The sequence below is a fragment of the Coptis chinensis genome, chromosome 8, assembly GCF_015680905.1.
Source record: "Coptis chinensis isolate HL-2020 chromosome 8, ASM1568090v1, whole genome shotgun sequence".
NCBI lineage: Eukaryota > Viridiplantae > Streptophyta > Magnoliopsida > Ranunculales > Ranunculaceae > Coptis > Coptis chinensis.
Window position 1 is genome coordinate 27,178,677 of NC_141463.1, and position 69,856 is coordinate 27,248,532.

At 40.6% G+C, this 69,856-nt stretch overlaps 6 protein-coding genes, 2 long non-coding RNA genes, 1 other non-coding gene and 1 pseudogene across 29 annotated transcripts in view; 4 read left to right on the forward strand and 6 right to left on the reverse strand.

Annotated features, from left to right (window-relative positions):
- Nucleotides 1-7,871: 7,871 nt before the first annotated feature.
- LOC147480844 (uncharacterized) lies at nucleotides 7,872-9,200 on the reverse strand. The gene has a single exon (XM_086576553.1). It carries the CDS (start codon nucleotides 8,880-8,882, stop codon nucleotides 8,202-8,204), a length of 681 nt encoding a protein of 226 aa, XP_086432679.1. The 5' UTR covers nucleotides 8,883-9,200; the 3' UTR covers nucleotides 7,872-8,201.
- A 1,488-nt stretch (nucleotides 9,201-10,688) lies between these two features.
- On the reverse strand, nucleotides 10,689-23,612 carry LOC147480845 (Metallopeptidase M24 family protein). Of its 13 annotated transcripts, none has more exons than XR_015205640.1 (16): nucleotides 23,486-23,612; nucleotides 23,327-23,401; nucleotides 22,982-23,245; nucleotides 20,443-20,535; nucleotides 19,462-19,668; nucleotides 18,325-18,428; nucleotides 17,416-17,482; nucleotides 17,229-17,336; nucleotides 16,941-17,033; nucleotides 14,725-14,821; nucleotides 14,451-14,521; nucleotides 14,129-14,184; nucleotides 12,636-12,751; nucleotides 12,110-12,170; nucleotides 11,947-12,034; nucleotides 10,689-11,320 (listed from the first exon to the last, which is right to left on the reverse strand). XR_015205640.1 is itself a non-coding variant. In XM_086579943.1 (15 exons), exons 1-14 carry the CDS (start codon nucleotides 23,531-23,533, stop codon nucleotides 11,948-11,950), a joined length of 1,431 nt encoding a protein of 476 aa, XP_086436069.1. In that variant the 5' UTR covers nucleotides 23,534-23,611; the 3' UTR covers nucleotides 10,689-11,320; nucleotide 11,947. The 13 variants fall into 13 exon arrangements, 5 of the variants coding, with proteins under 5 accessions (XP_086436069.1, XP_086436073.1, XP_086436072.1 ...); XR_015205643.1 differs by having other exon boundaries at nucleotides 12,636-12,819; nucleotides 23,486-23,611; XM_086579943.1 differs by lacking the exon at nucleotides 12,636-12,751 and having other exon boundaries at nucleotides 23,486-23,611.
- On the reverse strand, nucleotides 21,020-21,090 carry TRNAG-GCC (transfer RNA glycine (anticodon GCC)). The gene has a single exon. It is a non-coding gene; the product is annotated as a tRNA-Gly (tRNA).
- Nucleotides 23,613-25,100: 1,488 nt separating the features above from the next.
- LACS1 (AMP-dependent synthetase and ligase family protein) lies at nucleotides 25,101-32,465 on the forward strand. 4 transcript variants are annotated; one of them, XM_086579939.1, is made up of 20 exons: nucleotides 25,101-25,374; nucleotides 26,141-26,307; nucleotides 26,482-26,545; nucleotides 26,643-26,732; nucleotides 26,829-26,885; nucleotides 26,993-27,041; nucleotides 27,727-27,803; nucleotides 27,902-27,941; nucleotides 28,032-28,126; nucleotides 28,675-28,842; nucleotides 29,065-29,175; nucleotides 29,266-29,353; nucleotides 29,450-29,516; nucleotides 29,596-29,671; nucleotides 29,965-30,082; nucleotides 30,511-30,756; nucleotides 30,864-31,003; nucleotides 31,111-31,293; nucleotides 31,916-32,035; nucleotides 32,128-32,465. In XM_086579939.1, the coding sequence occupies exons 2-20, from the start codon at nucleotides 26,162-26,164 to the stop codon at nucleotides 32,191-32,193; spliced, it is 2,001 nt and encodes a 666-aa protein (XP_086436065.1). In that variant the 5' UTR covers nucleotides 25,101-25,374; nucleotides 26,141-26,161; the 3' UTR covers nucleotides 32,194-32,465. The 4 variants fall into 4 exon arrangements, with proteins under 4 accessions (XP_086436065.1, XP_086436068.1, XP_086436066.1 ...); XM_086579942.1 differs by having other exon boundaries at nucleotides 25,229-25,357; XM_086579940.1 differs by lacking the exon at nucleotides 25,101-25,374 and adding an exon at nucleotides 25,794-26,048.
- Nucleotides 32,466-32,700: 235 nt separating this feature from the next.
- On the forward strand, nucleotides 32,701-38,953 carry LOC147480848 (cationic amino acid transporter 5 pseudogene; annotated as a pseudogene).
- A 1,704-nt stretch (nucleotides 38,954-40,657) lies between these two features.
- LOC147480849 (uncharacterized) lies at nucleotides 40,658-42,270 on the reverse strand. Its single transcript, XM_086578758.1, has 2 exons — nucleotides 41,822-42,270; nucleotides 40,658-41,549 (listed from the first exon to the last, which is right to left on the reverse strand). The coding sequence occupies exons 1-2, from the start codon at nucleotides 42,268-42,270 to the stop codon at nucleotides 40,658-40,660; spliced, it is 1,341 nt and encodes a 446-aa protein (XP_086434884.1).
- A 515-nt stretch (nucleotides 42,271-42,785) lies between these two features.
- On the reverse strand, nucleotides 42,786-43,895 carry LOC147480850 (uncharacterized). Its single transcript, XM_086578759.1, has one exon. The coding sequence runs from the start codon at nucleotides 43,893-43,895 to the stop codon at nucleotides 42,786-42,788; it is 1,110 nt and encodes a 369-aa protein (XP_086434885.1).
- A 3,899-nt stretch (nucleotides 43,896-47,794) lies between these two features.
- Nucleotides 47,795-48,362, forward strand: LOC147480851 (uncharacterized). The gene is made up of 2 exons (XR_015204267.1): nucleotides 47,795-47,870; nucleotides 48,078-48,362. It is a non-coding gene; the product is annotated as an uncharacterized LOC147480851 (long non-coding RNA).
- Nucleotides 48,363-56,187: 7,825 nt separating this feature from the next.
- Nucleotides 56,188-57,078, reverse strand: LOC147480852 (uncharacterized). The gene is made up of 3 exons (XM_086578761.1): nucleotides 56,905-57,078; nucleotides 56,476-56,862; nucleotides 56,188-56,418 (listed from the first exon to the last, which is right to left on the reverse strand). The coding sequence occupies exons 1-3, from the start codon at nucleotides 57,076-57,078 to the stop codon at nucleotides 56,188-56,190; spliced, it is 792 nt and encodes a 263-aa protein (XP_086434887.1).
- A 10,289-nt stretch (nucleotides 57,079-67,367) lies between these two features.
- Nucleotides 67,368-69,856, forward strand: part of LOC147480853 (uncharacterized) — a 3,158-nt gene continuing 669 nt past the window's right edge. Inside the window, exons 1-6 of one of the 6 annotated variants that reach the window (XR_015206210.1) lie at nucleotides 67,369-67,804; nucleotides 68,015-68,143; nucleotides 68,672-68,750; nucleotides 69,023-69,301; nucleotides 69,429-69,553; nucleotides 69,719-69,856. The exon at nucleotides 69,719-69,856 is cut by the window's right edge and continues 669 nt beyond it. This is a non-coding gene — a long non-coding RNA (uncharacterized LOC147480853). Of the gene's footprint in view, nucleotides 67,805-68,014; nucleotides 68,144-68,671; nucleotides 68,751-69,022; nucleotides 69,302-69,428 lie in introns of all 6 variants that reach the window. The other 5 variants (XR_015206208.1, XR_015206209.1, XR_015206211.1 and 2 more) reach the window with 5 other exon arrangements.

A 69,856-nucleotide genomic window follows, 5' to 3' on the forward strand; every position in this document is an offset into this window, starting at 1 on the left:
CATGTAAGTCAGTAAAGCTTCAGCCGTTTTATCGGCTGTGGATTGTACCAATGGAGCAGCAGGAATAAATTAACGGTTATTATTTACGGGTTGATTTTGGTAGTCGTAACCTGGATTAGTGAGAACAAGGTTGCATTGTTGGGAAACTAACTTTGTCCATGTGGAAATTGCGGAGGATTCCCTTGATGGTATGAATTGTAGTTCGTGGATGGCCGTACAGGAGGATTGTTAAAACCTGGAGGAGTTGGCTGTTGAGCAGGTGTACTCCAAGCCAAATTCGGATGTTGTCGCCAAGGTGCATTAGGGATGTTAAAAGCACAAGCCTCTTCAGATGGTTGGGGAGGGCACTCGTATGCCAAAGGACAATAAGAATCGCAGTGCTCAGGACTTAAGCAAAGAAGACATGGGGCAGCGTTGGCGACCATGACTTGTTTGGGTTTTTAATCATTCACTTGAACTAGAAGAGCATCGACCTTTTTAGTTAAGGACTCGATCAGAGTTTTTAATTCTAGATCGGATTTCACCTCGAACATAGACGTAACTTTGGTTGGAGTGTCTTTAGAAGATCTGGAATATCGTGAAGCCTGTTTCTCGAGAAAAGTGTATGCTTCAATAGCGCCTTTGTCCATGAAACAACCGTCGTTCATGATATCTAATGTTTCCTTTTGATGGTCAGAGAGACCATTAAAGAATGACCGGACTAAGATAGCGGTGTCGAGTTGATGATGGGCACATTCGAGAAGCAGATCAGTAAATCTGCTCCATGCTTTCGTAAAGGATTTCTGGGGATGCTGGCAAAGAATTGAATCTTTTGAAGCATCTATGTAGTTTTCTTCTGAGTATAGAACTTTATCATGAATGCTTATACGAGCTTGGCCCATGTGTCAAGGGATTGCGGCGCTTCACCCACGAGCCAAACGGAAGCTTTATCAGCTAAGGCAAAGGGAAACAACCTAAGCAAGACTTGTTCGTTGGTAACGGTCGGATGGTGGAAAGTGGTGGCCACTAGCTGAATCCGACGAAGATGATTGTACGGTTTTTCATGGTCTAAACCATGGTAAACAGGTAACAAACCGAAAATGTTTAGCGGAATGTGAAAATCACCTGCAATCTCATCGAGTTTAATGCAGGAAGCAAGTCCTTCCTGTAAGGCAGTATAAAAGTCCGAAAGAGGTTTCTCGACTGTGGGATTTTCTTGGGCCATAACTATGGGAGATGATGGCAACTGAGATACTTGACAAAGTTGGTTTCCGAAGGAAGAACTATGTCTGGATAACTTATGCAGTTGTTTATTATATTTCTGACGACGATATGTATGTTCTAATTCCTTATTAGTACCAGACCGTAGTCTCATACAAACATAAATTTTAATTCCAAGCTCATAAGGAATGAATTATGACATAAGGATTAGGAATTACAGAAGGAGAGAGATGAACCACGTCCTCCTGAGCTGTTGCTAACTTGAGCAGGTAAGCTAGAATAACATGTGAATATTCCAGCAGCCATGTCACATGAGAGAATTGAGGGAGGTTGTCCGTGCTAGTATGTTCCTTAATTAGGTAACCTCAATCTTTCACATTTGCTAGACACTGATGGAATAGGATGATGATTGATGATTGTGTATTATGCAATTATTATTAATATGATTTTGATGAAATTTTTTTATTAGGATTTTTTTTTTTTTAAGTTTACGTAATTAATGTATTATGGAGAAGGGGAAAAACACAGGTAATATATTTGCGCATCCTAAACATGTGATTAGATTACAAAATAAGAAATGCCAAAATATGACTAATAATGCAATAAGCACATGCTAATTATACATAGGAAAGGCACACATGCAACCCTATATTACTTGAACGTGATTAATACACGTCCTATGCATGCAATACTATATAGCTACGCATACATAAAATAAAACCTACACGTGCAACTATATGTGAGCTAGGGGAATGTCGAGAACGAACTCATGCAAAGTAATGCCGCGTATGTGAATGGATGTAACATACACATACAAAAATAATCTAAGCAGGTGGTTTGAAATCACGTAGGCATCCAAATATATTCGAATCATATTAACCGTATTAACGTCAAATGACGAACCACACATACTTAAAAAAATTTCTATCCATGCAAAGAATTCTCATGCCAACATACAATTATTCGATGTAAAACAGGTTATAGCAATCAACCAAATAATTTCCTCGATAAAGTTTGAGAAGTTAAAGAATGTGAAACCTGGCGTCCCGCAACTTGACCTATTAGAATTAAATGACCAAGTAACTCCTGAGCTTGTGAACGTACTGGAAGGTAGTTAAATAGGTCCAGAGAGTCCAAAATAGCACTGAGAAGGGAAGTGACTTGGGCCTGAAAGCTGGAGTGCTGATACTCCAGGTAAGTCTCGCGTGCTACTCTGAAAAGTCTCGTCAGAGATTAGTTGATTAGTGCAATACTTCAACTTCTTACAGCATTCTTAGAATGTGCTAAGGATGAGAATTCTAATATGGTTCAGAAGTTCCTGTAAGCAAAAAAATAAAAATTGGTACGAGCAGTTAAGAGAAACGTTAGTATCGCAAAATAAATGAAAATTGAAAAGATGAGGGGGTAGGAAAGGGGGGGGTGTCCAATGATGTATTCCAACTGTTATGTTAATTTTCCGAAGTCCTTAGGCGTGCAGCAACGCCATTTGATAAACGGTAATTTTGGGTTTTTGTCATTTAAGTCCGCATCCAAAGTCTAAAATTTGTAAACGTCCGATTAGTCAAGTTACCTTACTCACGTGGGTTGGTAGCATAGGTCGAGTAAGGGATCGTCCATACCTTAGGACTAGGCAAGGCTCACAACTAGATTTACAACTTTTAGTGAGTAGGATTTTAGGTTATTTCTCAGGTTTAGGTCAATTAAAACTTGGAATGCAAGTAACGTAAAATTACGACAATTGATTTCTACGTAAAATAAAGAGAGATATACAGGGAAAAGGGTTAATCATAATCATGCAAGGTCAGTTTCAACAGTTAGAGTACCATATTACTACAACTCTAAGCTATCTCGAGTTCATAAACAAGCCCGAAACGGCGTCGAGTATTGATCCCTAGTGAGATGCACTCATATTTGAGTTCATATCACTAGCATAAGGAGTTGAACTAATATTCTATCTCTAGAATATCATTTCAGCTCCTGGTTTGATTCTACATCAGCTGGACAAACCAGAGGGCTAACGGCCACCATTGGGTCTCACACGTGACTTGACCTAGTGTAAACTGGGTCTCTCGCGAGACTATTATGGAGTATCAGCACTCCAACTTCGGCCAAACTCAGACATTTTGGAACCGGATATATAATCTAAACCTATTTTCTAAGTAGTGATTCTACAATACTAAAATGCACCCTGATCCTCACATGAGCATCATTAACCCTCCCCTTGGGAGAATTTTAGCTCATGGTCCTTGGAGATTGATTGTTCTTGCTGTATGCAATGAATAAGTAACAAGAAATGAATGAAGAACAGGAATTTAACTTGAAGAAAAATAGATTTTATTGAAGTGAAATACTTATTGTACCTAATACAAGCTTTAAAAGAAAGGAACTACTACTGTGTGAAAGTGCAAAACAACGGAATGAAAATGCAAGAATGAAAAACTAACTTTCTATAGCCACCAACATCAAACTATATACCCCCTCCTTTGAATCTCAAGTGAAGCCTTCCATTTAATGTTTTGTCCTTTTCCTATTTCTAATAATCCAAACTTTGCCTTTTCTTCATTTGCAACATAATTATGTATTAATTCTTGTTTTGTCTTTTCTTTATTTGCAAGGTGGCACACAAATGTTTTGCCACTTGTCTATGCATGATGACTCATCATTTCTTGTGGCCCCGCAGAGTGGGTCCACGTGCTGTGTCTAGTGGCGGCCCAAATTTTGGTATTTTTACAACTTTTTGTCTTTGCGTAGAGCTCGCCACCTTGGTCATTCTGGCAGTTCACTTGCCGAAATTGGCGTCCAGGTTTGAAAGATGTGAGCTGCGGAAGTTTGTTGCTTCTTTACATGTAGACCCGTTCTGCACTGGTTTTGTCCCTTTGGAAACTTCGACTCTAGTCAGCCTTTGTTGGGCTGAGTGGGAAGACTTCGAGTATGCATAGTATTCCCGTACTTTGATGCAGGTTTTATCATCATATTCACGTTAACTGCGAAAACCTGCAAAAGCACAAAAATATAATTATTTCATGATTATTAAACACATAATTAACCAAAATGTTATGTCTCTATGGGGTTTAGTATTACAGTTTTGGGTGCTTATCAAATACCTTTTCCATATGATCACAAATTAATGTCAGGCGTTCAGCGCTAGATATGTTGCACATGGCAATTTTATCATTGGGAAGAACACAATTGGTAGACAGAGTAATACCTAACTCGTCAGTGGGGTTGTCAACAAAAAGCGAGGCTATCAAAGGGACATCACTTCCATCAGTCAAACGAAAGACAGGTCTGAAGCTGCGAGTAGTATCGACAGATGTAACAGAGGCAAGAGTTTGACCAGCATCAAGACCACTTTCACCCCAGGTAGTTTTTCTTTTCTTAGCACTAGAAGTAGTATGGGTATCTTGTGAAGGAACAGGAAGATCATCTTTGGAAGGAGCAGGATGTTTATCCTTGGAAGAAGAAGCATGCGTATCTGGGGGAAGGGCAGTGGGCTTATCCTGTGAAGCTTTAGCCGACATGTTTTTGGCAACTTTCTTCTTTCCCTTATCAAATAATTGGCGACCAACATTTGGGTTTATCATCACTCGAGCTAGGTGTCATATCTATATACAACAAAATATGATGGTCAAATACATCTTACAAAAAGGGATATTGATAAAAGTCAGGAACTTCTTTTTTAATCTGAGGAAAAAGATCTGGGGTCATTTCAAGGTTATTATTTAAGTAATCAATATAGCATTAGGGGAAAATAGGAGGTAGTTCATGCAAAGAGAAGTTAGACAGAAGAAAACAATGATTGTCTAGAGGATTTTCTGAATGAGACTGAGTTGGAATTGGCGACTGACCCATTCTATGAAAAGCCCTACTTTTAAGAACATAAAGAGGGGCACGGTAATTATTGATGTCTGAAAGATGAACATCATCAGTGGGATTGCCTTCTTTATCAACCCCAATCTTGGCATCAACTTCTTCATCAGTTCCTCTCAAAAGTTCGAGTACTCTCTTCAAATACCCACGAACCTTGTCAAAATGAGGAAGGAGAACTGAAAAGATACAGACAGGTTTAGGTTAGATTGGAATTCCGATATATAGATATCGAAAATAAACAAAAGGGGTAGTATACCTGAAGAATTGAAAATTCGATGTTTCAGAGGAGGAATGGCTTCAGTATCGGCACTTTCCCAGTCACCGAAAACTATGATAGGATACAAAGTTTACTCCTTATCGCTTTTACAATTTTTTTGAAGGATACCCATAATGTATTTCTTTGCATGTTTTTTGGGATAAAAGTATCCAATTTGCTTCTCACAAAATTTATAGTGAAGAAGGATGTCGGATAATCTGTTTTTTGGGGAGAGATGGCTATTGTAGTAGTTACAGACAAACATCAGCCTCCAGAAATTACCTATGCCCTGACCAGGGGAAATGTTCAAATGGGTTAAAACTTCACGATCAAGATTTGCCAGATCGAGGAAATTTCAACACTGCGACGATTTAGCCAATAGTGGCAATGATATATGGCTTTCTTAGTACCACTCTTGCATTCGGTATATTTCCGAGTCCCAGCATAATGTTGAAGATAAAGGGAAGGGGGGATTCGATAGGCGGTCTGGACTAAAGCTAGATTCGGTCGTTTGATAAAGAAGGGGCTGAGACCATGTTTCCATCGACTGGAATCTTCGACAGTCTCGCGTTCAGATTCAGAAGCAATAGTTTCGAAAGGATGACAAGGAATTCCTTCTACAATATAATCCAATTCCCAAGAGGTATGAGGTCGATATGTCCTAGTAAAAGTGGAGGCAAAGTTATGACTATCGGTTCTATCTTCAGAATGAGTATTTTCACTATTGGTGCTAACATCAGAAAGGGTGTCTTCACTCACCATCAAGATGACTATAAACAAATAGGTGACGGCAAAGGTATTTTTAGTATCATCAATTTAATATATATATATATATATCATATCATCAATAATACAGTTTGAGATATCGGAAATATCGATATGAAGGTTTTCAATCGATACATCCGATATGTAAAACAACATACATAAGGTTATACATACAGATCATGTTAGGTATGTAAAGATGGAAACTTTTAAGCATTTTAAAGAATGATATAGTGTTTTCTACTATTATGTAACACGAACATACACGGATTTACAGTCTTCAAGTTTTAAAAATCTTCAAAATCTTAAATTGTCAGATTAAGTTCTTTCAAAGATTATATGATAATGTGTCTTTTGGATTAACAAGTAAAGTATAGGAAGAAAAGAACTTACCTTACAGCTTGCAAAAGTTTGGTTTTTTTTTTTTTAATTCTAAAGAAGAACAACGGATTACAAGGACGAAGACGAATGGAGTATACGGTTTTTTGGTTTCTCTAGATAGCGTATAGAAGAAAATTGAAAAGATTAGGGAAGGAGAAACGGTTTGTTCAAACTTTTATATTTAAAGTTTGGACCGGGTGGTTATCCATACCCAAATGTGAAAATGGGCATTTTGATATAGCGGTCTTTTCGAAAAGTTGAATTTGAGGTTAAATTTCAAAATTTTGAGAGAGGGCGATGTAGTGGGCAAATATCGTGCCTTTGGATATTTTATCTGATATTTCAAAACTCGAGATATTGACATAAAAGTCAATATCTAGGTATATTTCATGGTTATTTCAAATATTTGCCGATATTGAGGGGGAAAAGAAGAAGAAAAGCAATGGACACGGGTCAGGAGTTAATTTAGTCAAAGCTAATTTAAAACAATTATATAAAGACTGGATCAGTAAAAAAAAATTCATTCCAACATTCCATAAAAATTGTTATAAAATGGAGAGAGAAAGAGAGAAAAGAGGGCCATTGTAGAACCTCCTTGATTGATTGTTCAATAAAAAACTTCATTTACATCATGTCAAATCTACAGCTCAATTCAATTTCATTCAAACCGTCATCTAATCTCAGAGATATAAGAACAATTAAGAAAGATTATTCTTCAACATCACACCTAATATCTCCCAATTCCTACTTCACCCACTAGAAAGACCTTTATCTCTCTTAAAAACCAAGCACCAATGCCCAGAAAAGTAAACCAGGGCAATGAGTACAGTATTTCAAAATGGCCCTACAGTTGGTCGTGGCCATCCTCCCCCGTAATACCTCAACCACCAGGGCACATCTTGCATAACCATCCCGTTGATCATTCCAACTTCATTGATCGATCGGGTGGTTTGATTTTCTCATGGCTCCACCACCGATTAGATTAGTTTGCCCAGATTAAGAAACCGAAACTGAGTTGCAATTCTGAAGAAAGCTACGGCGATTAAAATTGTGTAATAATAAGATCAGACATGAATCAAGGGACGGGTTTTTAACTTTTGATGTTTATTAGGGTGTTGTATTTGTTACCCTTTGTCATAGATTGCAAAAGAAACAGACAGACACTCCCGAACGAGATAAAATGGGAATGGAGAAAACACCTCAGGTTGACATATAAAGTTATCAAATAATTTGGATTCAATTACTTTTAATGCTTTTGAACTATGTCAAATAACCGAACACGGTTTGGTTGAATTGAAGTCACTTGAAATGGTCGATTTACTTCATATATATTGCGTACTTGAGCACATTGTTGCATTACTATGCAAGGGAGTACACTCACAACAAGTCAATGACATATTGATGAAAGAAAAAAGAAGAATGGAAATATATAATATCAAAATATGGTTGGCATTTACTCAACCCACCAACCTCATAAGCATGAAGAACATAATAACTTAGAGGTCCAGCTCAAATGGTTACAGAATTCTCTTAACAGAAACAGAACATAATTAAGTCTACGTAGAACCCTAAAGTTACATATCTAGTAACGATGACGTGCTAGAGCAAAAGAAAGATGGTGAATTATGATCATGATTTTTATTTTTTTAGAACTGGTAAAACACACACTGCAGATGCATTTCATCGGATCAATGGAGAAGTACTGTAATCATTCCTCAACTTTGATTCACTCCTACTCTACCTTAGGTTCCTTCACTTCCTTGGCTACGATTGCTTCCTTTACCTCCTTGGCTACTATGGGTTCCTCTACTTTCTTGATCACTGCCATGGGTTCCTTCACTTCCTTGGCTACTATGGGTTCCTCTACTTTCTTGATCACTGCCATGGGTTCCTTCACTTCCTTGGCTAATATGGGATCCTTCACTTCCTCGGCTACCTCAACATTGTCAATTATCTTGGGTGGTAACTTATACTCGAGTTGTATTTTGACTTCAGGGTTGTCGAATGCTGAAAATGGAAAAGTCCGGTAAAGACCGGCCATTCCCTTGAAAGAAATCCTTCCATCGACAGGATTGTCGATAGAAATTTCATTCAAACTAACCCAGATTAACATCTCCTTTATCTTGACACCAGTCAATTTCCTGATCTTATACTTATCAACATAGGCAGTGATCTCTGTACCATATATGGCCTGCCTTCCAATCTTCTCAAACTTGTGTTCTATTTTATTCTTTTGCTTTAGCCATACAAAGCCAGTATCTTCCATGTAACCACATTCTAGTATGTCTCTCAATGGAAGGAGGCCGGTGGGCAGTCCCACTTCCTTGAGCAAGAACTTGCTTCTCTCTTTTCCTTCCTCATCTCCAAAGCAAAGGTCAGCCTTGGCTCTCATTTCTTCTGTGATCACAACCATTTTCTCTCTCTTTTCTCTGCTGAGTGTGTTTAGAATGAAAAGGAGATGTTATTTGTGGGGCACCAAGGAGGTGTTAATATAGTGGAGAAGTTGCAAGTTTGGACTACTTTCTCAAAAAAACTACCAGTCTACCACTGTAAGTGTAAAGCGTGGCACTTAAAGTTCACAGCAAACTTTTTTTGTTAATTGTTGGTGATGAAGCAAAGAAGGCTTCAGTATTTGGCCATAGAATTAGAGTTGTTACTTATGCATGTGCTGTGTCTGACTGGAGTTGCCTAGTTGGTCCATAACCATAAATAGAAGTAAACAGATTTAGTCACCATATGTTAGGTTTTGGACAAGGAAAGGGTATTTGAAGACTTTCAATTCAGTTTTCAGATCTGTTTTAAATAAGACAGTTGGGAAGTTACGGTCAAATTTAAGAGAGGAATGGATGAGCTAGCTGGTGATGTTGTCAGTATCAGAAATAATGCTCCCTATGATCGATATCATGATATAATATAAATATTTTTAAGGACATTGGAAATTTTGATGGTGTAGCGTCAAGAAGAATGTCTTCTTGAGAATGATACCATAGAACTTGCCTTCTTCACTAATAGGTTCCATACTTGTGGTTTAGTTTAGCTATATTGAGTAAAACTACTAACTCAGGCCCAACCACATTCAATTTGCTCATATAATTCAAGCTAGGCAGACAAGCCCAAGTCATAAAGTAGTGACAACCAAATTGTAAATTCACTTTAATGAGGGCTCAACAAACACCAAACTTGGTTACTGTTGCTGGCTGACTGGCTCCATAGGACGCTATCAATCAGACCATGGTAGCAGCTTCGTCAACGAAAGTATTTGTTGCCAGGACTCAACCAAACTGTCCACGCAAGTACGGGACGATGTAAATTAATAAGGCTCCACTTTAGAGGTTCAAAGTTCAAACACCAAAACTAGGTGAATTTCATCCCTAGTTTGACCAGCTTTTTAAATGTCATCCCTGTATATAGTACTTCTTCTTCAAGTGTAACTAATTTTTAACAAATATATATATTTCATAACCAAACTTGATTTTGTAGTTTAGGCATTAGAGTCGTTGATTCACAACCAATAAGGCTCTCCTGTGACCTGTTTAGGTATATATTGGCATACACTAGGTTCCACAAAAGGTCTTTCAGTTGATCCAATATTTCAATCGTTATCTGAAAATTTGATCTAGCCCTTTTAGAGGTAAATAAATACTTTTTTTTCTATTATCAAAAAGATATCTATATATCAAAAAAAAATTACACACTAGGTACCCATCATTTCAAAGAGCCCAAAGAGTATCACAAACTTGAATATGGCAATCCCTGCAGGGACACACGCCTACACGCCCACAACCCCACACTAAATAACAATCAGTCCTTAAACCGCAATTAACATATCCCGAAAACGATATTTACAAATTGAGACCTCTTACAAATTATGTCCAATACTGGAATGACTTGTCGAACCAAAATGGAAATCTAGAATGAAAGATATGAATTGCTTCTTTGGCTTCAGTTGTGTTTGCCTTTACAAGCTAAACTAAAATGTCATTGTTTGCGACTGTGTTCTTCCTAATTCTGATGTTCTCTACTTTTTCTGATTGCTTTATATTTCTTTTATCTCCTCTCCTTTAATAATCGATACTTATACGCATTAATAAAGTGATGCACCACTAACCACTTTGTGGCATAAATGCATAACAAGATGCGGCCAACATTATAACCAAAAGAAAAATGTGGCATACGATGATACGAAAAATATAAATAGTCCTACTGTCTAAGATTGGAACGTTTAGAATTCTATGAAGACGGAATTTTACTATGACATGAGAGAATATATCACAACGATCACAGAAAATACTCTTTACACAAATCAAACATTCAGTAGGTGGTAAAATATCTCCAATATAGTAAACCGTTGTTTGCTTCGAAGCATTCTCTGAGTTCTGGAGTGTTGGAAGTGTCAAAGAAAATATGTTAAGGAGTCAAGTTTCTATCTCTTCTAGTCTTGATCGCCCTATAAATTTTAGGACTCTGCAAGGGTAGTCTTCCAACAACCACCCACAATCCTAGTTTTCTTTTCCAAATTACCCGGAATCAAGACCCAAACAGTAAACAAAGAAAACTGTTTCAAAAGAAAAGGGATGGTGGAATGCAGTCTTCTAATATAGGTTTGTGGAGGGCGTGGACGAGGAGGTATCCTAATATAAGTTGCGCAGCAATGCAATACAGTTTTGAGCCACTCAGTGGGAACACTGCAGCAGAAAGATCCAGTGCAACTGCATGAGGTTCCACAAGCAGTGTCTAGGGCACTAGCAGCAGCATCCACTAGAAGACGGCCAAGGAACAAGTTAAATATCAATGATCTTGCAGTTCTTGCTACTGCTTCTCTCACAGGCAAGCATGGCCAGAAAGTACCCCCTGAATATAAAGTACATGTGATGATGTGAAGAGGAAAAGAATATCTAGATTAAACGGTGGGAGATTCTCTAACACTTGGTTCAACATAACTTACTGGACGCCTTCCCCCCACCCAAATGGTAAATGTTTCCATAAGGTGAAAATAGCGTAATTGAAACAAATGGAAGAACACCTATGGCCTCTTAATTCTCTCCTGTAAAGCACAAGTATAATTCTTGCTTTTCTTTTTCCTTTTTTTGGGACAAGTCGGTATAACCCACAATTATCATCTTCCAACATCCTCGCTTTCTCCCTAAAAAAGAAAAATATACAGAGACAACAGTAGGGCAATACCCAATGATATGAGATACTTGCTTCCTCTCTAACTGTTCTATGAACAACTTTACCATGTATCTATGAGTAGAGTCGTCTCTATTTCCTAAGGACTGAAGGTGGCAAGTTGAACGACCTAAAGACAAATACTCGATTCCAAATTTTTAACAACTTGGAAATACATATAAAAATTACTTTCTGCTACTATTAACCAATGTTATGAGCAATAAATGTCACATTAAATACTTGTATTGATCATTTTCTGAATTACATGGAACGCTCAATGGGATTTAGGCATTCAGCCCTCTTGTTACCTTAAGTTTCCATTGCGCCACCATGGCTGAAGTTGTTTAGCAATGACTTGATGTGTTGAACTTCTTTGGGCACTGATCCTGTGAGGACCTGTTTTGAACATCAAAAGGTTGATCATACATTTAGTATAAAAGATCACACGAAATTGGTTGGCAAGACCTGTACCTCATATCCGGTTTCAGTTATAAGGACTTCATCCTCAATTCTTATCCCTGTACCTTGGAACCTGTAAACATTACCAGTTTAGAATCAATGTTAAGCATTTCTCAACAAGTCATGGCCCATGGGAACCACTGGACAACATCAAGGATGCACTTGGTAAATATTAATCACGCATTATCTTTCACCAAAGGCCAAATGGCTCTCAGACCACCTTCCAAAAGCCATTATCTGGGTTCTTTGCTAGGTTACATTGACACGGACACGTGTGTCCGTATCCGACAAAGATACGGAGTGTCTGACACGGTGAAATATCAAAAACTAAGGTATATCACACAGAATATGTGTCCATGTGTGTCCGACACAGACACGTGGATACGCATCCGACACATATTATTTTTGAAATATGGTGTGTCCATGTAACATAGGTTCTTTGGAATAGACAAAACAAAGGATCTTTAAACTCAAACCAAAGGAGAAGCACAAGATTATACAAGATACTTAAAAATAACAAACAGGTTTTAAGACTTACCCCCCTCCCCCAAGACTCACAGCAGGACTGAGTCAACTAGGATGACCGTGATCCTTCCATTCAAGCCACATGAAATGTCCTAAGTACCCTTTGGAGCATGAATTACACAGATACCCCTTGACTCTCTCAAAACCAAAGGGGAGTTAGTGACACGTGTCAAGATCTCAAGCACCTAAATTAATGGCTACAATTTAATCGAAATCAAAACACATGTCAATATCTCAAGCACCTAAATTAATGGCTACAATTTAATCGAAATCAAAACACATGTCAATATCTTACAAACTTAATCTAACAGTTGACATCGAAAAACCACAAAAAAGCATTATTAGTGTTACACCACCCCCCCCCCCCCCCTATTTGTTTCTACAAAAATTAGTAGTATCCCCCCAACTCCAATTCTCAAGAATTACATTTTAAGGGCTTCCAACATCACCGCCACCTCTAATTAAGTTTGGGGTAAAAAGATTAATGGTGAATGGTTAGTTCATTGTTGAAAAAGTTATTGATACACATCGAAAATGGAAAATGAAACTGAATTGGTATTATTTGGGAAATCAAGATGAGAAGTTTTAAAGATGAAATTTTTTGGCTAGATAGAGAAGAAGATGAGTTAGCTGTAGGACCGATCTCGAATGGCACAAAAGAGATACCAATAGATATTTTGATTTGATTAAATTGTAGCCATTGATTTAAGTACTTGAGATCTTGACACATGTCACTAACTCCCCTTTGGTTTTGAGAGAGTTGAAGTGTATTTGTGTAATTTCATGCTCCAAAGGGTACTTAGGACATTTCATGTGACTTGGATGGAATGATCACGGTCAACCCTAGTTGACTCGGTCCTGCTGTGAGTCTTTGGAGGGGGGAATCTAAAAAGCAAAGAACTGGGGGTGGAAGTCATTTTGGCAAAGTTAGTGGGGAAATGAAAAGAGGTTTTTGGGCGGATTGAGATATCACAATTGGCGTAATTGAGATACTTAAATACTTTAATGTTGTAATTTACTTTGTTTTTCCGAGTTAGATGATATTGACTCTAGTGTCTTGCTAAGGGTAGTCCATACTCCATCTTTGTGTACTTGTAAGTTGTAACACTCCTTCGAATGGTAATGGAATTGCATTTTATCGATCAAAAAGAAAAAAGCAAAATATAAAGCAAAACAGAAGACTTCAGTCGGATTGAACTTAACCAAGTTACTTGCTATAGTTCTCTAAATAGTAAATACCTGAAAACTGTGTAAGTAAACAAAAGTACACCTTCAGTAGTTCACACTAGAAGATCCGTAAAAAACTGATTTTTATGTCTGACTTCAAAGACAGAACGCCACAGAAGCCAAGGTTGTATTCTTTTCAGATGAATCAATTTTCTACACAATTCCTTACAAACCTTACTATAAAAGATCTACACTCCTACACAATCCTACTCCTGTACTACAAGCACAACAAAACATTGGCCAAGAGGAATTAAATATCAAGTTAAATTGAGTAATTACCATTTTGGGCAGTCAAAGAATGATGGAATATACACTCCAGGTTCAATCGTTACCACCTGTGGAAAGCCAGTAAGAGTCTGCTTAACAGATAGCGAAGGGAATAAACTAAATGGGCATTTGCTGTTTGATTTTCTCAACAGTGATGCTATTGAAAGGTCACATATAAAAGGGAGCATGGAGACTTTAAACAGGGAAAAAGTTATAAACGGTCCAAAGGGTCAAGCAGATTCATTTGAAGTAATTTACTGCAAACTTTTTTTTTTAATCAAATACTACAAGAAAGAAAAAATTTCTTCCATAAGGGGATTTAATAGTAACTTACAACACCTGGCTTCAACGGACGGTCTACACTAATCATGGAACAGTCGTGAACATCCATTCCTAGATAATGACCTGGTTCATCGAAGAACAAAATAGAAACTCTGTTAGCAAACCAAGAAATAAAAAAACAAACCACCTAGGGGAGAGGGAATAAAAATCTTGGGGGTGTCTATTCATTAACTGAACAGGACAAACTGTTTCGATAAAGTACAAAAATAAAAATAACAATAGGACGTACTTGTATGTTTATGCTAAAGGGATGAAATAACAAAAACCTATAGAAGTTGGATTCAACTGATTGTAAGTTCGAGAAAGGCTTCGCTCATCTTTCAAAATTCCAATCTCCTTGAGACCTTTGCGCAGCATTTCAACCTGCAGACGCATGTGAAACGATGATAAAAAACTTCTTACCCATCCCACTGCAGGTAGCTTAACTCCATAAAGGAAAAGCTTAGTTTCTAAACTTAAAACAAGAGAGGAGGGGGGGAGGAGAGTAAGATGTACTCATTACAGAATATTGATGATTTTTAGTAAGGACTTTACACTAAATTGCAAGAAAAAATACAATAATTATATACATCTTAGAAACTTGAAATTTTACACAGATATCATCTTAATGATACTGGCTAGAGCTTTCCAAGAACACCAATTTTGTTTGCTTTGCTGACTCGATGCGTTCTCAGTCTTGAAATTTCTGAGGGTGAAATAATGAAAAAGAAACTGATGCACTTGTGCGCATATAGATATGAACGTGACACCAACGAATCACAAACTAGTTGCTTGTGAGCCACTACGGTTGTTGTGCGTGACAACCGGACTTGAAACCCACAAAATTGAGAAGGGAGATGACAAGTTATTGCTTGTAATCACCCTGCAAATAATCAATAATAAACACACACACAAAGAGAAAACCTTTCTCACACAAACACAAAGTTTATTAATCAACAACCAAGTATGGCCAATGGCCTACAACTCAATATATAAGTAAAGGAACCAATGAATTTAGAAACTAGCTTTCTAATTCAATTTAGAAACTGAAATAACTAATTCTCGGAATAAAAAATAAACCTAAAAATAACCTATACTAAAAACACCAAAATAGCAATCAAACATGCTTCTAAAAATTCCTAATAACATATGAACAATTAGGACTCAAAACAAGGTTTCCAACCCTAGAATGCATCAGAAAAGGGGGGAGGAGGTTCCAGGGAGTACATGGAACCTGACACAAACAAACTTACCCTTGTTGAGAACTTGAGATACTTGGAAGTTTTAGATCTCAATGATTTTTGGTGATATGATCTCCTCAAGATATAGATCATCTCCATAGAAACTCAAATCATCTGAATTTCATACCGTACCAAATGTTGCTTCCCATTAACAGTGAGATCAGTGGTCCATAGTTCTTCAACTTCCAAACAACTTTTGACAAGGCTAGATGCTTCAAATTTGGCCTATTTGCTCTAGAGATGTTTTATATATAGTAAGGAGATCATCCTCACAAAAATTCATTGAAATCTAAAACTTTTAAATCTGTCTATACGTCCTTAGAAGTTAGAACCCTCCCTTAACATCATTTGCAAGACTAAAAATTCAGTGGTTGGCTTTTCTTAATGGTAAAATAAACCTAGATGAGGGGGGGGGGGAGGTAAAATGGAGATAAAAAGCTTGCATTGTATCAGTGAGATCGATTAGCTTCACCTAAGACTAATATGTGCCATGGGCTGACAACCATCAAAACGTTTCTCTTTTATTTTTCTAAACTATGTATATGTGCAAAGCAAGCCGTAAATACTCTTTTCACGATCTCAACTTCATTAACATTGGGTCCATCCCCCACCCTCATGTGCTATCTTTCAACTGATAATTATTTGTCAAAATAATGAATGGATGAGAAACCACCAAACTGTGGGTTGAACTTAAATAGTATATTACTGATGTAACAATCAAAAAAAATCTTTTGGTAGGTAAAACAAGATTTCAATAAGATATCATAGTGTGAGAGGTTCACACTACAGACCAGTAGTTACATCAAAGCTGCACTCCAGCTTATGGAATAATAATTATTGTTAGTAAAGGACATTATTAGATAGTATGAAAAATAATCTTATCGAGACTGAAAGTATATTCTACAATCTACATGGATATCATTTTAAACTGGAGAGAGCCTTCTTTTGATCGGTAAAGTATAATTTTATTAATATAATTATATAACTGGAGAGCCTTCCATTAATGCTTTCTGGACTCAACATTAATGCAGTATAGAAATCTAGGAGGGTGGAACAATTATTTTCCGAGGACAGAACAAGTGGTTAGCTTTTCTTAATGGTAGACTAGTCCAGGAGGAAGAGATAACTAATTTCTTTAATTATTTTCTTGTCTAATTTGTAACTTTGCTCGCTGCTCTAAACGATCTAGAAAAAGCACCCAGCACAATAATTTTAATATAGGATATCGCTCAAGCATATACTATTCTGGGTTTAAACCATACCGAGTGGTTATGTATTTGGCGAATACTTGCACCAGGTTTGCAAAGCTTCACACATTCCTTGTTCGTTTCTAGAATCAAATCATAAAGCTCTTCCTGAAATCCATATACCGCAATAGATTAAGCATCAGGCATGTGTATGTCAGGTATTTTGCCAATATGGTGATGCATTTGAAATAAGTAAATGAACCAAGGTTTATAGAAGATTTTCTTCACAGATTGCATGAATCAATAGCCTACATCGGCTTCTGTACATGGAAAAATTGTTGGGATAAAAATATAAACACATACTTGAGAAGACGAGAAACTTCCACATGGTGGCCAAGTGCGAGTCATATCACTAACATAACCATGCAGCTCACATCCAACATCCATCAAGAGAAGGTCACCGTCTTTAATCTTTTCACATATTCAAGTTAATTTTCCTAAAAGATAACACAATCCAAAGAGACTATAGTTGAAAAATAATTAGTCTTACTTTCTGATCGTTTCGAGAATAGTGGATAACACTGCCATTAGCCCCACCTCCAACCACTGGGTTGAACCTAGCCAAAGTGAACATCTATTGGGTAAGTTATTTGTATAGCACCTCTCCAAAAAAGTTGGTGAAGTGAACAATGACAGGCTATGGGAAAAGCCATCAGCAGAAAAAACACCCTTATCTTTGTAGTCCAAACTGGCATTTTGGTTGACAAATTAGCTATGCTGATATTTTAAATAAGCTGGTAATGTAATTATCATTGGCTTATATTTAAACTACGTTAAACTATTTATGGTGGAAAGTTAAATAAGCTTGTAATACAAAAAACCTGCTTCCTAATCTTCTTCTATTCACTTGAGTATGATTAACTAGACTATGAATTAAACCAAAACCGGTTGAAATTGACTGAAAATTAGAATACACACTCAATAAAAGCATGAAGATATATTATAGACGTCAAAAGAAATATTTTGATTGGCAATAAGAGTTCCTATTTTCCAAAATATCAATCCAAAGATTTTGTATTTGTTTGGAACTCGAGAGTGCCACTGCCTTGCTAATTGAGCAAGAGGTGGGACGGGACATAATGAGGTGGGCTAAGGGATGCCAACCTAGTTTGGATATATTAGTACCACGCAGAAGCATATTGCCCCCTTTGCATGTGGCTGAAATATGCTTATCTTTGTGCTCTACTATTTATTAGAAAAACTACATTTTACTTGTTAAAAAAATACCCATATTTGATATGGGACACCAATCCCAATAACTAAAACAAAGAAAATTGCTGACCTATAAACAATCTGTATCGATAGATTCTCTCCCCAAAAAAAATAAAAACAAAAACAGAAACAGAAAACAGAAAAAATAAAAACAAAGCCAAAATAAAAAATGATTAAAACTGCTTACGCCATTCTTTGGGCTCCTTTCATTCTGCATTCAAATTCAAACTTAGCCGACAGTTTACCCTCATCAGGTGATGTCTTCGAAACGAACATTGTCTGCAAAAGCGCCTGTCCATGCAAACAGTGTAAAGTATAAAACAATTTAAACTTTGGTTAGATAATTCAGCCTGAAATATATGTATGAATAACTACAACAAATACCTACACATTGACAAATCCTTTTATGGGGAAGGTGCATCAACAAATATCTATGAAGAAAGGACACTACCATCTTCTATGCATTTTTCATGTCAGACCCTGTCCAGTATCGTTAATGCCATTTTTAGTACTCCTACTTACTATTATGCCCAGTCCTAGTTTTTGCAGTTTACTGAATCCAACACTCTATACACATTTTGAAGTCCACAGCATATACCATATGCAGGCAATATGGAATATCTGCAACCTCCTTACACCATATATGCGGGTTGTAAAGAGGTTTATACATCTTGTACTGTCTTGTATTTTCTTTTCTTTTCCTCATCAAATTCAACTCCATAAGAGAGAGAGAGAGACTCAAATATGTGTTACCCAGATAATGAAGGAAACAGCTTCACCTACTTGAAATAAAACTATCCGACACAGGTATGATTCCCACTTTTTGAACATTTCGGTATCATAGACTAAAAGATTAAATTGAAAACAGCCACACAAGCATCAAAACGTATCCATTTTGAAGAAGATTACAAGCTCATTGGAAGCCTTAGAAGTAGATGTTGGTTCGGAGCTCAAAATGGAAAATGGTATCATTCAAGTCACATAATAGAAAGATAAATGTCTGTGGATATCATTATTTTCAATTTTCATTAGCTCATCCATCTTTTATCTGTATTTCGTTAATTTCTCATCCTTATCACAGCTTAACATCTAAGATTAAGGGCTATAATCTTAGCCATATCGATAAGACTTGTATATCGGTATTGAACATGGGTACAATTGTACAAAGTTTCTTACACAGCGAATGGAAAAGTGTAGGATAGATATGTCTATCCTACACTCATAGTGTGTTGACATCACATAGGTTATCATTGAAGTTCAGGTCAAATTATCAAACACTTAACACTCTATGAATTAAAGAAAGTCAAATCAAATATGGAAGTACCTGGCAAGCAATTGATGCAGCTTCTCTCATTAGTTTAGCTTCTGCTTGTGATTTTATCCATCGCAACTCATGTGTATAAATAGAAAGATCCATCACTTTTCCACTGGAAGAAGCCTTTTGGAAGGCTTCAAGATCCATGTAGGATGGCAAAGCGGTTTTCACATTATGGAATAACTTGGATGAACTGCTAATCATATCTTGAAGGATCTGTAGCAGTAGATATTACCGATAGTATAGCTGCAAAAACTGAAAGCACACTTGAAAAGTACTAATGTGGACTCTGGTTCATGTAAAGCTGTTCATGTAAAGTCCATATGCATGGTTTGTGAACATGTACATAATTTTGCAGAAGAAGACGCTTACTGTATTATTTTTCTAGGTTGTTGCTACAATCTAGACATGACACTGATTAGATATTGGTGACTAGTATATAGCAAATAATCAGGGAATTCTGAAGTCAAGAATCAAAGTACTGAAAATATTCATTGACCTGGTCATTCCTAAAAGTAATAGGACAAATGGCCCTCATTACTTCCAATGTAGTCTGAAGGGACACATTAAAAGGTAATCTAATAATGATTGCATGTGAGCATGCCCATATATATGATATTTCAAGTACGTGAGTAGAGCCTGTGATATTCAGATGTTGAACTTTTTATTTGACTATAAGACAAACATACTATCATATACATGCAGGTGAGCTTTAGCTTTCCTTCTACTCACCCGATCCCTAGACCTAGCAGGTTTGAGTTATGTAGACAGTCCCTACAATAATGTCATGATCAATGCTGAACAAGATCCAGACTCATTGGTTTATCTTTGGCACAAGATAACAGACTGACATAATATTCATCGCTGTGATGATGATATAACACAACATAATTGATAATCACCTTCATAGTACGGAATAGCAATAATAATGATTACAGCTTTGCTGAAATAATTGGAGTGACAATGTTTGGTAAATATAAACTCACTCACCTTATGCATTTTGTTTATAGGAAATGCATTATCGGCCTTGAATGTGTCTAAAGCTGCATCGACTCCAGCAATTTGACCTTGCCAAATTACATCCTGAAATTCAAAAAACAAGGGGGGTGTATCCTTAACGTGGAAGCAAGGGATTAAGAAGAAGAAGAAGCAATTGTAATTAAGGTTTAATTGAGTACAAAGATGATTAAATTCTTAAGTTCTTCTATACAAGTTGTACTGAAGAAGAAAATTGTTTCAAATTATGGAGTCAATTAAAAATTCTCTTTCATCTGTATGTGGAACAAATTCTTTCTATTCATCTTCTTCCAGGACTTAATCGAATTTTTAATTTTTTTTTTTTTGCTAAGTTAGCAGTATTGTATACTTGTATTATCATAAAAGTATAGGGAAAGAGTTACATACAGAGAGTATACAACTCAAGCTAGCAGGGAGGGCTGCATCATCATGGGAGTTGCAACAACCCTACTAGAGTACTAGGCAGGCCTCCTGCACCTCCTACAATCCCAGTAATCATTTGCACGGCTCCCTGCAAAAGACAGACTAGCTAAACAAATCATAATGGATTTGCACCAGCCGAGAATCGAACCCGGGCCTGTACCGTGGCAGGGTACTATTCTACCACTAGACCACTGGTGCTAATCAGATTTTATTTACAGGTGCACGAATTTTCAGATTCTTATCCAACCAAACCTGGCATAACCAATCATTTTGTCGCCATAAGTCTGAGACACTTAGAATTAGATATGCGTTTATAGTCAAAAATCTTCTCGATGTGATTCAGCCAATCCACAAACATGTTAGTATCCATTTGTCAATACTAAACTCGGGCATCAACTTTAATTTTCCAATGCAGACTAGTTTCAAATGATCCACAGAATTTGGGCATGTGCTGAAAAGTATCTTCACATTTCTGGATCCCCCAAAGCCAACCCCTTTCTGAGTCAACTTAGTCAAAGGTGCTAACAAACGAGAAAATCCCTATATGAAACGGCGATAATAACCAGTATGCCCAAGGAAACTCCTAATCTCTGTAACTGATCTAGGTTTCGGCCAATTCAAAAGTGCCCCAATCTTTGATGGATCCACTGAAATACCAGCAGCCGATATCAAGTGACCAAGAAATTTGACCTTACTAAATGAAAAATCGCATCTACTGAACTTTCCATACAACTGATGCTTACATAAAAATGTGAAGTGCAACTCTTAGATGTTGCTCATGCTCCTCCTGTGTCCGTGAGTATATCAAGATGTTGCCGATGAAAACAAACACATACTGGTCCAGGTGTGTCCAGAAAACTTAATGCATCAAATCCATGAATGCAGCAGGGGCATTGGTTAATCCGAAAGGCATAACAGCAAACTCGTAGTTACAAATTCTAGTGCGAAAAGTTGTTTCCTGGATGTCGCTCTCCCTAACCAACATCTCCTGATAGCCAGAACGCAGATCAATCTTGGAGAAGTACCGAGCTGCTTTCAACTGGTCAAATAAGCCATATATGTGCGGCCAAAAAAATACTTGTTGTTGATAGTCGCCTTTTGGTGGCAGTTTGGAGAGGGGAAGTCACACACTAGAATATGGGGTGTATGATATAGTGGTGGTGATATTGTTCGGGAAGATCAGTTTAAGGAATCATGTTCAGAATTATGGTTTCTGCCAGAGATCTCGAGGATGTGGCATGTAAAGGCTGGATACTATCACTCCAGAAGTGGTGGCAGTCGGCCCTCTGGCACAAAGTTATTAAAAAAAATGGATTTTTTTTCTCTTTTCTCAGAAATGACAAACCTAAACAAATTGCACGCCCATAATTTTAAGGATATTAAATTATTGATGTGTACTGTTAATATTAGAAGAATAAAAACATTGGAGATGCCTAATAGCAGACACTGACACATGACATGGATACGTGCATACCTTTTTCAAAAACGTAGGATACAGATATGTGAAGGAAACGTTAAAAGATAATTGTAAATTGACTAAATTCAATCGAATCATTTAATTTGAAGCATGTTCAATACTAACAGATTAAGCAATAAGCAACATAAAACCCTTATATTGGGTCCCATTCTGCCTATTGTTTGGTTTTAAACGAGTTAATAAAACCTTAATACCAGGTCCTGTTTTGTTTTAATTTTCCTGTCATTGAAAAAACTAAAATAAAACACAAATAGTGCCCTGTGTATGTCATAGGTGTGTCCCCAGTGTGTCCCAAGCGTGTCCAAATTTGTAAAATATATTTAACAAATCGGATACTCCATATAGTGTCTCAGACACGTGTCAGACACATATTGGGGAGTATCGCTATCCAATACGTGTTAGACACAAATACTTTGACTCTAGAGAAGTATCCATGCTTCATAGCCTAATATTTCTCTCACACATAAACTTCAAGTTTCACAGTACAAAAAGATTCTAACCCTCTATGTTTTTAATACTGATAACATAATTTATGTAAGCTTTGTGCTCATGGGACAAGTTAACATTGCACAAGAGTAAGAAAAAAAAACAGTTTATACACTTTAAACTTACATGAGGATCCGGTTCCGGCATAAACATGCATAAACCACAATCATGACCTAGAACAGCAACGCCACCCGGTTGCTGACATCCAGTTATATACAAGTAATCAGAATCCTGTCTATATGTGTATGGCACAACGTCTGTCATCATTTTCACAGGGGCAGCAGCAATGATAGCTAAACTCTTTTCAGGAAGTAACTCCAACAATCTCTTTCTTCTAAATGTATATTCATCAACCGTTATACATGGTGTAATCTCCCCTTCCTCTAATAACTACAATAACAAAACTTTATCACCACTCTAAACATAATAAAACAATCATATATATGATCAGTAGCTGTAAATTTGTTATACCTGAGGATGAGTTGCAGCAGTTGGTTGCCCAACATCATTAATCTTCTTAGTCGAATACGAACAACGACCAATAATCTATAAAAAAAAAACAGACAAACAAGAATTTAAAGACAAGAATTTAGTAAATGTAAATACAGTGAGGTGTGTTACAAGAGTTACTTGATTGAAATAGAGTTTCTGAACAAGTTTCCTTCTTAAACATTGCATTTCTGTTCACTCACTTTTTTTTTTCTTCTTTTTCATAAAACCTGACTAGGGTTTAAGAGGCTTCCTGTTTTGGGCTTGGATCTTTTAAAAGTCTGGGCTGGATTTTGGCCTTATTATGGGTTGAGCTTAGGCCCGAGTTGATTAATTGCAAAATAGACGGATCGGGGCCACATGCCTACATCAATATCTGCATCAATATTGATTGGCCACATCAATAGCAACTAGTTATCAATTCGTCATTTAATTTTGAATGCCCATTTTCTTCAATCTCAATGTGCTCCAATCCATACCCATTATCCACTCAAACCAAGGATTGAAAATATATATTGTATAAAAGGTAAAAAAATTTACAAAAACCCAAATCTCAATAAAAAAAGATGACAAATTAAAAGTAACAAATTGTACTCATTGAGCCTACTCAAGAGTTGATTAGTAGATTAGTAGAATAAACACAATTTCTTGTTGACTCGACTACGTGGAAGAGTATGGTCCATAGTCCAGACATTTGGTCTCTTTGGCCCCAGAACTAAATGAAATTGATAAATTCTCTGGGCTATTCCTCATATTCAAATGTATAAATTTCCATCCTATTGACAAAATTTATAACCACATAATGAAATTGACTTGAGACTTTATATCAGTCGACGTTTTTTTATTAATTTATTTATGATATTTTTTTCTATAACTAGCACTGTGGATGTTATTTTAGTTCAGCATGTATTCCATGCTGTTCCTAACGGTATTCGCGAAAGAGGCAAGATAATTGGACCAGTACGTGAAACTTAATTGCATTCATAAGCATAGGTTGGGAGGTTGATACCAGTCACATTCAACACCGCTACTATCCTATCGTGTGCCATGTTTTATGTACGTCCGACACCTCTAATATCGTCCCCAGAATTTATGGAAGACAGTTGGAAACAAAGCAAAAAGCTAAAGATGAAATGGATATACATCAGCACCAATGAAGTAATGAAGTGTTGAACCCAAGCAGGTCCTTGCTAGCAATTCAAGTGGCACTTAAATTCTCCATCCAACTTCTCAAACAGAGAGACAGGGAAGTTAATGAATATATAAATATAGTACACTGAACAGGAATACTGTGCTCAAGGAGAGCTGATCAAGTTTGTGGGACTACCAACTTCATCCACCAAGTTGTGTATTTCATAAAAATTACTGTATTAGCTACATAATTTTAGACGTCACGTATTAGCAGTAATTAGTTAGAGTGATAACGTTTGAAACCGGATTATCTTCACTCTAGGACTAAAATTCAACCTGTTGTGCAAATATTCTGATGCAACAAAAAGTATGTTGGAGGAGGGAGATCCACCAACTCTCATCAATTCAAGGCAACAATTAACGTGTCATCGTTTTCCACGACATCAACTTGACACCAGTGTGCCACATCAAATTATTGAGGCACCAGTGTCAAGTTGACACAGAAAAGTGTGAAATGGGTCTCTCTATTGGCTCGAGTGGACTACCGGGCTAGCCAATTTCAAAGTTGTGCTAAACTAAAAATACAAATTCAAAGTCACGTAGCCAACTGCCAACGCTAAAAACCGCAGAAGTCATGGGTTTATGCGTTTCTTACAAGTTACAACTTACAACCATGCTAATCTCATTTCTTACACTCTGCGCTGCTGAGTTTATGCATTACTTACTATATCCATGCTGATCTCATTTTTATTAGTGGAAACTGAGAAATGAATGAGCCTCTATAAATGAACACAGGAAAAAAGTGCTTGCTATATATATACATGTAACCTGTGTACCGGCCAGTTGTTGTAGCAACTTGGAAACTAGAGTCGCTCAGAACTGGTAGTTTTGCTTTCTTGGTAAATTAAAACTAGACTTCTCGTTACTTCCTTGCAGTTTTTCATGGTAATGTTTTGTTTATGTTCTTGAGTGGATCATTGTGGTTCTGGTAGTGATGGGGTGGTAGAATTTGAGTTTTAGTTACGTTTTGAGTTTTTGATTCTCAACTTTCTTTACATGATCAAACCTGTGTAAAATATATAACATTCTTTTGCTAAGAATGTCTTAACGGTTTTTTACAAAGTGGAAGTTCTAGGTTGTATTCTGAATTCTGTTTACTGATTACCAAACAGTTTTTTACTTCAAAAGATTTTGGAGGAAAATTTTGGTCTTTGTTTATGGATGGTATCTGGTGTTTGCATGGATTTTCTTTCCAGGGAAGAAATGTATGCTTTTCTTGGAAGTCTATAAATGCCTCCAAAAAGGAAAAGGAAAAGATAGAAATAACTTTTGATCTCTTCTTTTTTTTTCTTCTTTTTTTTATCATTCTTGGGTGCATAATAGGGATAATGGCTTCCCCCCCTCCTTTTCCAATTGTGCCTTTCTCTGACAATTTTTCCTTTATCCTTGCAAGTTGAATATGTTGTGCTCATTGTGATTGTTAAGAGTTCAAGAATCCATGTTTGCTCATCATCCATGTCTTTTATTGTTCTTAATTTAAATGTGGTCATTTTATCAACTCCTTTCATCTTGTGTAATTCAGAAAACCCAATTTATTTGTTAAATTGCTTTCATGGCGTATAATCTTCTGATAATGGAGTTTGTCATGTTATTTTGGCTGTCCAGGTAGTATAAGCTAGTTTGAGGATGAAAGTTTTTGCAGCTCAAGTTGAGAGTGGGCGTAAAGGCCGAGATGGGGAGCCTTCGGTTGGTCCAGTGTATCGCAATTTACTGTCCAAGGATCAGTTTCCTCCTCCAGACGTGAACATGGGAACAACTTGGGATATTTTCAGGTAATTAGATTGAAATGTTTACCCTGTGGTTAGTGAATTAATCGAAAAAAATTACTCTTTAGAGTTATATGATTCTTTCAGGGTGGTTTACCAATTTTGGATGGTAATGGTATAAGGTATTATGTGTTCTCCTGTTATGTTTTTCTTAGATAGCCTAGTGGTGTTAATATGCAGGGCTTCTGCAGAGAAGTATCCTGACAATAGGATGCTTGGACATCGTGAGTTCATCGATGGGAAGGTAATAAGTTTTCTTGAAGTCATTTTCTACAAAATATTGACTCCCAACTAACTCAATGCACTTTTGCGCTGTTTTTCTTACTTCGTTGGGTCTTTAGGCAGGGCCTTATGTGTGGAAAACCTACAAGGAAGTTTACACCGATGTTTTGCATATCGGTTCAGCTCTACGAGCGTCTGGTGCTAAGCCTGTAAGCGTTATGCCCTTCTGATCAGATTATGCACTAGATTAGTTGAAGCACATCACTACACTGACTTTTCTACCTACTTCTTCATTCAATGTGTAGGGTTCCCATGTTGGGGTTTATGGAGCGAATTGTCCTCAGTGGATAATAGCAATGGAGGTTTCTCAAATTCTTTCTTCTTTTCTTTTCTCTTAATTAGCAATTATTGTTGTGTTTCTATAATTTGATAAATAAGGTAAATTGATGATTGTTTGGATCCTATGCAGGCTTGTAATGCTCACAGTCTAATCTGTGTGCCGCTCTATGACACACTTGGTAATTCCTCAAGTTACTCTTTTTTCCACGCTTGTAAAACCACTTTCAAGTTCTTCCTTGTTTCTTTGATTCTCTAGGCGTTTATGAATTCCTTAGGTAAAACAAGTGTATTTTGATCGCTACATTGTCTTTCTCTCATTGAGTCTGGATCAATCTGCATAATTTTTTTGTGTGGACATCTCATCAATAGGCTTTCTGACTTTCTGTTAATAGTCTAATCGACTTCATATCTTTGGATGTGTTGCGTATAAACACTTGGGCACCCCTTCCTTGAAATCTGGTATTCATGGATGAGTTCTACCCATGCGCAGTGTACCGCAGGGATGGAATGGGTTTGTATCTCTAACCCTGCGTGGAGAGGGAGGGCCCTTTCCTTTAGCCCTGACCCTGAGGGGTAGTGTTGAAAGTCCCCCATTGCCTGGTACCTTTGGGATGTGTGGTGTACGTATAAACAATTCGACACCATTTCCTTGTAAGCCGGTTTTCATGGATGAGTTCTACCCATGGGTTTATCACTTTCTTGTTTATGCACCATCTCTTCCAGTAGGTGAGTGCAACCATTTATACGTTCTACCTGGGATTGAATACTGTCATCCAACTTACATTGTTGAGTCTTTGTGGTTCCTTTTCTTGCTTAGTTGATTCAAATGATTTATCAAAGATCTTGTCACTGCTCTGGATGCAGGGCCAGGGGCAGTTAACTATATTCTGGAGCATGCTGAAATTGATATTGTTTTTGTCCAAGACAAGAAAGCGAAAGAAGTAAGAATTCTTGATTTTCATTTCATTTTACCCTCCTTAACGTAAATTTACATGCTATGTGTAGATACTTATGAAGCTCTTTTCAATGTTAATTGCAGTTGTTTAATTCGGATTGTATATCTTCCGGACAGCTGAAATGTGAGCCCTGATGACTTTACAATTTTTTTGGCTAACTCCACCTTTGGATTGCTTTTCTGCTGACTTTTCCTCGATCTTCCTGTGTTACAGTGGTTGTTTGCTTCACTTCAATGCCAAAGGAAAATCAATATAGTCTATCTGAAGGTGGAATCAAACAGTACTCCTGGAATGAGTTCCTCCAGATGGTTAGTTTCCAAGCAGTTGTGTTCACTTGTGAAATTTACACAGAATTCACTAGTGCTTTCCAAGTAGTTTTGCTGCTGGAATTCGATTTGATAAAAGATAATACTGAATTTCAGTATCTGTACCATTTAGCTGCGATTGGTACAAAGCAGAAGATTGCAGGGTGACTTTGATTGTTCATGCATTCTGTTGTGCCTTGAGGGTTAGGATCTAGTTGTGTTTTGGTAAAAATCGCACTCCAAATTTATGGAAAATAGGGTATATTCCACAAAAAAATATCCGTAGTTCAGTGCATGGTCAGAAATTTTCAATTGCAATTTTCATAATCCAATTATGCACTGTGTATGAACTGAGATTGGGTGACACAAGTCTTTAATTCTTATCAGTTATCAAGCGTAAGTGTTTGAGCTCTCACCACATTGCCATATTTACACATAAGCCAAAAATTTGTATTATTGAGTGGACAATTATTATTGTTGGATTCCCTCTTGTGGATCTTGTTTTCTTTTTTCCCCCTCTTAGTCAATTTTGTGTACTTTTATATCATCAGGGAAAAGAAAATCCGGTAGACAATATAATTCCTCAACCTCAGAGCATCTGTACAATTATGTACACAAGTGGCACCAGTGGGGATCCGAAAGGCGCTGTTTTGACTCATGAAAATGTAGCAATGGCTGTAAGAGGAGTCGATCTTTTCATGGAACTGTTTGACGACAAGGTAAGCACACTTCTATAGTATCTGAGGAAATGTTTTGGTAAAATCATTCTTCTGTCGGCAGCATCCGCAATATTTTCGTATTTGTAATCAGTACTGAGTTCTAGCTAGGTCTGAAGAAAGACATCGAATGACGATTCCTCTCTTATGTGTCTGTAAATTAGACCAGTATGCTGTCGACGTTTATGTGTTTTATACTGACTTTTGCTCGTATTGCTATGATAGATGACAGTGGATGATGTCTATCTTTCTTTCCTTCCCCTTGCTCATATCCTTGATCGCATGATTGAGGAGTATTTTTTCCATAAGGGTGCTTCTGTTGGCTACTACCATGGGGTATGCTTTTTGAAGTTAACTTCATTCTTCCTTCTCATTTCTTCTTATGCATATATGCAGAATTTCAAGATCTTTTATTTCATGTTGAAGGATCTTAATGCTTTGAATGACGATCTAATGGAGTTAAAGCCAACATATTTTGCCGGTGTACCAAAGGTTTTTGAAAGAGTACATGAAGGTATGGAGAGTTCAATCCAAAGTATATTACATAGTTTTCTGCTCCGGAGGTATTGAAATGTGCATATGGTGTCGATAAAGTACTTGTGGGTTTCAGGTGTAATGAAGGCCTTGGATGAACTTCGTCCACTACGCAGGAAGGTTTTTGATATTCTGTACAAACGGTAACTTTCTCTTTCTGCATAAATTTGCATATACAGGGTGCAAAATGGTAATATTGTTTTCTTTCTTATTGTTACACAGTAAGCTCAGTTGGATTAATTCAGGCTACAAGCATAAAGAGGCATCTCCATTTGCGGACTTACTTGCGTTTCGTAAGGTTCGTAGTCCTCTGGCTGTCCTGTTTTTGTGAACTGAAATGAGGTTAGATACTAACTTAGAACTGCTTCCTTGAACGTTCCTTTCGGGTCTAATGACATGGAATCTTTTTCTTGTGGTGCTCACTGTGAAGTAGTAATCCATAAACCTTATAATAGTTTTCTAAAGTACTTATTAAAGTAATACTCACTTGATCGACATTCCCAATATTAGTTTCCTAAACCGTAAATATTCTGGGTCTTGTCATTTTTTTGTTAGATTTCTTCGGCTATTTAATTTGCGTGGTCCACTCAGGTCAAGGCCAAGTTAGGTGGCCGGGTACGCTGTATAACATCTGGAGGCGCACCCTTAAGCTCTGAAGTGGAAGAATTCCTAAGAGTTACTAGCTGCGCTTATATGACCCAAGGCTATGGTAAATAATCTACTTTGGTTGTGTCAACAGCATAAACATGTACCTTGATATAATTTACAAATGGAATCTAGTGCTATGATCTGCAATACTTTTTAAGATAGATTACAGGCAGCTTTAACGTAGATTTCTCTTTATACTGAAGACTGTGGGTCATTTCAGAGAAAACCTATTTCAGAATTTGGAAGTAAGAGGTCCAAAACTCAAATGGACCTATACCTTTGTTTCCTTAGAAGTTTAACCAACCTAATTTATTGAACGTATTGATTCTCCAAAAGAAAAGGTGGCCAAATTCAAATCAAAATCTAAGATTTCTTCTTGCTCAAGTCATGTGTATTCCTTAGCTTTATGTTGATTATATTCCTTAGTTTATGTTGTACCTTCACTAGCTCTACTTTATTGTTGCCATCATCGACTTTTTTGTTCATCAGGGCTTACAGAGTCATGTGGATTGTCCACCGTTACCTATCCAGATGAAATAAGCATGGCTGGAACTGTCGGTGTCCCGTCAGTATTTACTGAACTGCGCCTCGAAGAGGTCCCAGATATGGGCTACGATCCGCTTGGGGATCCTCCACGTGGTGAGATATGTTTGAGAGGGAAATTAATTTTCGCAGGGTACCACAAAAATCCAGAACTGACGGAAGAAGTCTTAAAAGATGGGTGGTTTCACACAGGTGTGTGTGTTTTCTATCGCCCATGTACCACATAGTATTCTTTATATGATATATATCTCTAGAAAATTGTGTTTATCCTGATGTTTGCCCTCTTTTTGGATCCTCAGGAGATATAGGTGAAATACTACCCAATGGGGCTGTAAAAATCATTGATAGAAAGAAAAACATTTTTAAACTCTCTCAAGGAGAGTATGTTGCTGTTGAATACTTAGAAAAAGTCTACAGCTTCACCTCCATTGCTGAAGATGTGAGCATTTCCTTTTTAATTCTGTCAAATTTATTGATTTATGAGGTTTAATATGTTTATTTTGATAAGAAAGTCTCTAAACTGTTGCTTTGTTAATCTTCTTTAAGATCTGGGTTTATGGGGATAGCTTCAAGTCTTCGCTGGTGGCAGTTGTCGTGCCGCATGAATCAAACACCATGAAGTGGGCAAACTTAAATGGCCACAAGGGTTCCTTCCATGAACTATGTTCACTTGATCATCTACAGGAGTATATTCTTCTTGAGCTTAAGTCCACAGCAGAGAGAAACAAGGTAATTTTGATACTTCCTGCAGTATGAATTATGGTTGGAATACTGTAGCCATCTTAGAGATGCATATTGGAATTTATGTCACATTGAGTTATTAGTGTTATACGTACTTCAGTATATCTGGCCTATATTTTGGCAGTGAAGGCCTTGCTTGACCGCAAATATTAAAATACCACTGAATAGCAAAGCCATTCTTTATTTTTATCATTTCTGGTATGAATTGCATATCTTTGCATCCGCATAAATGTATTCTTTTTAGTGCACTTCATCTGTCATAGGCTAAACTATAGTTTATTTTTATATCCAAAAGAATTTGATGCCTTCCTTGTGATGCCTCTTCCCTCCTTCCCTCACACAACCATAATTCAATCGTCATAGTCGTAACAAACAAGTCATGGATCTGCCACCCCTGATAAACTAATGAGAAAACAACTGGTAAGAATTTCAGGCTGTAACATGCTAGAAAAGCTTTCCTTAGGCCAATTCTCGTTATGCATTGTGTATAAATATCTATTATATTGGCCAAGCCCTCATCATGTTTAACAGAATACATGGAAATTATTGGATTAAGGGGTAGGGTTAGTTAGCTTTATATACCTAAGCATCTACTTGTGTTTCAATCCAGTTGAAAGGCTTTGAGCATATCAAAGGAGTTATTGTGGAGCCTCTACCTTTTGATACCGCTAGGGACTTGGTGACTGCAACCTTGAAAAAGAAACGAAATCAGCTGCTTAAATACTATAAAGTGAGCAGATGTTGTCATTTCACATTTTTTGGGTTTGCTTATTCTTCATTTATTGGTTAAGATGCTAATCTAGCTTATTCAACTTTGTGTAGGTAAAAATTGATCAACTCTATCAAAGTTTGGCCAGTCAGAAACAAGGAGGTGTCAGAGCTATTTGATCCACTGTCATTTTTGCCCTGATTATCCATTACAGTTGTTGACTGATTAGGTTTTGGTTTGTAGTAGATATGCGAACTTCATACATTTTGTAAGATAAGGTCATTGCAAGCATCTTTTCAAGTTCCTTTGATCTGTTCAATAGGTATTGTAGGATTGAAAATTGGTGTAGAACCAGATCATATCAACTTGTACTGGACCAGTTTTAGTATGCTCGAATTTGCTAACGACCTGGTATTTTATTCTAATATACTCATTTGATGGTGTTTCAGCACATACAGGTGAAGGTACATAGTCGAATGCAACTTCAGGAAGAATTTGTACTGAGAAAATTATTTTCTGACAATTAAAATAGAAAATTATTCAGAGCAAGAAGATTGAAGGGATGGTCCAGATTGAATAACAAGAACAAGTTGTGAGCCCGAAAATCCTAAAATTCATAAAAGCAATAGAAGCAAGTTAACTCAAAAAATAATTGCACCTGGATTATGTCTTGTGAAATTGAAAGTATGGAATTGAATTACCAAGTTCAGGTTGATTTTCAGAGAGCCACCAGAAAGCGTTGTAGTAATCAATATATATAATGGACAACAGCAAAAATGAAAGAATTGAACGCTACGTTGTGAGCTTGTGAGAACACGTACTGTAAAGGTTCTCCAACATCACTAAGGATTACATGGTGGAGTGTGGGCTCTCTACCCTGCTGTGTACAAATGCAGGCCTATGAGACCACCAGTGATTCACTCCCTCAGGTAAAGCCGTAGCCCCTCTCTCAGGACACAGGTCAGCGCCAAAGTTGGCTTCCCTCCAAGTACTAGTGAGGAGGATATTGGCTTTGCACTCGACCATTCTATCAGACTCTGCCTTACTTTCCAGGCAAAAGTCCTCATCAAAGACCATTAATACTGAGTAGTTGAGAATGCTCCCAGTGACCCACGTCAGCCGGTCACAGCCCCCCTTGTTTCTCTCATACTGACACATCAGATTTTTTAAAATACTGAGTAGTTGAGAATGCTCCCAGTGACCCACGTCAGCCCCCTTGTTTCTCTCATACTGACACATCAGATTTTACCTAAAAAAATGAATTCTACCCATTTTTTTGGCGATTTCAATTCTTCGTAGCCCAAAATACATAAAAACCCAAAATAGGTAAATAGATAAAAATCTCTTTCTTAAATCTTATCTTATCTCCATTCTTAAACAAAACGAAAGCTCTCTTCTTCCAAAATTAAACTACTTCCATAATTGTTCAGGATGATAGACTCTATACACAATTCTCTCTCGCCCGAAACCCTTTACCATACAAGGACTCTACTTCCATCCAAACAGAATTTCACTACATATATCATCATATGACTTCATCTCATAATCTCACAACTCCGTTGCTTGAAAACAAAACAACCTCCATGAAGAAAATGAAGCAAAAAGTTACTGGACATGGAGCAAACACGATTTTTACCCAGAACCATCATTCTAAAGTTGGCAAACTTACAAAACAGCACTATCCCAAATTGGTCATCGTTTAAAAGATCGGTTTCTAGACCGTTCAAGTAACACCCAAGAGTTAGAAGTCGAAAAAAAAAGTGTTAATGAGATGAAAAGATGTTTGTCTTGGTGGGATTTAATATGGTTAAGTTTTGGTTCAGTTGTTGGTACCTTGGTATATTTGTTTTGACAGTCAAGAAGCTCATAATCATCTTTGCTATTGTTTTGTCGTATGCAATATCGGGTTTATCTGCATTGCTTTACTTTTTTGTTATCTTGAATTATTTGTTGAAATTCATTCTTTGGTGGTTCGTTTTCGTTTCTTAGAATTGAGTTAGGTGATTTTGTTGCTTTTATTGTTCTTTGAATTATTCATTTAGAGGCGAGGTTGGTCTTTGGGGTTTAGCAAGATCATGGACTTCTTATTTTGCAATATTTATTAATCGTCACCTGATTCATTTCAAGGCTTTCATGTTAAGCGGCGTTTGCGGATGGATTTAATTTATTAGACCCACTTTTGCATTCTTTGTTTTATGCACTTTATCGGCAATTCCAATGTTTGGTTCGCGGAAGACATCGCTTCTTAATTGGATTGATGCTATGCTTAGTGTTGGAATTATTGTGTTTGTGATAATAACCGGTTTTGTTAAGGGTGATGCCTCAAATTTATCTCCTTTTTTGTTCCGTATGGAGCCGGAGGTGTGTTTAAAAGCTTCACCGTTTTGTTTTAGGCGCATTAATTGGTTTCGACATGGTTGCTACAATGGTGAAGAGACTAAGAAACCTTCGAGGGTATACCCATTGGATTGATTGGATCAATGTCGATGATTACACCGGGTTTATTGCTTAATGGCGTTGTCACTTAGTATGCTGGTGAAGTATAGTAATATGGATGTAAATGCTGCCTTTTCGGTTGCCTTTAAGAGTGTGGGCATGAATTGGGCGAATTACAGTGTCTTTTGGTGCACTGAAGGGGATGGCTACAAGATTACTACGGGATTAATGGTGGGAGCACTTGGTCAGGGAAGGTATACTAAAATTGCTCGATCACATATGATTCATTACATGAGTTCTCCATTAATGAAAATGGATTTTATTTGTTTTAATTTTTTGCAGCTAAACAGAGTCTTGCTATTACACGTTCTGGACTCTAGGCTGTCCCAGGATCTCCCTTCAGACCTTCAAAAGCTTCGATGCAAGGTAAGTTCCAGTCTTATATATTCACTTCCATAAGTATATATAACCATCAATTTTTTTATTTAGTACTAATTAAGAGCCTCTGCTTAACATGTTTAACATCTAATTTGATTTCAAATACATGTATGAGAGACATCCGTATTTTTATAGTTCTCTAATAGATTCAAGTAGAATCTAGAAAGAGAGTGTTTTGATCCAAAGATCAAACACTTTGGTTTTATTTTTGGATGGAAACCGAGTTGGCCCTTCCTCGGTTTCAAGTTTTGTTTTGATATATATGAAATGTTCAGAGTAATATATATAACATTACATTGTTTGGTAGGTGGCATTTGAGGTCCCGCAATTTACCACACCAATTGTAGAACTTGGAAACAAATTGGCGAAAGGATAAGAAGCAAGGGCACCTACATAGCTCTCCATCTATGCATGGGAAAGGGCGTCTAGACTAGAACCGGTTGCCTTAAAGGGCTGAGCCATAAGTATCATGACAGAAACTTGCTAGAAAGGAGAGGAAGAAGAAGAAAGTGTCCGAAACTTGAGGAAGTGAAGAAAAAGGCTTTGGAGTGAGAATGATGAGACCGTGATATTGAAGGGGTTGATTGAGTTTAAGAAGAAAGGGAAGAATATGGGTAGTGATTTAACCGGGTTTCTTGATTTTATTGAGGGATTAGATCTTGATGCGAATAGTGATCGGTTGAAGAGTAAGCTTCGAGAGGTTGAAACGAAGTATCGAGTAGTAGTGGGGGTTTACTTAAAAGCTCATGAGGTGAAGTTGTTTGAACCAAAAGCAGATTTGGGGTGAAGAAGAGTGGTGGCATTGTTGATGCGGGAAATAATGGTGCGGGGATTCGGTTGTGGAAGATGGGAAGAAGAGGAAGAGACGAAAAAAGTGCTAATGGTTTGGCTTTGTAGAAGAAGGGTCATACTCCGATGGTGAAAGCAGTAACTAAGGAAACCCTAACTTCTTAGCGGATAGATTTTTAGGTTCGGTTCCAGCCAAGATCCAGTAGTACTATTGTTACAACCTATTCACTTGAGAGACTATTCTCTACCCCTTACCCACTATTCACCTCGTTCACTGTTTTCCTCCTCCTCTTCTCTTAGGTCCCTCTCACTCTTTAGGTTAATGAATCCGCCTCCTCTTTTTTTCTCTCACCCACTATTCCCCTTTATACCTTTCTTTCCATCCATCATAACCCTCCACCTGTCCCCCCCATCTCGCGGTCATATTAGCTCCATGTGTAGGGTTTCCGTACCGCGGCCCCATGCTGTCAACCTGATCTGGTGGATCGCAAACTTCGAAGCTACGCTGCTTCGGCCCAACTCACTATTCCTATTCAGTTGATACATACTGCCACTTCTGGATGCCCCTCGAGTCCGCGATAGTATGTCGATCGAGTCGTCGAGCCCCCCTACGATAATCTTTTTCCGTAGCCTTCCATCTTCCTTTCACACCTGGATTCACGAGTTCCCATGTGACTACAAATTGACCGATTCTTGTGCCTCCACGCGTCCTTCATTGGCTGGTTCTTTTTGGTGTCCCCTCGATTTCAGCCCCCCTCAAATTACCTTTTTACCCCCTCCTCTTATAAAAAGCCCGCTCGATTGTTCTTCTCTCACTTTGCCTTTCTCTTGCCTTTCAGTTTCTTTCAACTTCCCCTTCTACCTTTCTTCCTATTTTTCAACACTGGTTGCTCTCGTGATTGCCGTGTCTTTGGTTGCCTCTGTGGGAATTCTTACTCCGGTTGCTTTTCTCCTATCTCAGGTTGGTTTTCTCTTCTCTCTAGCTCCCTTTACTTGCTATATTGGCCATTTCTCCTTGGTTCTTGGCGTTAGAGTCTGTTCATTTTCCCTTCCTTCTCCGCCTTGTTGTAACTATGTGTCTTCCACTCCGATCACGATGTCGACAGCGAGATCCGCCACCTCTTCCTCTTCCCAGTCCCGTAGTCGTGCTTCCCCCCCTCTCCCCGACCAGACCGAGGCCCCTTCAACCTCTGGACAAGCTTTTGCCCTCCCGCCGCCTCCGCCGCGCGGCCGTAGACCTAACCTTGAAGCTGTTAAAGCGGCTTATGGAATACCCGCTGACGTCATCCTAGAGCATGTGCCTGACCTAACTCACTTCTCCCACCTAGTTCCTTACAAGCCGGGGTGCCTTGTGGCCACGGTAGGACAAATCGTTACCGGCCTGCGATTGCCCCTCACCCGCCTCGATGTCGAGGTGTGCAATCACTTTAACATCCCCCCTTGCCAAGGCATCGGCAACTTCTGGAGGGTCATGTATGCTGCGAACCACTACAACCGTTCCGAAGTACCCAAGATAACGGTTCGCGACATGACCGCTCACTTCTTCATCAAAAAGAGCACCAAGGAGGTCGGTGTCGGCTATCACTCCTTCTGCGTCCGTCCTAGGAAGCGCCACTTTATTCTTCGTATCACTTCCTCTGACAAACTGTGGCACCACTACCCTCTTTATATCTCAGGCAACTTCCTCTCCGCAGATCTTCCCTCTGAACTGAACCTTAAACACTTGGCTTTTCTTCCTAGTGGTGAGTCTCTCTCTTTATCTTCACCCCCTAGGTGCATATCTTTTGTTTTCTCAACTGACTTGTCGACCCTCTTTTTCAGGTTGGCGCCCCGACTCAAAGTCGCGACCTTACGACAACATTTCCTCCACCACCTTTCAAAAGCTCCGCGACTTGGGACCTGCTCAAGCCGTGATACTAGGGATTGACCCTGCCACCGCTACCCCTCTATTGGCCGATCCCGACCTGCGATCCATAGGGAAATACTGCGCCCCCTTTTTCCGTCCCCCTCCTCCCAAAGAAAGAAAACCTCGTAACAATCCACCCACCAAGGGAAAACACCGTACCACGAAACCCCCACTCCGCCCGAAATATGCTCAGAAGGACCCTTCTCCCGCCCCTCCCCTACTCCTTATCGATCCCTGACCACCTGGGAGGACCAATACTCATCCTCTCACTCTCCTTCCACCGCCACTTAAGACTCAGATATGGGTGCCCACAAACGCAAGCTCTTTGACAGCGACTCGGATGACGATGTCGTCCCCATTACTGCCCCCCCTGCTGCTGCTCCCTCCTCTCCTTCCACCGCCTCCAAACGTTCACGGCCCTCGGCTCCTGAAGAGGGTCCCCCTGCTACCCATGCCCCTCCGCCTACCGCCTTCAGCGGATGCGCCCCGAAAAGAAAGCGGCTCGGACCGAAGGGGGCCGCGATGCGTTCCTCCTCTCTTCCGCCCCACTTTCAAACTTCGTAACCGCCACCTAACCATCAACGACTCTGCCTTGGAAAATCAAGCGGTGGCTTCCTCCCTATTCTTTGGGTCTCATCTCCCCAAAGACATGGCATACGCCGAGGGTGGCAACTTCGAGTCTCATCGGACCTCATTCTACACTGGCTGGGAGAAGGTAACCCTCTCTTTTCATTCTAGTGTCTCCCTTCCCTTTCTTTGAGTATTCTAACTTCTATTCTCTTCCACAGATGAGTTTGGACATCTCCTTCATGATCCGCAGCCTCTTTGGTGCCCGGGCGCGGATCGATGAGCTGGACAAGGAGGTCGCCCAGCTGGTAAAGGATAAGTCTGCCGCGGAAATGGACACACTGAGGGTCCAGGATGAGCTGAAAGTTGCAGAAACCGCCCACCTTGCTTACATGGACAAGGTTAATGACTGCTTGAGTAATCAGTGCGAGACCCTCCAAGCAACGCATGCCGCTGCTCTGGATGCCCTCTCCCAGAAGCATCAAGAGGAGGTGTCGGCTCTTCTGAATCAACACGAAGCTAATATGGACGAGCTCCGGGATAGCTTTAGGGCTCAGGCCGAAAAGAGGGTGGCCAAGAAGGTCAAGGAGGAAATTGACCGGCTCACCAAAGAGGGTCGTCTCCTTCCTGAAGCCCCTGCCGCGGCTCCACTACCCGAGGTCTCCGTGCCCATCCCGGACTCCCCTCCTGCCATGCGAGATGTCGCTGCGTTGGTTTCTGAGGCGATAAATGAAGCGGTAGATATAGTCATAGCCGAGGCCGCCGAGTCCGTGGTCCGAGAAAGCACCGCAGATGGAAATTAGCTTGTTTTTTGCCCTGGCTAGGCTTCCCTTGACACTATTTTGTAACACTACTTTTGCTACAATTTTTTCTGTCTTTCCATCCCCTCTTGTTGGGATGTTTATATTATGTTATGTTTGATTGTCTGGGGTGTTTCTTCTGCTACTCTTACTCATGTGTGAACAATAGCAAGACCCTATTAGTGTATTCGACCCCATTGGTAGGGAATGTTTGATTTGCTTGCCCCACGCCTAGACCCGGCCTCCACCGCTTTCTCTAACTCTGGCAGGCACTCTGCCTGCGGCGCGTGGAAGCCTCTTTGCTTCCGTTCGCCTTTATCCCATATAAGTCCGGGGCAACTCCTCTCACCCCGGCCCTGCGGGGAACTCATCTTCGCGAGGCACCTAATTGTGCCTCACTAAAGTTTGGACCTCTCGCCCTTGGAGGGCTCACCCCCTCCCTTCCCTTCACTCTGAGGGGCAAAGAAAACTTAAGCAACAATATTTAACTCAAAAGTGCTACGGTTTTATATATGTACAGATAGCTCCAACCATTCCCCCTTTCCCCCCTTACATTTACTCGTGAAATTTTTTCAGCAACCTTACATTCCACGCCTATCCACATCTGTGCCCTCCACAGTTTGCAACCTGGAAGTGCCTGTTCCCCCCACCTCGATCACCACATATGGCCCTTCCCAGGTCGAACCCAATTTTCCTTCGCTGGCCTTCTTGGTGCTGGGTGTCACTCGCCTAAGCACCTTGTCTCCCACCACAAATTTCCTCACTCTCAATTTCTTGTTGTACTGCCTTTGCAAGCGGCGCTGATACTCTTCCAGCTTGACGCGAGCCGTGTCTCTCCTCTCTTCCGCTAGATTCATGTCTCTGGCCAGGATGCCCCAGTTTGATCCATCAGTTACAGCCGCGGTCCTAGTGGTTGCTGCCACCATTTCCATCGGTATCACGGCCTCTACTCCATATGCCAACGCAAAAGGGGTCTCCTTGGTCGAGGTCCGCGGGGTTGTCCGATACGCCCAAAGCACCCGATTTAATTCGTCGGCCCAGGCCCCCTTCTTGCCTTCCAGTTTTCTCTTAAGATTGTTGAGTATGGTTTTGTTAGAGGACTCCGCTTGTCCGTTCCCTCGGGTTGTAGGGGCCGAAACCCTGTTTGATATGATATGTTTGCAGAAAATTCTTAACCCTTGATCCCGTGAACTGGGTTCCATTATCTGCAATGATAGTGTAGGGCACCCCGAAACGGCATATGATGTTTTCCCACAAGAACTTGATCACTTGCACCTTTTTTACCTGCTGCAATGGCACCGCTTCGATCCACTTCGTAAAATAATCCGTCGCGGCCAACAAGAATCTCCTTTTACCACGAGCCATGGGCAGCGGTCCCACTATGTCAAGGGCCCACATTGCGAACGGCCACGGGCAAGACACGCTGTGCAGCGGCTCTGCTGGGGCCAATATTAACTGAGAAAACCTCTGGCATTTCTCACATTTTTTGGCGAATTCTACGGCGTCTCTTTTCATGTGAGGCCAGAAGTAGCCTTATGTTAGCAACCTGTGTACCGTTGTCCTGCCTGCCGAGTGGCTCCCACAGTCCCCTTCATGCAACTCACTGAGCACCTCTTGAGACTGTTCCGACCCCAAGCATCTTAACAAAGGTCCATTGAAGTTCCTCCGATATAATTCCCCTCCCACCAGTACGTATCTACGTGATGTCTATTCCAGCTTTCGTCTTTCTCTAGGGCAAATCCCCTCACCCCCTATCAAAAACCGTTTGATTGGCATTATCCATCCATCGTCACACTCCGCGGTGTTCATCACTCCCCATGCCTCCTCGACACTCGGCCTGTCCAACTTCTTCACTTGGAGGGTCCTTTCCTCGGATCCCGGCATGGCCGCCGCTACATACGCCAGAGCGTCTGCATGGCGATTCTCCCCACGATTTAAATGTGCAAAGCGGATTCTTGCGAACCTCGACGCCCAGCTTCGCAAGACTCCCAAATATCTCGCCATCCTCGGGCACCTCGCTGTGAACCCTCCATTTGCCTGGCATACTACCAAATTAGAGTCGGAGTATACAACGAGTTCCTTCACCCCCAGACCCTCGGCCATTCTCATGCCGGTGATTACCGCCTCATACTCTGCTTCGTTGTTGGATGCCGCGAAACCCAATTTCATTGTCAGCTCTAGCCTGTTGTTGTCCGGCGTGACCAATACTACCCCAATCCCGCTGCCCGCATCCGTCGCGGACCCATCCGCGAACACTCTCCAACCGTTTCGTTCATCCCATGGGTTAAAGCTATCCGGCTCCTCTTCCCTTTCTGATTCCAAAATCATCTCCTCCCCCCATGTCGGATCCTCTGCGGGAAACTCTGCCAAGAACTCCACCACCGCCTGAGCCTTCTCCGCTGTTCTCACCTGATATTGGATGTCATACGAACTTAGCATCACGGCCCATTTCAGCATTCTCCCCGACTTCTCTGCTCTCAAAGCCTGCTTCAGCGGCAAGTTCGTGACCACGATCACTGCGTGGGCTTCAAAGTAGGGCTTCAGCTTTAGAGCTGAAAATATCAAAGGCGGGGCTTTTCTCCACTCGGCGTATCGGTTTCTGCGTCCAACAACGTCTTACTCTGGAAGTATACTGGCCTTTCTATCTTATCCACTACTCGAACGAGGACCGAGCTGATTGCATAATCTGAGACCCCCAGGTATAAATACAATTTTTCTCCCTCTTCGGGCCGCGACAACAGAGGCATATCCTCTAAATACCTTTTAAGATCCTGAAATGCCTGCTCACACTCCGCCGTCCATCTGAAATCTGTGGTGTTTCTCAACAATCTGTACAGCGGCCTACATTTGTCGGATGATTTTTATATGAACCTGTTGAGAGCCGCGACCCTTCCAGCCAACCGCTGCACCTCCTTCACTGTCTTGGGTGATGGCATCTCCACCAACGCTCTTATCTGCTCCGGGTTGGCCTCTATACCTCGCTGTGTCACAATATACCCCAGAAATTTCCCTGTGGTGACTCCAAACGTACACTTATCGGGGTTGAGTTTCAAATTGTGCGTCCGTAGTATCTGAAATGTCTCCTCCAACCCTTCCAAGTGCTCCTGTTCGGTCATACTCTTCTCCACCATATCATCAATGTATACCTCAATGCCCTTTCGGATCTTGCCCTCAAACATCTTCTCCCCCAAGCGCTGGAAGGTGGCCCCCGTATTTTTTAATCCAAATGGCATTCTGGTATAGCAGTATGTGCCCCCCTCCACTACGAAGGCCGTTTTTTCCTGATCAGGCCCATACATTGCCACCTGGTTGTACCCCATGGATGCATCCATAAATGAGAAGAAACTAAACCCCGCCGTCCTGTCTACCAACTCATCCACTCACGGCATTGGATAACTGTCCTTCGGACATTCTGAATTTACGTCCGTGAAGTCCACACACATCCGTACCTTTCCATTTTTCTTCGGCACCGCGACCACATTGAGCAACCAGTCTGTGAACTCTACCTCCCTTATTATCGGATTCCTTCTGCATATTTGGGCCTCATGCTTCTCATCTTCTATCTCACTGGCTTCGCATCCTCCCTCATGTGCAAGAGATGACACGCAAACTCCGGATCTAACCCAGTGACATCCTCTATTCCCCACGCAAAGACGTCTCCATTCCTCCTCAAGCATTGGACCAACTTATCCTTCCATTCTCCTGTAAGACTCGACCCTATCGACGTGAACTTTTCCTCCTCGCCCTCTCCCAAGTTTACTACCTCTATCTCATCTAAAGTCTTGGGACCCTCCTCGACCTCCCCTCCCTCCTCCACGGCCCCGCACTGTAATTGCTATGCTGGCCTCTTTCTAGAGCCCGTCGACTCCTCTTCTGGTCCGCGGGCCATCCTCTTGATTGTATTCTGATGACTGTTCTTGGATGCCACCTGATCTCCGCGGACCTCATATATTCCCGTTGGAGTGGGGAATCGAATAACTTGATAGTAAGTCGACAGCACAGCCTTCATCTCATGTATCCATCTCCTTCCCAAGATTGCGTTGTATTGAGAATTGGAGTCGACCACCATGAACCTTGAGAATACTGTCACGGGCCCCGTTGTTACCGGCAGCAGAAGTTCTCCCATCGGCTCTGTCACACTCCCATTGAATCCATATAAATTCGTCCGCGGAGGCCTAAGTTGCCCCGGGTTGATCCCCATCTCCTCAAGAGCTCCACTGAATAGTAGATCCACGGTGCTACCGCCGTCTATCAGGACCCTTTTGACCACATAATTGCCCATCGCCACTGTAATGACCAACGCATCCTCGTGTGGCGTATCCACACCTCGGAGGTCTGCCTTGGAGAACGTGATTTTCTCCTCCCCGCTCATTGAACCTGCTCTGTATCTCTGTCCGCTATGTGTCTCGTTGACCTGCTGGATACTCGCCAACCTTCTAACCTTATCTCGGTGGGCATTGTGACTCAGCGCTTCCCCGCTGAAGATAACATTTATGGTCCCCAATATCCGTCCCGCGGTAGGCCCGGGCTCCCGGTTTGGGTTTTCCCCCACGAATTCCCTCAACATCCCCTTCTCTACTAACCTCTGGACTAACCATCTCAGGGCATAACAATCATCGGTTTCGTGATTGGGCACTTGGTGATACTCACAGTAGGGTTTGTTTGGCATTTCCGCCGGAATGGTTCGCGGACCTTCATATCCCTGCACATTCTTAATTAGCGGTAGTATCTCACTCAATGGTTTCACCAACGGGACGTGCTCCACCTCGCGGTATGGCTTCCGCTCCCTTTGATCCCTCCGCGCTATCTCCCTTCCTCTTTCTGGCCTCGAGGACTGTCCGCGGTATCTCTCCCCGCCCCGGCTATTTCCCTCGGCCTTTCTGCGTTCACCCCCTTTCTCTACCGCCGACACTGTCTTGGCTCCTTTCTTCGACTCCTTCTGCATGGTGTCTTCATATCTTATATACTTCTCTACCCTCGGATATAACTCATGCAGTGTCGCTATCTCGTTCTTTGCCACGGACTGGTGAACTGCCGTTCCAGGTCGCAGCCCCCTTTCGAATGCTATGACCGCCGTCCTAGGGGTGTAAAAACGGCCCTCAAGCCTTCGGCCTGCCCGACCCGACCCGGCCCATAGACAAAAAAAGCCCTCAAATTTAAGCCCGCATGCAATTTGAGGGCAAGGCCGGCCCGACCCTCATGTTTTGAGGGGAGGGTAAGGGCCTAGATATGGAAACATGAGGGCGGCCCTCAGCCCGACCCTCTAAAGCCCTCACAAAGCCCGTATTAAGGCCCTCACAAAGCCCGTATTAAGGCCCTCTAACTGTAAATATTTATCCTTTTGCTTTGCAAATATTTGAAGACTAAAGCAAATATAAGTTGTGATCAAGAATCAAGTACAAAGAATACTATGAAGCTTAATGATGCATTTAAACAATTCTCTTGTTGTTTTGCAAACCTGTTTTTGGATTTGTTTGAAGTATGAACATGTCCTTGATGGAGGTTCTCTCTCTTGTAATGAATATATTGTTAAAATATGTGAATATATTATATAGGATATAGCTGTATTATATGGATATATCTCTATCCTATAGAATATATTCATATATTCTATTGTATATGTTAATGAAGTTTGATAGGTTTTCAAGAATTTTTGTAATGAATATGTTAATCAGTTATTGAAATCTGATAAAAACCAAATATGTTAATGAAGTCTGAACAAGTTGCATTCAAGAGTTTTGAATAATTGACAAGTTGTACAGCCCGGCCCACAGTTTTCTAAAGGGGGCTGAGGTGAGGGCAAGGGCAGTATAATTCAAGTGTTGGCCCTCACAGGCCCGACCCTCATAGCATAAGGGGGCTGGGCCAGCCCGACCCATTTTACACCCCTACGCCGTCCTCTCATCCAGATTCTCTACCTTTAGGGTCTCTGCCTTGAAACGACACAGGTATTCTCTGACCGATTCCGCGGACCTCTGTCTGACGTTGAATAAGGCCGCGATATCCACAACCCTCCTTTTCTGATGTATAAAGTGCTCAACAAACGCCTGCTCTAACTCTTGGAAATTGGTTATGCTCTTCGAAGGCAACCGGTAGTACCAATCGGAAGCTCCACCCTTAAGACTGGCCGGGAACATCATGCACCATAGACCATCATACCTCGCCTCTTGCCAAAGAGGCATCTGCTGTCTGACATGGTGGATGTGATCCGCCAGGTCCCCCGTTCCATCATATCTCTCGAATCTCGGCTGGTTAAAGCGTTTTGGTACCTCCGAAGCCCATATCGCATCTGCAAGTGGGTTGCGGTTCATCCCCGCCACCATTTGGCTGGCCGCGCCCGTTTGGCCCCTTGTCTGATGAAGATTCGCCACTCTGTCACTGTTGATCATTTGTTGCACTTGTTCAGCCGTTAACCCTGTCACCGGATTATCCACCAAGGTTGGTCCTTGTTCCCCTTCGTCCTCCACCTTTTCATTCTCTGTTTCTTCCCCTGTCTCTTCCTCTGTCCATTCCTCCTCCCTCTCCTTCTCTCTTCTCAGCTCCTCGTTTTCCTCCCTCAACCTTTCAATCTCTTCCCGCATAAGCCGCGTCTCCTCTTCTACTCTTCCCTCCTCTCGTCCTTCTCCTTCTTCTACCTCCGCTTCCGGCATCTGTTCTGGGACCCTTATCTTACGTGGCCTACCCGCCGCCTTCTTTGGTGCCATTTCTTCTCTCCCCACAGACGGCGCCAGATGTTACAACCTATTCACTTGAGAGACTATTCTCTACCCCTTACCCACTATTCACCTCGTTCACTGTTTTCCTCCTCCTCTTCTCTTAGGTCCCTCTCACTCTTTAGGTTAATGAATCTGCCTCCTCTTTTTCTCTCTCACCCACTATTCCCCTTTATACCTTTCTTTCCATCCATCATAACCCTCCACCTGTCCCCCCCATCTCGCGGTCATATTAGCTCCATGTGTAGGGTTTCCGTCCATGACCCCATCTTTGTCGGCGATCGGTGGATCGCGAACTTCGGTTTCGCTTGCTCGCCCAAACTCACTACTCCTATTCAGTTGATACATACTGCCACTACAACTACAATCTCAGATTCCGGTTGAAATATCGGGAGATTCGCCAGCGGAGATTCAGAGGCGAATGAAGAGTTGCAGAGAATCTGATGGCAAATATAGCGAATCAAGAGCAAGCTATGTTTAAGAAAAATAGTGATGAAGCTTTAGCTAGAGCGTTCAATGCTGATTATTATGTTCATCGGAATATACCTGAAAAATCAGTTCCAGTACCGGTGTCGACAACCCCACCGCCGCCGTACATGAACATTACAACAGGTGGGTATCTAATACCGTCACCAGCTGGAATATTGCAAACTTCGACAGCGGTACAACCGGTTATTGGACAAGTAAGTCAAGGTTATTATGCAGTTCCACAAGGTGGTTACAGGGAACAACCGGTGGTTTTGGTATTACTGGCCTCGCTATAATATATTTTTGTTATTGTCTCTTTACTTGACTTTTGATGATTATGGCTTATTATTTTAAAGACCCCCTTTCAATTTAGAAGTTTCAAGATATTAGTATTCATCGTTTTGATTACAAACTTGAATTCACGACTCAAGATGAAATGAGGAATATATAAATCTGCAGACATTTGAATCTCTCTCTCTAGAATATATACTATTTAAATTTGGAGGATGCAGTCTAGGGGGGTACTATTTATTCATGCTCAAGCTTCATAGTCTTCACGAGTAATCTGATATCGATTTATTGTTTGTTAATGCAATGAGCTTCCTCGCTGATCTTGGTGAAGTTTTACCATTTTCTTTTACTTTTTGATGCAAGTAAGTTATTTTTTCCCCCTTAACTTGCTCTCCTTTTTTTAACCTACATTTGTCATTTTCTTACCTGTTTAATTTGAGTGATACTGTGAAGGTTACAAGGTCGACTTCTACTTCTTTAGATGTGAAGAACGTAAACACCCCAAGTCATAAAATTGCATCAAAGTATACACAACGCGTGCTATACGATCTCCATGCACAAACCGTACCCACACTCTAATTAGCACAACTGATGATTACAGTTCCATTGCCAAAAACACTAGGCATGTTTGTCGATCACCTGTGTGGCTATGCGATGTTAACTTGGGCCTTGGGGGCCCACTTTGTCCACTTGATAATCATGAGATTGCTATCACTGTAGCTACCTATGGGTGCAGTACATGGTGCCCAATTGTCCATGCAAAGGGGTACTGCCAAGTGGCATAACACTTCCGCAAACATGTGGAGTGTAATGATTGTAATTATTTTGTACTGTACACTATATCGGTAGCTATTTGATGGCATATCTGTTGTGATGCACAAATCTAGCAATCTATTAGAGCAGCCAAGTTTCTGCATATAAAGTTTAAGCCAATCTTTCATGAACCCAGCAATATGTAGTGTCTCTGAACTAGGGGGTATAGATGGATTGGATCCCAATGGTTAAATTCATTGGAAGCTCATTTTGCAGTAATTGATCAGAGGTGGACGTAGTGTTATATGCTAATGTTATTAACGAATAAACTAATCTCCCATAACGGCTCTTCTTTGCGGCTGCTGCAGATGTGGAACACAATCGACCTATTCGGATTTAAATTGTGCTCGAGCATACAGGTGAAGTTTTCAATTATTTTTGGTTTTTCTTCCTTTTGTTCTTTTTTGCCCAACACACTTGTTTGTGAATGTAAGTAACTTTGTGCAATGCGATTCAAGCTTATGACTAATTTGATTAATTCTTTGGGTCGACTACGGTTTTGCTTTTATCGGTTTTCAAAACAGCAAAATACTCAGTCCTTGGCGAAAAGCAGCCAAGAGAAGCGTCTTCGAAACCGACAAGATTGAAGATTTGGTTACTCACGGAGATAAGAAAGAGACTGCAGTCAACATTGGGTATGAGTGGTTTTCTTGCCGCGATTCGTTTTTTATGGTTATCCTTAATTCCTTATACCACTACACTTACCTTCATAAAGAGTTCGTTAGTACATGCTAACCTTTTTTTCACTAGAAAACCATGGCCAAGCGGATGGACCGTCGATACTTAAAATGTATGTTCATTATTGTATTTATCGTCCTGAATATCTTTGTTTCTTCGTGTAGGTTCGCATGCAGTTTACTTCGGTATGACATGAAACAATTCCATTTGAGCTTGGATGTCGGAACTAAATATGAGAATCAGAAGGTGCACATTGTTGAGTACCTAATTGTTTTTGAAATGTCATTGTGACTTTGTAAGGATATATAGAATGAATACCATATTTGAGTTGGCGTGATTGCTTTATCCTCTGGTCTAACGAGGACGGTTGGGTCCTGCTTGCCAGAAGAAAATGCATGTACGTAGTGTTAAAAGATGATTGATAATAAATCAAATTCTGAATTTGAACATTTGAAAAGGAGAGGACCAAATATTGAAATAGAAGCTAGCCATGTTCCTGTGTATCACTGGATGGGTTTCAAAATTTTCTACTTTAGATCGGTGGACATTGTGATAAAGAAATGACAAAACATTGAAATGGTGGCTATGAGAATCTGATAATTGGATCTACTTTCACTTTTTTTACTAAATTGGTTTGGTCATTACCTGCAGATATGAAGGTAATGACATGAAGGTTTGGTCATTACCTACAGATATGAAGGTTTGGTCATTACCTGCAGTAAGAGAGAGAAAGTGAAGTAAATAATTCAGTGACTTTAGGTGATGACAAGAGACATGAGTACAGTGATCAGACTCAGGTACTGATGTCAAGCGTTGTATTAGATATCACTGCATGGAACACTATTTTATATCTCACTCTCACGAGGGGTTTGCCGTCAGTCAATTACTGAGGTCACCCCATGTACTCGAACCAAGTCCAATCCAATTGCTCAGGGAAGTACTATAAAAAACAAAGGAAAAAGCATCCACACAATATCATCACTACTCTTTTGTAAAAAAATTCTATTACAACTAAGATTAACTGACAACACCCTGAAACTCCAATGAAAATTCAAATCATGGACATAGGCAACAACGATTGATATAGTAACTAACAGTCTTGAGCAAGGTTTGAGAGCTTGCAATCCCCTTCAAAAAATATTAGAAAAACATAAACCCTTCAAACAAAATATGCAATGAATCAGTAGCTATTAATATACATATATTATTTATTCAAGTGGACTTTAGGTTTTTGAGTAATTAGCTATCTATGTAGCAAGTCCGGCCATAGGCCGGGCCAAATGGCTAGTTACCAAATTAGTATTTTGTTTAAATTGTAGATTAGCTTTATATGTTGCAAAGAGACAATTATATAGGTTTCACTAGATTATTAGATTATACTCACGTGGGAAACGTCTATGATTTGGTGAACAACATGAGGCACTAAATCCCTGGCCTAGTCGAAGATTTTATCAAGGGGAAGGACGTTGTAGTCAATACATACTTCCGATATTCCCAACCATGAAGAGAGCGTTGTTTTCAGCATATGAGCGCATTTTAAAACAACTGTTCGACATATTTGTTAGAACTTAGTTTGAAGAAGTAACTTGTGTCATTTGATGGGGGAACATTTGATAGGAGACATGGTAACAATAGGATGCAAAAAGAAAAAACTTGTGGAACAGGGCAAAGTGACAAACTACAAAGTAAAGTTGCATATCGGGAAAATCCCAGATAATTTTTCCGTGTTTGAGGACTACCCACGTAATCAAGGGTCCGGTTTTCCACAAGAGTCATAGCTGTTGGTGCATATGTATCATAGTAATCCGGAATTAGAAATTAGAAGTTGCCAAAAGTATGATGCCAAAGAATGAACGAATAGTGATTGCCTCAACAATTTCATCTATGTTGAAATATTGTATCGAACGCATTGTTCCTGTTAATGGTTGCAAACCACGAGAGTACCTATAGGCAATAGCTTTTGTTTGAGAAGAGCTTCCGTCTTTGAGCAGAGCCGATTGCAGATACAGGATCAAAGAAACCCATCGTTGCTTACCGAATTGCAAAGGGCTTTCACTGGAACTGAAATGAACTCTATCTTCTGTTCAAGTCGGTATCTCCTACTTGACGTTATGGAATGGGATTGGAAAGGACATTGACGCCATACATTCGCTTCCATGCCGTATGCGGCATTAATACAGGACTCAGTATCGACCCTGGAAGAGGGTTCACAAGGAGCGGATGGTTGATCCCCATTTCCTACAAACAAGTTTGGCAATTATAGAAAGCCTAGCTAAAACGATCTCCATTTATCACATCATGACTAAATGTATACTCAATTATTACAACCTATAAACTCACTTGTATTATCGGTCTCTCTCTCTCTCTTTCTTTTCTTTTTCTCCTTCCTCTCCTTTTTATCTTCATTTTCCTTTCTAACTTCCCTCCTCTTCTGGTTCGTCGATCTCTGTCCATCCATTGTCCCCCCTCTCTCCACGTATCGCGGCAGTTATCTTGCAATTATGATTCCGCTCTCTCTCTCTCCACGTCTCGCAGCAGTTCCAAAACAGTTAGGATACCGCGGATATGATCCCATGCAACCTATTCCCCCATACTATACCGCATCCGGTCCAATTGTCACCACTAACCTCCTAGGTCATGAACACGACCCATACAGATGCCCTCTCTCGGTCTTATTGATGGTCCGCGAACAACTATTGGGCCGAGAACTAACATTTCTCATCTCATACACCTTTCGCAGTGTACCTCTCTTCTTTGACACTGCCACTCTGTCCCCATATCTTTTCTTTTCCAGCACGTGTTCCACGTGCTTCCTCTTTATTGCCACGTGGAAATACGGCGCATGCGCATCATACTCTGCCTCTTCAAAAATCGAGATTCCACATGTCACACTTTTCTTGGTTCTTTTGTTGGCTAATCTCTTTTTTCCCCTGCCCCTTCAAATCCCGCTCAAACCCCTTTCTTCTCTCAAAACCCCAAAACCCCAAACCCTCACTATTCTTTTCAACTTCCTCCCTTTCAACCCTTTCCAACTTCTTCCCACTGTCCTTCCCTCCGGTAGATCTCTCCAGCACTGTTCGTGTTCTACAACTTCCGTTGACTTGGCTCCCTCTTATTGCAGGTTTGTCTTCCCCTTTCTTATTTGTTTTCCTTTCCTCTCGTTATTTGTTTTAATCGCTTTTGGGGTGTTGTTTCATCGCTTTCTTCTTTTCTAGAATTGCAATAATACCTCTCTTTGTGTGAAACTCCCCTCTTAGCACTGGTTCCATCATGTCTGGATCAGAATCGGAGGCTACCTCTGCCACAAAATCCGACAGATCTGAATCCTCTACCCCCAGATCTAGCCATCCCTCTGCGGAACGATCTGAAACCCCAGCTTCTGACTCCACTGATCCAGTCCCTGTTCCATCTTCTTCTGGGAGGAAACCTTCTCTGCCTCCCCCACCATCCTACTACCGCAAACCCAACTTGGATGCCGTTAAAGCCGCTTATGGCATACCTAGTGACGTTATTCTAGAACACGTGTCTGGCGTCACCCACTTTCCTCACTTGGTAACACCGCGCCCCGGTTATCTCATCGCTACTGTAGAACAGATAACGGCTGGTTTGCGTTTTCCCTTAACTCTTCTTGACGTCGAGGTCTATAACCATTTAAACATTCCGCCGTGCCAAGGCATAGGTAACTTCTGGCGTGTTATGTATGCCGCCAACTATTACAATGAGACCCACTCCCTCAAAATCCAACTCCGCGATATCCTTGCTCACTTCTATATAAAGAAAAGCACTAAACTTGGGAGTGTGGGATACCAATCATACGCGACTCGTCCCACAAAAAGTCTTTTATTCTTCATCACCACCGCCGACAAGGTGTGGCACCACTATCCGTTGTATGTAATGCGGGAGTTTTTATCCATGAGACCTCCGCCGGAAGTTTCTCCGAGGCATCTCCATTTCCTTACAAGTGGTAAGTAAGCCATTTTGAGTCGCAGTATTTCTGTCTCACTTGTTTGTAATTTGTCTTTATTCTTGGTGATATAGGTTGGAGACCGATTAAGAATCCACCGGATATACAATGGCGTTTCTTGAAATTTTCCAATCCGCCCAGGAATCGGGAGTGCCGCGATTAAAGTCCTCGGCATTGATCCGGAAAAAGTCAATCCTCTCTTACTTGACCCTTCTCTAAAAGACATTGGCAAATACCAAGGCCCCCTCTATCGCCTGCCGCCCCCAAAGAAAGCCAAAACCTTCCCACCTCAAAAAAGAAAACGTCCAACTCACAAGTCCTTCAAGTATACCACCAAAATTTCTCATTCACGAGTTGTTGCCCAACGTGCCGCTGTTGCTAAAGCTAAAACTACTATTGTTGACCCCCTTCCTCCTTCGTACTCTCGTGTGGCTAAATGGGAAGATGATTTTGCCCATACTTCCTCTCCCCCTTCTGCTACCGCTATGGATGTGAACAAATACAAGCTTTGGGACAACGACTCTGATGGCGATGCGCCTGTTGAAGTTTCAGATAAGAGTCCTCCAACGAAAAAGGCCAAAACTACTTCTACTTCTCATCCCCCCACTAGTACCCGCACTGATCCTTCGCGGTCTGCTGCCCCCTTGCGCCGCCACAGACAAGATCCACTTCCAGCTGGTCCCTTAACATCAGGCCCGGTCAAAGTTTGGCATCCCAAATTCAAGGTCAGGGATCGCGATGTTACCACTCGTGACTCAGCTTTGGAAAATCCAATTTTTGCAGCATCTTTGTTTTTCAGCTCTCATCTCCTTTAGGATCAAGCCTATGGAGATTCTGGCACTATCGCTTCCCATAGGGCCTCCATTTACACTGGCTGGGAAAAGGTGCGTGTTATTAATGTTACTTTCTCATTATCCGTTTTACTACCTTTGATACCCAATATGTCTCTGCAGCTGAGTCTGGATATTGGCTATGTGCTGCGCGGCCTAACCAGCACTGTGGAGAATCTAGAGGCTACGAAGCAAGAGATTCATGGCCCTGATGGCTGGAAAGCAAAGTATGCTAAGCTGGAGAAGGAAAGGGACGATTCACCAATAGTGGCACTCAAGGCCCACAAGGAGCTCCAGGTGGCCGAGGACAAGCACCGCGACTATGTAGCGGGGGTCAATTCAAAACTGGAAAAGCCTCAAAGAGACGGAGAAACTTGCCACTTAAGCTGCTTTAGACAAGGCTTTGAAAGAAGCCGCGGAGCGATTTCGGAGTCTGGCTGCGAAGAAGATTGCTCATGAATTGCAACAACAACTTGATCAGCTTACCGCAGCTGGCCGTCTTCTTCCACCACCGCCTCCAGTTGCAGATACACCATCTTTGGTACCATCGACCGCGCATCCTGAGACTGCTGAGACTACTACCCCTAATGTGACTACTTCCATTACTAGTGTTGAAACTTCTCCAATGGAATTGGACGAAGACAACAACACCGCTGTTGGTGAGGAGGCAAATCTCCCTCAGGAAGAAGTGAATACTTAACCTCAGCAGTAACATATGCTGGCTTTCTTTCTTTGCATCTTTTCTTTCTGACTTGTAATTTTTTGTTGAACAACTATCTTTTGTATGTGTTTGGACAACTACTTCATCAAACCACTACATTTGCGTAGTAGGTGCCAATCAAACTTGCGTTATATTCCATCACTTTAATTTACCGCCTGTCATAATTTTAGATTTCGCCATTCTTTCGATTCGTTATGCATTGAAGCCATTTAATCTATCAGAAACTTTAATTTGGATATCCTTTTCATAATCTTCGAAGGGGCTATCTTGATTTTCACCCAAGTTGTTTGCACCCATTTCCCCTGCAGACTTTAGTTAGCTATGAAGCCAGCTAGGGTTGCCCCCAAGTTGCTTTGGACCTACCACCCGCGAAGGGATTAATCCCCTCGTTCTCTTTGGTTAGCTGTGAAGCTAGTCAGGGTTGCCCCCAAGTTGATTCTGACGTTTAGTTCGCGAAGGGCTCCTCCCCCTCTTTGATCACCAGTAAAAGCGGATGGGGGCAACTCAATTTGCCCCCAGTTTGATTTGGATGTTTAGTTCACGAAGGGCTCCTCCCCCCCGGCTGTCTTTGATTAGCTGTGAAGCCAGATGGGGGCAGCTCAATTTGCCCCTAGTTTGATTCGGATGTTTAGTCTGCGAAGGGCTCCTCCTCCCCCCGCTGTCTTTGATCAGCTGTGAAGCCAAATGGGAGCAGCTCAATTTGTCCCAAGTTTGATTCGGACGTTTAGTCCGCTGAAGCGGCCCCCCTTGTCTTTGATCACCAGGTGAAGCCAGATGGGGGCAGCTCAATTTGCCCCCAATTTGATTCGAACGTTTAGTCTGCAAAGGGCTCCTCCCCCCACTGTCTTTTTGATCACCGTAGCCATGTGTGGGCAGCTCAATTTGCCCCTAATTTGATTCGGACGTTTAGTTCGCGAAAGGCTCCTCCCCTTCGCTGTCTTTGATCAGCTATAAAGCTAGATGGGGGCAGCTCAATTTGCCCCCAGTTTGATTCGGACGCTAGTCCACGAAGGGCTCGTCCCCCCCGCTGTCTTTGATCAGTTGTGAAGCCAGATGGGGGCAGCTCAATTTGCCCCCAGTTTGATTTAGACGTTTAGTCTGCGAAGGTTTCCTCCCCCCGCCCCGCTGTCTTTGATCCACCAGTATTCATGCTATGATTGGAATAAATGCGTCTTTATTTCATTGACTTAGAATTAGAAACACAATACATTTTCTTATCACTCTATATACATAAAGGCTTTTCTTATCCCGTTGGAAATTTAAACACTGCTTCTTTCATGGAATTTCTTCAACATTCTGATGTTCCATGGTTTCTCAATCGCTTCCCCTGCTGACGTCTTAATCTTGTATGTTCCTGAAGTTCCTTTCTCTGTCACGACATATGGTCCTTCCCAGTTTGGTCCCAGTTTGTCGTCATTCTCTTTCTTGGTGGCTGGGGTAACTCTTTGCAGTACCAAATCTCCAACCATGAATGTTCGCGGCTTTACTCATCTATCATAGTGTCTTTGTAACTTTCGATGGTACTCCTTCAATCGCATGCGAGCTATATCCCTTTTTTCCTCGATGACATTCAACTCAATGGCTAATATCTTCTCATTTAGCCCCATTTCCACAGCTCTGGTTCTTGTCGTTTGCTCTATCATTTTCACAGGTATAACTGCCTCTACCCCATATGCCATAGCGAATGGTGATTCGTTTGTGGATGTTCGCGGTGTGGTACGATAAGCCCATAAAACATGATTCAATTCATTGACCCAAGCTCCCTTCCTGTCCTCCAACTTTCTCTTTAGATTGTCCATGAAAATTTTGTTTGATAATTCCGCTTGCCCATTTCCCTCTGGATTGTATGGTGCCGAGAACCCTTGTTTCACCTTGTAGGCTTGAAGGAATTTGCGCACCTTTCCCCGAGTAAATTGTGTTCCATTATCTGCTATGATAGTGTATGGCAATCCGAATCTACATATGATGTTCTCCCAAAGGAACTTTTTCACATTCTCTTCTTTGACTTGCTGTAATGCCACTCCCTCCACCCACTTGGTAAAATAATCAGTTGCAGCCACCATAAATCTTCTTTTGCCGCTGGCCATGGGCAAGGGCCCAACTATATCCAATGCCCACATGGCGAATGGCCATGGACTAAACACATTGTGCAGCGGCTCAGCTGGAGAATGTATGAGTTGTGCAAATATTTGGCATTTTTCACATGTTGTGGCATACTCTGTCGCATCTCTCTTCATGTGGGGCCAAAAATATCCCTGAGATATCAATCTGTGGGTAGTTGTTCGCCCAGCGGAGTGACTTCCGCAATCACCTTCATGTACCTCGGCTAGGACTTCTTGCACCTGCTGAGGCCCTATACACCTTAACAGTGGTCCACTGAAACTTTTCCTGTACAAATCCCCATCTAATAGAACGTATCTTTGACTTACTTGCTCCATCCTTCGTTTCTCCTGTTTATTCTCTATCTCCACTCCCATCAAGAAAAAATTTATAGGTGTCATCCAATCTGTTTCCTTCTCAACTATAAGCCATACACCTTCCTCTTCTGATGTACTCGGTTTGTTCAACACCCTCACTTCAATTGACCGACCCTCTGTTCTTGGAAGCACTGCAACTACATATGTTAAGGCGTCAACGTGTCTATTTTCACCGCGGCCTAAATGGGTGAACTGAATCTTTTTGAACTGGCCAGCTTTTCTTTGTAGGACCTCCAGATATCGCGCCATCCATGGGCAGCGCGCCACGAACCCCCCATTCATCTAACAAATAACCAAGTTAGAGTACGAGTACACTGATAATTCGCTTACTCCCAGATCTTGTGCCAAATCCAAACCTACTATTACTGTTTCATATTCAGACTCATTATTAGAAGCTGCAAATCCCAGTTTCATTGACAATTCCAGCCTCGTGCTCTCCGGAGTCACCAGAACAACGCCAATTCCACTCCCCGTATCTGTAGCAGATCCATCCGCAAATACTCTCCATCCATTCTGCAAATCCCAAGGATCCAAGGGATCACGTTTAAGTTCCCCCTCCTATTCCATGACCATTTCCTCTCCCCAAGTTGGATCCTCGGCTGGGAACTCTGCCATGGCTTGCGTCTTTTCTGCCGTTCTGATCTGATAATGGATTTCGTAACAACTAAGCATCACCGCCCATTTTAGCATTCTGCCTGATTTCTCTGCCTTCAACGCTTGCTTGAGGGGCAAATTTGTTATCAGCACCACTGAATGAGCCTCGAAATAAGGCTTCAACTTTAACGCAGAAAATATCAAAGCCAATGCATACTTCTTGATCCTACTGTATCGCGTCTCCGCATCTAGCATAGTTTTACTCTGAAAGTACACTGGCTTCTCTACTTTTTCTACAATTCGCATGAGGACTGAACTTATCGCATACTCGGAAACCCCCAAATACAGATACAATTTCTCTCCCTATTCCGGTCACGACAGTAAAGGTGCTTGTCCTAAATAAACCTTCAACTCCTGAAAGGCTTCTTCACATTCAGCGGTCCATTGGAAATTTGGCGTTTTCCTCAACAAACGAAACAGCGGTCTGCATTTGTCCGATGATTTAGAAATAAATATGTTCAATGCCGCTACTCGTCCTGCCAACCGCTGCACCTCTTTCACATTCTGAGGGGACGACATCTCTACCAATGATCTAATCTGCTCAGGATTCGCCTTTATTCCGCGGTAAGTAACTATATAACCCAAGAACTTTCCAGAAGTTACCCCGAATGTGCATTTCTCGGGATTGAGTTTTAGCTTATGCCTCCACAGTATGTGAAAAGTTTCTTGGAGTCCCCTCAAATGTTCTTCTTATGACATGCTTTTTTCCACCATATCATTAATATATATCTCCATATCCTTCCTAATCTTGTCTTCAAACATTTTTTCCCCTAAACGCTGAAATGTAGCCCCCGCATTCTTTAAACCAAAAGGCATTCTTGTATAACAGTAAATACCTCCTTCCACCACGAAGGTTGTCTTTTCCTGATCTGGGCCGAACATCGCGACCTGATTATATCGCATGGATGCATCCATGAAAGAGAACACCTTGAAACCAGCAGTTCTGTCTACTAACTCATCCACTTGCGGCATAGGATAACAGTATTTTGGACACTCTTTATTAACATCTGTGAAGTCTACACACATTCTGACTTTCCAGTTCTTTTTTGGAACCGCGACCACATTTGACAGCCATTCCGTGCATTCCACATCCCTGATTATCCCCGCACCTTTCAGCCGTATAACCTCCTCATGAATCCCCTCCGCGTATTTGGGCCTTACACTTCTCATATTTTGTCTTACAGGCTTCGCGTCTTCCTTCATATGCAAGCGATGACAAGCAAACTCTGGGTCTATCCCTGTGATATCTTCAATTGCCCATGCAAATATATCCGAATTCTCTGTTAGCAATTGTACTAGCTTGATTTTCCATTCCTCAAGCAAGTCTGACCCTACCGATGTAAACTTCTCTTCCTCTCCTACTCCCAGGTTCACAACCTCCAGTTCATCCAAAGTTTTCGGTCCCAGAGGAGGTTCGTACCCTTCAGTCGAATCTGCCTCCTGTAATTGCTATGCTGCTCCTTGCTTGTGTGTCAACTTCTCCCCTCCTATTCCGCGGACCATATTTTTTACTGTCACCTGATGTATGTTCTGCGCGGCCACTTGATCCCCCCTTATTTCGTACATCCCCCCCTTCGTGGGGAAGCAAATCATCTGGTAATATGTCGACAGAATGACCTTCATTTCATGGATCCATCTTCTCCCCAGAATGGCATTATATTGGGACCCAGTATCCACCACCATAAACCTGGTGAATACCGTCGTCGGACCTGCTGTTACTGGTAGTGTTAACTCTCCCATGGGCTCTGTCATGCTACCGTTAAAGCCATACATATTGGTCTGAGGAGCCTTTAACTGATCTTTATCGATATTCATCTCTTCCATGGCCCCTTTAAATAACAGATCCACCGAACTTCCGCAGTCTATCAACACCCGCTTCACTAGATAATTACTCATTGCTATGGTAATCACTAAAGCATCCTCATGCGGCGAAACCACTGATTCCAAGTCTTTTGGGGTGAACATTATGTTTCCCTCACCCATCGCGGTTTCCACAACTAACCGTGGTGTGCTCGCCACCTCATTTACCTGCTGTAAGCTCACCGTCTTTCTTATCTTGTCTCGGTGTGCATTTCTTCCAAGTGTCTCTCCACTGTAAATGACATTTATAGTTACTAAGATCCTGGCAAGAGCCTGCACTCTCTCATCTTGACGAACCTCCGCGACAAATTCTCTGAGCATCCCCTTCTCAATCATTCTTTCCACCAGCCACTTCAAAGCATAACACTTGTTTGTGGCATGGTTCCTAATCTTATGATAGGCGCAAAATGGTTTCCCCTCTATCTCTCCAGGAGTATTCCGCGGTCCTTCATAATGCTGCAACCCCTTGATCAATGGCAAGATTTCCTTTAATGGCCGGTTAAGAGGAGTCTGTTCTACCTCGCAGTATGGCTTCCTTTCGCGAATATCTCTCCTACCCCGATCCCCAGTTCTTTCAGGTTCACGATTCTCCCCTCGGTAGGATCCCCCCTCTCTTTCTTCTCTCCTACCTCTATCTTTTCGATCATCCCTATTTACAGCCTGTACTGCCTTTCCAGATTTCTTTTGTTCTCTCGCATTTCTTTGCATTATGTCCTCGTACCGAATATATTTTTCTACCTTTGGGTATAGAGCATGCAAAGTGGTGATTTCTATTTTAGACACTGACTCGTGGACTCTAGTTCCCTGCCTCAAGCCGTGCTAAAAGCAATGACCGCTGTATGTTCATCCAGATTCTCCACTCTTAGGGTCTCTTCTTTGAATCTACATAGAAATTCCCTTAACGATTCCACAGACCTCTGCTTAATGTTGAATAAGGCCGCGATATCCACAACCCTCCTTTTCTGGTGGATGAAATGATCCACAAAGGCACGCTCCAGCTCTTCAAATTTACTGATGCTTCGTGAAGACAACCGATAATACCAATCCGAGGCTCCCCCCTTAAGGTTGGCAGGGAACATCATACGGCGCAGTCCATCATACTTACTTTCCTGCCATAATGGCATCTGCTGCCTAAAGTGATGCAGATGATCTGTTGGGTCGCCCTTCCCATCATACCTTTCAAATCTTGGTTGACTAAATCTCTTAGGCAACTCCGAATTCCATATCGAATATGCCAGCGGATTCTTATTGAGGTTAGCAACTTCCTTTTGAGCGGCACTTTGGTTCACTTTCTCAGCCGCACGGTTCACTTCTCTATCCTTCTCAATCATTGCCTGTACTACCTCCAGCGTGATGCCCTCTATTGGATCTTCACCCCGGTTCTGGTACTCTTCATTTTCCCCTTCCACCTCACTGCCTGATCCCCACGCTCCATTTCCTCTTGTGTGGTTGATAAGAGCCCAAAACTGTAGTTGTAACTCCTTAATAATACTACTTTTATACCAATTATGCGAGTAATAAATAAGAGTTAATGCTAATTACGTGTTTTTATGTATTTCAGGCATGGAACTCAATTATGTGCAAAAATGTGCCACTTTGGCGACATAAAGGAGCAAAGGGTTGGTTGCTAAGAAGTTATGTGATAAAGGCCAATATTCAAGGAGACAAGCCTTTACGAAGCCCGGTCAAAAGCTGAAAAGTCAACACGGGCAGAAATAGTGCACAAGTTAGCAGAACTTCCGAAGACCATATCTTTTTACTTAGGCCTCGGATTTGGGCCTACCTTATGTCAAAACGACCGGCTCGGAAAGTGCTTTCCAATGGTCCAAGCCTTGACCTAATCAGAGGAGCAGAAGTGGACGAAACATCTGCTGAAGTCAAAGCCAACTGAAATAGGCTCTGTGGACTGAAGAAATTGGGCTTTGGGCTCGATTTTCAGGCCCAAAACATGAGACCTCAGCCCATGCACGAAATTGTGGATCTTGTCTCCTCCTTTACATAAAAAAGACTTAGCTCTTAAGAAGGATATAGTTAGATAGCTTAGAATAGAAAGTAGCCATTAAAATAGCTTGTAGATCATAGTTCTTCATTGATTAGATAAATAAAATAGTTATTTCTTGTTCATTTTGATTTTGTCATTTAAAATTGTTAGATCTAATTTCAGTTGTTATTATTCAATTCTTAGTTATTAATTTAGAATTCAATTATTGTTTAGTTAAATTTAATAAAGTTATAATCTTTATATTACGTCTAGTTTTAATTCACATCGTAGTATAATTCCCACCATTGCTCTCATTAGACTTTGAATAGATTAGTCAATCTAGGAAACTTGAATGCTAAAGAACTAAGAGTGGAACGAACTTTTTACTCCACTCTATTTCAATAGAATTGAGAGTATAGAAATCTTTGATAGCAACGCGTAATTAAGTTTAGTTTCACTTGCGTTTTGAGTTTCATCGTTCATTTCGTAGGTAAATTATTCAATTTTACATTTATCAAATGGCGCCGCTGCCATCTTAGTACTCTTTAGTATTGTTTTCTGTAGACTTGATAGTTTTTCAAAGTCCCATAACCCACCCACCCTTGTTTGGATTCTCATTGTGGTTGTGCGTTTTGCTTTTGCAAGTTTCCACGAAAAATTACTTTCGAAGCGCACTGCGCCAAAGGCAAACGGAAGTGGGCGCCCAGCCCCGCACGCTGAATCCCACCTTTTGGTGGCCCACCTAACCTGCCCCACACGCTGGAATCCTACCTTTTGCTGAAGCGACCCTGCGCCCTGCCTAGGCATATTCAGAGCGCACCCGCGCCCTCTGCTGAAACTGCCCGATTTCCACAGGTTTGTTTCAAACTTCCATTTCTTCAAAGTTTTCAATGTTCTAACTTGTTATATACACTGAGCACGCAAAACAAGACGTTATTCATAAGCGAAGCAATGAGACTTTCAGGTACTATTTTCTTCCACACCTCTCATCTTCTGTTAGAGGTTCATACTAGCATATCAGGATTGTTTGGAATGTTGTTGTGTTTCATTAATATTGGTCTTAGCCTTGTATGAGATTAAGGTCGGGCCGAAAAAAAACACCTAACGTAATTAACCGACAACGGCAACAAACAAGTCTTTCTAGTATACCACTCACTACACCTCTAGCTAGCATACCACACACACCACCTGAAGTAATGGCTGAAGAAAGAGAGTCTCCTCTCTCTGACTTTTACAAAGCCTTGAACGGTAGCCCTAAATCTTGCATCGTTATATCCGGACCCGATGGGGATTTCGAATCCCCAAATATATTTAATTTGTTACCCGTTTTTCATGGGTTATACCATGAAAAGCCCTATCAGCACATGCGTAGGATTGACCAAGTCCTTACTACATTCCACCATCCTACGGTAGGTACTGAACAAATTAAACTAAGGGTATTTCCCTTCACCTTAGCCGATAAGGCGGCGTCTTGGTTAACTGCCCAAGCGTCTAATTCTGTGGACTCGTGGGCTAAACTTGTTCAACTATTCATGGAACATTTTTACCCATCACTGAAGACAGATGAAATGCTTTCCAAGATTCATTTCTTTCGACAAAATCCTCATGAATCATTTTCAGAGGCTTGGAATCGCTTCCCTGATCTACTTATAGAGTGTCCACATCATAACCTCGTGAAAGATACGTTAGTTCGTGCCTTTTTCAAAGGACTTCTACACCACCATAAAGAAGTCCTTGACATAATGAATGGGGGTAGTTTCTTAAGTAAAGGAGCCTCAGAAGCTTATAAATTTTTAGAAGATCAGACTAAGCGTAATAATAACTGGGGGGGGTAGTGAAGATATCTCCCGCAACGCTAGTTCTTCTACAACAGTAAAGGTCACCGGTATGTTTGAGATGAAACCCGATCCGGAACTTAAAAATTTAATCGAATCTCTAACTAAAAAGGTAGATGCTATTTCTGTTCAACAAACGCCTATCCCCATCATGAATGTTAACTCCAATCCATGTAATTTCTGTTTAAGTCCAGAGCATCCCGACTCCTATTGTCCTTTCGCTTATATGCAACAACAATCACAACAAGATAACGTTTGTTCTATTAATAGCGAACCTAACGCAGCTTGGCGACAAAACCCCGACTTCGGTTGGCGGAATAATCAACAACCTCCAAGGTTGTTTAACCCAAATGTTAGGCAAACAAACAATTATAACCAAGCTCAACCACGACAAGGTCAAGCACAAGGTCAGGGTAATTATAATAATTATAACAATAATAATTATAATGCTAATAGAGGTATTGTTCCGATAAATAATAACTACCAAAATCCATTCATTAATAATCAACGTGACATAGTTCCTGTCACACAACCAGTAGCAAATACTACTCCACAACCGGATCGTTTTGATACCTTTATACAATCTCAACAACAGATTTTACAAGCCATCCAACTTTCCTTACAGCAGTTAGCTCAAGATAAAGTGCAACCTAAAGGTGTGTTTCCAGGACAAACAATACCTAATCTTAAAACACCAAACACAGCCTTTGAAGTAAACAGTAATACTAGTAACGAAATTGCAAACGTAGGAGAGATAAATTCCATCAGCACTCTCCGTTCAGGCAAAGTGGTGGATAACAAAGTAACTATGTCTATAGTTACCCCACAAGGAGTTCCTACACCAGATATTATACTAGATACCGAAACAGAAACTGAAGATCCTACCCCTGAGAGGTACCGGTTAAACCACAACCTAAGAAGCAAAAAGCAAAGGTTAGATATCCAGTAGAACCATACGCTAAACATAGTAAGAAACCACCGTTTCCCCAGAAATTAGCTATGTTAAAAAGAGATACAAACTTTGACGAGATTAGGGATGTTTTCAAAAATCTAACGATTAACCTACCCTTTCTAAACGCAATTAAAAAATTACCTCACCACGCTAAGTTTCTTAAGGAGTTGTGCATTACTAGGAGTAGGACAAATATTCTAAAAGACGCCTTTCTCAATGAACAGGTTCCAACTTTATCAGAACATAATGGAATAGTTAAGTACAAGGACCCTGTTCGTCCTACTGTACAATGCACCTTAGAAGATACTCATACGACCACTGCTTTTTTAGACCTGGGGGCAAGTGTTAACTTACTCTCTTACTATTTATATAAAGAAATAGGTCTACAAGAAATGCAACCTACAACAATGACGTTGCAATTAGCTGATAGGTCTATCAAGTATCCTAAGGGTGTAGTGGAAAACGCGTTGGTTAAGGTTCAAGATTTCTACTATCCTGCGGATTTTGTTGTCCTCGATACAGAAGTCGCTAACGACGTTGTCCCGATCATTTTAGGGCGCCCCTTCTTGGCAACTGCCAACGCGCTTATAAATTGCCGCGATGGTTCGATGTCCTTATCTTTTGGCCATCTTTCCGCTGAGGTCAATGTATTTAAACCGATCACACAGGTTCCTGATACCAATATCAATAGAGAGGTTAGTATGATCAAGATTTTAGCTCATGATTATGTCAAAACCACGTTTCCAAATAATCAGATGCACAAATTCCTTTCCTTTGGACGTTCCAACTTTAATAAGGACTCCTTGGACGTGGAGGGAATTGAGGAAGATTTCCTTCAACTCTTTTGCAACTCTTCTCCGCCACCTCGAGAGTCCCCTCCTATTGATAATCATTCACCCACCTCACATCATTCCCCTTCCATCAATGTACCCCATCCTACACCTTTTCAAAAGAACCTGGAGTTTGCACTTGACCCTCTTATTTCTTCTGTGTTTAATGATTTTCTAAATCCGCCTAATACGAATATAATTCCCAAAGAAAAGGCACATGACACCTACATTTTCAGAATGGAGACAGTTCCTACCTACACCATGAATGAGTTTTGTGCTAAACCCACATTCTCATTCTTTCCATTATTTCCTTCTAATACTTATCCTTATCCACCATATCTTCCAAAACCATCCATTTTTTCACACTCATTCACTTGGACAACCTCTCGTTCAAATATGAATAAGAAGGTGCATGCTCGGTTACGTTCTAGGTCTATCAGACTTTGTTTTAATTCCACTAGGTTGTACCGTAGGAAATCTTGGTGCCTGATTATGTTTGGGGGTGAATTCCATGTTATTTATTTCTGGAAAGACCCACAACTCTTTAGGTTGTTGATATATAAAAACTGCAAGGTATTAATATATATATCCAGTTATTTGTTAAAGTCTCGCGTATCTGACTATAAACGACTCATTTGGTTGTCTGATGTACTTCCTATCACTTCCGTATACTGATAAGTGCACCATTCAGGTAACCGGACCCTCCCTATGGAGTGTGTGGCTGTAAGTACCGGATCTTAAGTCCACGGTCAACATAATTCACGTTTTCCACTCTTGCATGTTTTCTCGGTTTTTTAGCCATGTTCTTCTATGGTGTGAATTAGGCATTTGTTGCTTTTTTGTTTTTCTTATATTAACTTTTATTCATAAAAAATTAAAAATCGTTAAAATCACAACCATAGTAAATTGAGAAGTCTCAGGAATCTGACTTTAAAAGACGTACTCACTTTTAAAAAAACAAAATTTCTCAACTCTGTGTCTAAAATTTGTTTGGGGGTGGGGTGTTCGTTCCATCTTGGATTGTTCAACTCTCCAGTTGTGTTGGTTAGACCGTTTAATGGTATTACGATTTGGATTGACATTTTATATTAAGTTAGATTTCATTCGTTTGCATAACTTACGTCATGCACGCACTTCGAGGTATTTTTCATCTTTTTATATGTCACCCACGGTCGGAATATAGTGTTTTATGGATCATTAGATGGGAAATTCTCTCCTGATCATTTCTATATCTCATTCGCATAAATCGGACCGGTAACGAAGCGGAAATTTTAGTTTAAAGTTGCGCGAAAAATCGACAAAAATCGGAAAATCAATTTGGGCTTGGGCCCAACGCACGCGCGTGCGTCTCCTTCCTCCAAAACAAACTGAATCGCGATTCTTTCCAATTCCGCCATTTCCAAATTTAAAAACCTAACCAAAAATAACAATAAAAATAAACCTCAATACACCCACACCCACACCCACAATACAATTCCAACTTCGATTCTTCTCCAAAACACTCTTCCACCAATCCCATAAAAAATAATTCCACCACCGAAAATCACCCAAAACCAAACGAAATTCGAACTACCGCGCCACCACTACTGTTTTGTTAGTAAGGGAGCCTCAAACTCCATTCCCACAGTCCTTTTAAACCCCAAATCGTTCTAAGATATCAATGGCTCAAAGACGAAGGTTGTTGCCAAAACAAGCATTTACGGCCGACCACTTCACGCCGTTTTACGGTGATGAGATGATTAGCAGGGGTTGGAATCGGTTGTGGTACTCGACAGATGATTTCTACCACTCCGATTTGGTCGAACAGTTCTATAAGAAGAGAGAGTTAGCCGATCACAAAATTTTCATAAAAGTGGCTGGGACTCGGAGAGAATTATCGAAAGAGGAGTTGGCTGAAATTTTAGACATTACGCCTGGACACCACATAGAAGCCACCGTGCAGGAATCCCAGTATACTGGTGTTACTGCGTTGATGAATGACACCCTTATGGAGGGTCAATATAATACGACTTCTCATTGTGCTCGGCGGTCGTCTCTTCATCTCTGGCAACCAACCGGGTCAGAGCTTCGGTGGATTGGTAAGAACGTCACTGGGAAGGAGAAAGTGAGCGACATCAGGTTCAGATGTCTGCACGTTCTCTGGATATTGTAAGAAAAGAGATATGAATTCTATATCCTCAAGTTTTTGCTAAATATGATTAGAGGAGTTGGGAAGAGTATCGCACCATTCCTGTTTTAATTACGAAGATAATGTTGTCTTGGGGGAATAAACCAAGAACTGAGCGGATAATGTTGAAATTGCATGCAAATGAAAGTAGTTATAAGGAGTGTATCCAAAAGACTTGGATGTTGCCGGAGGATAGGTAGTGGATTCGGATGAGGAACGGGAGGACATGACATGGTTGGATGAAGATGCCTTGGAGAGGTGTATGTCTGATTCAGAATGCATGTCAGTGTTGCATACTAGCGTGCGTTGCATTTATGCTATTTGTGAAGATATACGAGATAGACAGATTATAGTTCGAAATAAACAAACGAACCTTAACACGAGTTTTGGAATACTCGAAAAGGGTCAGGAAGATATCTTGATTAACATGGAGAATATCCACCAGCGTCACCAGGCCCAGTATACAGCAATAAAGGCTGAGATGGAAGCACAACGTTTGTTTCAAGTAGAGATTCTACGACGCATGTCACCCTTGGAGGGTTCTGTTTCAGATGAGTCTGAGAGGCATGAGCATCGTCGCCAAAGAACGAATGGATCGGGCCCTTCTTCATCCCATGACCAATCTCCATCTCAGAGCCCTTCTTCATCACATGGCTAGGTGTTCGAATAATTTTGTCACTACAACAAATTGGTTTTTTAGCGACAAAACTTTTAGTGACAATAGAAAAACGTTGCTAAAAGTCATTTTTGATGACGTTAAGAACGTCGCCATTTATACATTGTTTTACTTTTGATAATAATTTTTTTGCGACGCTTTTTACGTTGCCGAAAGTCTTATTAAAAAATTTACAAAATATTAAAAGAAGAAAAATCTTTTTGGCGACGGAAGGACCGTCAGAAATAACTTTTTATTCATTACGGTGATTTCTTGTGGTTTCTAGCGTCAGTGATAATAGTGTATTCCCGACGTTCTCAAAAAGCGTCGCTTGAAGTTTCTTTTGCGTGAAGCTACTAATTGTCGCCAATGGTATTGATAAAATTGAAAAATTAGAAGCACAAACGACGAAGATATGGACAAAAATTTTGGGTGCGAAGTTTTCCAACCCACTCAAAGTTTCTAGTTTGACATCTGCCGCCTATTTTTTCGATATCTAGCACCCATATTTTTTGAAATTTTTTATAAAAGAACTAAGGCAAAAAGAAAAAAGAAAAGAAAAAGAAAACCTAGCAACCCACACACATCTCTCCTTCTCTCTCTTGACGGAAACAAACGTGAAGAGCCTCGCCTCAACCAACAATTACCAAATAACCTTCCTTCCTGCACCGGTGAATTACTGAGAGAGAGACAGAGCAAGTTTTCACATTAATTTGTAGCTTTACCAAAACGGTGAGGAGAATTAGCCCTTAAAAATAGCCCACGTACACCAACCAATATGACAAGCAGTAGCAAGGAAAAATAAATTCTACTTCACCAGAGCATAATCAACCAGAAACAAAATCAGGACAAGTTTAGGTCTTTAACAGTCCTAATCAGCGGTTGAGTATAACACAAATAACATAATAACAGCCAAGTTGTGTGATAGCACAACCCACCGGTATGGTCAGATCGGGATCCTTCAGGTTATGTTATTTCGTTTAATAACTGGATTTGCAATATCTAAAAATTCATTCAATGAAATTTAGATGATCTTATTCAGCCGGTCTTTACCTATATGTGTACAATCAGAAAACAAATCTTAAAATAATTGTTGTTGGGCTATCAATACAAAGTAGCAGCTTGAAATTCCAAAACTTGGTTTTATTATAATTCATTTATTTCGTCTTTTGCAGGCTCCTATAAACTTTGTCTGTCTCCATTGTGTTAAACCCAGTTTGAGACCCTTGTCTATCGCTGTTTCAACAATTTGTATCCACATATTTGGAGATGTTCCTTCTTCACCACTAGTTGGTGAACTCCAGGTTATTTGTTGTCTCAACCCCTATTATTTTCATGAACTGAGTAACTAGTGTTGCTTGTTGAATATAGGTCCTTAGACTAGCATTGATGATCTTATGACCATGTCATTTTAGTTGCCTAGAGTTAAATCCACTTAATCACCTTCTAGTTGTCTGTGAACTGATTGCCTTGAAAAATTTGATCGTCTGCATACTAGGGTAGTGGCTCGTGATATTGAGAGGACATCAAGGTATCGGTTACTTTTATCAAAATTTTCTCAATTCCTAGAATGTGCAGTTACCTTGATATATAGATATAGATATCGTAAAATGTGATTTGGATGTGTAAAATCATTTAACATGAACATACACTCGACGGTCAAAGATAAAATGTGCTTTTCTTTTTTCACATGCCTTCACATGATTTATGTAGAGATGCACATATAGTGTAATTAATGGCATTTTCAACCAATTAGGTGATAGATTAATTGTTTGCTCATTAACATCTATGATCTGTTTTTTAACCGAATAAATATTTTGCGTGTCATGCAGGATCAAATTAACAACTGGAGGAAGACTGCTCTTATACTCACATCCATTCATTTCCTAGCAGCTGCTATATGGTTTATTGGTAAGTCGCGATCTGCTGCTGCTCCAGAAAAAAATTAGTAATAAGTATTAATTTTCTCACATCATCATTTTATTTGAAAACTTTGATGAATAAAATTGGATCACAATTTCGTTAAGAGAACAAGTAGTATGCTGGACTTTTTATTTCACTGGTTATCTAGTTTTTTCATCATGAGATTTCACTCTGTTTCTGCTAACCCTTTTGAGTACTCTTGCCTTTGATACTTACTTTTATTTACTCTCATTATGGATTTAAGTGTTCTATTCTTTCAGGGGCTTATCAAGTCAAGGGGTTTCTCTGTTCACACTTATATTAAATGGGTCAAATTTTTTGTGTCGATTTATAATTTTTCAGTTCAAAATTCATGGTAGGTTTCTTTTAATTGAGATTTGATGCTTCAATTTTGATTTGTTGTATGTGATTGTAGGTTCTTTTGGGAATTTATAAGAGAACTTGAGAGAAGATTTGTAACGAAACGTTTTTACAACTTGAAGACTCTGCAGATATCCAAATGAGGTTCTTCTTGTGTGAATGCATGAACATATTCCTCTGTATCCTTTAGTATGGTTTCTTTGCTAACAACTTTCTCTTTTAGTCATCATTTGATTTGTATCCAGTTCCTTTTGGCCTACTGTCTTTCTTAGCGTCTCTAACATGATAATACTGATGATCTGAAAGAGTCACCCATACCCAATATGGAATCCTCGCCTGTTATGGAAGATATTGATGCAAAACACAGGTTCTTTGAATCTCAGAAGATCCAGAAGAATATAGCGGGGAAGAAAATCAACACATTAGCAAAGGTGATATACTCATATCTTGCTTTGTTATCTTGTAAAGACCCATGTATATTCAAGCCTTATCCCCCTGTGGTGTGTATGTTACCATTATGTTATTTCTTCTGGGAAATTTCATTCCATTCAATTGGGTTGCTTTTATTAAATTGTTAAATTCAACTCGTTTTTTAGGTGTAGTGGAGGACATCTATGTTTGATGTTTGGAAGTAGCTTTATAGGTGTTGGAGGGTGGAGTGACATTCATGATGAAAGTCTCCTAGCAGTAACACTTTGTATCTTGTGTTTATTGTTGTTGCAGTAAGTTGGGAC

Coding starts and splice junctions, on each gene's coding strand:
- LOC147480849 (XM_086578758.1), bottom strand. CDS start 42,270: ATGGGGTACAACCAGGTGGCAATGTATGGGCCTGATCAGGAAAAAACG. Junction 41,550..41,821: donor AGGGTCGCGGCTCTCAACAG/GTTCATATAAAA, acceptor TGTTGGACGCAG/AAACCGATACGCCGAGTGGA.
- LOC147480850 (XM_086578759.1), bottom strand. CDS start 43,895: ATGCAGAAGGAGTCGAAGAAAGGAGCCAAGACAGTGTCGGCGGTAGAG.
- LOC147480844 (XM_086576553.1), bottom strand. CDS start 8,882: ATGGTTGTGATCACAGAAGAAATGAGAGCCAAGGCTGACCTTTGCTTT.
- LOC147480845 (XM_086579943.1), bottom strand. CDS start 23,533: ATGCAATGTTTAAGAAGGAAACTTGTTCAGAAACTCTATTTCAATCAA. Junction 14,522..14,724: donor GTTGAATCCAACTTCTATAG/GTTTTTGTTATT, acceptor TCGATGAACCAG/GTCATTATCTAGGAATGGAT. Junction 12,171..14,128: donor TTCTTTGACTGCCCAAAATG/GTAATTACTCAA, acceptor TAATGTTTACAG/GTTCCAAGGTACAGGGATAA.
- LACS1 (XM_086579939.1), top strand. CDS start 26,162: ATGAAAGTTTTTGCAGCTCAAGTTGAGAGTGGGCGTAAAGGCCGAGAT. Junction 28,127..28,674: donor GGAATGAGTTCCTCCAGATG/GTTAGTTTCCAA, acceptor TTATATCATCAG/GGAAAAGAAAATCCGGTAGA. Junction 31,004..31,110: donor TCACCTCCATTGCTGAAGAT/GTGAGCATTTCC, acceptor ATCTTCTTTAAG/ATCTGGGTTTATGGGGATAG.
- LOC147480852 (XM_086578761.1), bottom strand. CDS start 57,078: ATGTCGTCCCCTCAGAATGTGAAAGAGGTGCAGCGGTTGGCAGGACGA. Junction 56,863..56,904: donor AAGCCTTTCAGGAGTTGAAG/GTTTATTTAGGA, acceptor TGACCGGAATAG/GGAGAGAAATTGTATCTGTA. Junction 56,419..56,475: donor CAACTTGGGGAGAGGAAATG/GTCATGGAATAG, acceptor TGGGATTTGCAG/AATGGATGGAGAGTATTTGC.